The sequence below is a fragment of the Oncorhynchus masou genome, chromosome 24 (assembly GCF_036934945.1).
Source record: "Oncorhynchus masou masou isolate Uvic2021 chromosome 24, UVic_Omas_1.1, whole genome shotgun sequence".
NCBI classification, from domain to species: Eukaryota; Metazoa; Chordata; class Actinopteri; order Salmoniformes; family Salmonidae; genus Oncorhynchus; species Oncorhynchus masou.
Window position 1 is genome coordinate 64,649,464 of NC_088235.1, and position 72,089 is coordinate 64,721,552.

The 72,089-nt window shown below is 39.9% G+C and overlaps 2 protein-coding genes across 3 annotated transcripts; one reads left to right on the forward strand and one right to left on the reverse strand.

The window, feature by feature from the left end:
* The first annotated feature begins 6,456 nt into the window (after positions 1-6,456).
* On the forward strand, positions 6,457-25,348 carry LOC135512478 (sphingosine-1-phosphate lyase 1-like). Of its 2 annotated transcripts, none has more exons than XM_064934547.1 (14): positions 6,457-6,610; positions 11,612-11,777; positions 13,045-13,112; positions 15,261-15,408; positions 16,236-16,315; positions 16,504-16,632; positions 16,770-16,858; positions 17,049-17,157; positions 17,556-17,654; positions 18,275-18,421; positions 18,572-18,810; positions 19,288-19,434; positions 19,612-19,732; positions 19,854-25,348. In XM_064934547.1, exons 1-14 carry the CDS (start codon positions 6,599-6,601, stop codon positions 20,004-20,006), a joined length of 1,707 nt encoding a protein of 568 aa, XP_064790619.1. In that variant the 5' UTR covers positions 6,457-6,598; the 3' UTR covers positions 20,007-25,348. The 2 variants fall into 2 exon arrangements, with proteins under 2 accessions (XP_064790619.1, XP_064790618.1); XM_064934546.1 differs by lacking the exon at positions 6,457-6,610 and adding an exon at positions 10,643-10,786.
* Positions 25,349-25,628: 280 nt separating this feature from the next.
* pcbd1 (pterin-4 alpha-carbinolamine dehydratase/dimerization cofactor of hepatocyte nuclear factor 1 alpha) lies at positions 25,629-28,336 on the reverse strand. Its single transcript, XM_064934548.1, has 4 exons — positions 28,189-28,336; positions 26,601-26,732; positions 26,206-26,286; positions 25,629-25,973 (listed from the first exon to the last, which is right to left on the reverse strand). The coding sequence occupies exons 1-4, from the start codon at positions 28,189-28,191 to the stop codon at positions 25,881-25,883; spliced, it is 309 nt and encodes a 102-aa protein (XP_064790620.1). The 5' UTR covers positions 28,192-28,336; the 3' UTR covers positions 25,629-25,880.
* Positions 28,337-72,089: the final 43,753 nt, after the last annotated feature.

Here is a 72,089-nt window from a genome sequence, read left to right on the forward strand (position 1 = left end):
TACAAACCTGACTCAGTTACACCAGCTCTGTCAGGAAGAATGGGCCAAAAATCCCACAATGTATTTTGGGAAGCTTGTGGAAGGCTACCCGAAATGTTTGACCCAAGTTAAACAATTTAAAGGCAATGCTAGCAAATACTAATTGAGTGTATGTAAACTTCTGACCCACTGGGAATGTGATGAAAGAAATCAAATCTGAAATAAATCATTCTCTCTTCTATTATTCTGACATTTCACATTCTTAAAATAAAGTGGTGATCCTAACTGAACTAAGACAGGGCATTTTTACTAGGATTTAATGTCATGAATTGGGAAAAACTTAGTTTAAATGTTTTTGGCTAAGGTAAACTTCCGACTTCAACTGTATAAAGGGGAGGAAATGATGAAGGTAACGAACACCAGGTGTGAAACATAATGATTGCCAGTTATGCGTAATGATGAATCCCAGGACCGGTGGATAGTATTCCTGCGACATCTCCCCCAACACATTAGTTGTGTGCCCTCAGGCCCCTATTCTACTACCACATATCTACAACACAAAACCATGTGTACGTGTGTGTATATTGTGTATGTTATCGTGTGTTTGTATGCATGTGTCTGTGCCTATGTTTGTGTTGCTTCACAGTCCCCGCTGTTACATTAAGGTGTATTTTTCTCAGTTTTTGTTACCTAATTTTATTGCTTGCATGAGTTACTTGATGTGGAATATATTCCATGTAGTCATGGCTTTATGTAGTACAGTGTTTTGAACATTTACATCAAGTTCTGTCTGATTTACATGCATTTGTGTGCCAGACTACACCCATGTAAATGTTTATTGGTCAATAGCTGCCATATTGTTGGAGAAGCCAGCCTGGAAAATGTTGCCTTGGTCCATAGATGCTATATATCAAGTTTCCTGCAGATCGGTCATTCAGTGCCAGAGGAGTAGCGTTTTAAGTGTTTTTCACAAAATTAAAAATGGTTGAAACTCCATCATGGCAGACTTTATAGTCCTTTAGGCAAATATTTTTCATGTGAGGCCTAGACCTATGTACCGAATTTCATGACTCGAGGTCACGCAGGGTGAGTTTGCATTTACAATTGCTTGTTATAGCACCACCATGTGGCTAATTGGCAAGGCATTGCCTGAGAGCGTGTGGACTATGGGTATTTAACATCATGCCTAGTTACATCCTCCTAAACGTTACCATCTCAGAGGAATTTGCATGTTAATTTTCCGTGATTGAAGAACAGGAACAATAGTAAATATAGCTGCCAGCAGCAATGTTGGGGTTCATGCTGTGGGCCCACTGCGTTACCATCAGGACAAATTGGACACATCACCCTAGGAGGAGCTACCTCTGTACTCCTTACCAAATTTGCCAAATATCACAACTCAAAATTAAACAGATCATGCAATATGCGTATTTTGGAAAACATGTTATAACGTTGACTGCTTGAAATATCTTCTTCTCCAGGACCTATCGGCACTAAATTTTCCAAGACTCTTGCTCAAGCAATATGTCCGCAACATGCAAATGGAATGATTTTTCCTATCCAACAACGCCCCATGCAGCCAAACGTAACCATATTTTACAGATTAGCTAGAGTCATATCCCTTAGCATGTGAGCCAAATGTAATCACTCTGAGTCATACAGATCAAGAGATATAAACATGTTCTCGAAATATGCTTAAATATGTTGAGCCTTGACAGTGTTGGAACATGTGTACCAAGTTTGGTTACAATACAAATATCTGTGTCTGATTTATATGCATTAATGTACCAGACCATGCCCACATTAATGTTTATTGGTCAGTAGCAGCCATGTTGTTTGACATACTAGTCTGGAAGATATTGTATTGAGAGACCTTGGACCATAGATGTCATATGTCAATGCTCATCCGGATTTGCCCAGTGGTTCTGGAGATGTCATTTAAAACCTCTACAGGATCAGTGGGTCCCCTGCGGGACGTTTGAGCTAACATAGGCTAATGCAATTAGCATGGTTTTAAGTAACAAGAACATTTTCCAGGACATAGACATATCTGATATTGGCAAAAAGCTTAAATTCTTGTTAATCTAACTGCACTGTCCAATTTACAGTAGCTATTGTAGTGAAATAATACGATGTTATTGTTTGAGGAGAGTGCACATTTATGAAATTGAAAATGTATTAATTAACCAATTTGGCACATTTGGGCAGTTTGATACTAAATTTTGAACAGAAATGCAATGGTTCATTGGATCAGTCTAAATCTTTGCTCATACACTGCTTCCCTCTAGTGGCCAACATCTAAAGTTCAGGTGCATTTATACGGAGACTTGATTACACACAGGTGGATTGTATTTATCATCATTAGTCATTTAGGTCAACATTGGATCATTCAGAGATCCTCACTGAACTTCTGGAGAGAGTTTGCTGCACTGTAAGTAAAGGGGCTGAATAATTTTGCACGCCCAATTTTTCAGTTTTTGGTTTGTTAAAAAAGTTTGAAATATCCAATAAATGTCGTTCCACTTCATGATTGTGTCCCACTTGTTGTTGATTCTTCACAAAAAAATACAGTTTTATATCTTTATGTTTGAAGCCTGAAATGTGGCAAAAGGTCGCAAAGTTCAAGGGAGCCGAATACTTTCGCAAGGCACTGTACTAGTATGGATTATAGTGTGTTTAGAAAACTTGATCATAGATGCTATATATCAAGTTCTATGAAGATCGGTCATTTGGTGCCAGAGGAGTAGCGTTTTTAAGTGTTTTTCACAAAGCTCTAATTGCCGGAAAATCCATCATGGCAGACCTTGTGAGTTCTTGAGGCAAATGTGTTCCTTGTGAGGACAGGGACCTATGTACCAAACTTCATGACTCTTTATCACACAGGATGAGGGGCATGAGCTTTCAAAGTTGGCAGCACTTGGATACTTGCAAGAAAATGTGATGGAGTCCTGACTGTTATTGAACTCAACCTGCAGATGGCTAGTTGTAATTGAGAGGGTGTGTCTGTGGTGGCAAGGACACACCCAAGAAAATGCCCACAACAAACCACACCCCCAAGCCAACTCACATTTGGCTTCTGTCATGGCCACCAGTATTTCTTGAGGAGCAAGCCAAAAAACGATGCCAAATCAAGGGGTGCAGTTCCCAAATACAAAAGACAAAAGAACGGTTTTTTATTTTCTTTGTATTATCTATTATCTTTTACCAGATCTAAGGTGTTATATTCTCCTACATTCCTTTCACATTTCCACAAACTTCAAAGTGTTTCCTTTCAAATGGTACCAAGAATATGCATATCCTTGCTTCAGGGCCTGAGCTACAGGAGGTTAGATTTGGGTATGTCATTTTAGGCGACAATTTAAAAAAAGGGTCCAGTCCAGGTTTTAAGGTGCATTACCACCACCAACTCGACTGGAGTGTGGACCTCAGTTCATCTTTCAATCACCCATGTGGGTATATGCTCCTAAAAACTGTTGAGGAGATAGGATAGGCAGGACAAGCATGTAAGATCCTTCTACTATAAGGATTATTAACGTTAGGCTCCTTTAGTCCATTATTGGGTTAGGTAGAGGTTAGCCCAAGATGTACTCTTATGGAGCCTACTGTTACTCCTTAATGTCCAAGGAACTTCTGTGGTATTTTCAGATGCAGACTGGTCTGAATTGATTCTCAATTGTGATACGGTTTTAGAAACGTAAAGCCCTTTACTTTCATGTCACATCAAAATAATTTCACAAATGCAAAATATGCACTTACTCAGTAGCGGTGTGTGGGTAAAATCCCTGGGGAAGCCATTCCAGGGGGAGAAAAGTAATAGTACAACCTATGTGTTGTGGTATTTGCATTGTTTGCTCTATAACCTGTTAGTCCAATGATATGCCTTGACACCATGATATATAGGCTTAAGGCTGAGACAATAAGAAGACACAGTGGCAGAATAAATTCAACCACACCTTTGTTTCATCACAAAACCAGAGAGCAACATCTGTCTGGTGAAGTCCACAAAACATTTTGCATGTAATAAACCGTTACATGACCGACAGCATGATCAAGCAAGTTAATGTTTCCAACATTTTAGACTACTAAACAACTATTGATTTATAACAATGGAGAGTTATCACAAGTCGCAAAGAAAACAAGAGCTGCCTCCACTAATCCAACTTCAAAATGTTAACATAATCTAATCACCTATGCTTAGTCTGATACAATGACAACAAAAACATGTCAAAAACGATTTAGTCCAATACATGTCAGCTAAATATGATGTGGGTGTCCATGGTACTGATTTCTGTATGTGTGTGTATGCACTTGTGTGAAAAAACATGTTGACTCACCCTATTTGTAGAGAATTGCCAATGCCATCCTCTTTCACGTTGCTTAAACGGTTTATGACTCTGTCATACAGTACACGTTTTAAGTTTTTATTGTCCTAGGCTACCTGCCTAAAATGATTGCTCACTGGCAAATCAAATCAAATCAGCTGATATCTCAAAGTGCTGTACAGAAACCCAGCCTAAAACCCCAAACAGCAAGCAATGCAGGTTTAGAAGCACGGTGGCTAGGAAAAACTCCCTAGAAACGCCAAAACCTAGGAAGAAACCTAGAGAGGAAACAGGCTATGAGGTGTGGCCAGTCCTCTTCTGGCTGTGCCGGGTGGAGATTATAACAGAACATGGCCAAGATGTTCAAATGTTCATAAATGACCATTTTGGTCAAATAATAATAATTTCAGTAATTGTCGAGGCTGCAGCAAGTCAGCACCTCAGGAGTAAATGTCAGTTGGCTTTTCATAGCCGATCATTAAGAGTACCTCTACCGCTCCTGCTGTCTCTAGAGAGTTGAAAACAGCAGGTCTGGGACAGGTAGCATCTGGTGAACAGGTCAGGGTTCCATAGCCGCAGGCAGAACAGTTGAAACTGGAGCAGCAGCACAGCCAGGTGGACTGGGGACAGCAAGGAGTCATCATGCCAGGTAGTACTGAGGCATGGTCCTAGGGCTCAGGTCCTCCGAGAGAGAGAGAGAAAGAAAGAAAGAGAGAAAGAGAGAATTAGAGAGAGCATACTTAAATTCACACAGGACACTGGATAAGACAGGAGAAGTACTCCAGATATAACAGACTGACCCTAGCCCCCCAACACATAAATTACTGCAGCATAAATACTGGAGGCTGAGACAGGATGGGTCAGGAGACACTGTGGCCCCATCCGATGATACCCCCGGACAGGGCCAAACAGGCAGGATATAACCCCACCCACATTGCTAAAGTACAGCCCCCACACCACTAGAGGGATATCTTCAACCACCAACTTCTTCTTCCTTTCATGGGCAATGATGCACCAGGCCAGCTAGTTAATATTAGCCTACTATATCTAGCTACATGTTAAACTTCCTCCCTCTCAGGCCAGGGGCACAATGTATGAATTTATGGAAGGATCAGAATCGCCATTATAACCATTGGTGAGTAAGGTAAATTAAGTAAAACCCAACGTCCAAATCTCTATCTTCATCCTTGGCTAATTTAGGAAAGGGCCGATCTCAATGCTGATTGGCTATTATTATTATTTATTTTTTTATCAAGGGAGGCCAAATGATCGCTGGCTTCCCTTACATTCAATGCTATACTCTTTTTGACCAGATGATTTTGTATGTTTTTATTTCTCTTCTCCCTCAGGCTTCTTCTTCTTTGGACTTTATATGGCGGTTGGCAACCAACGTTAAGGTGCATTACCACCACCAACTCGACTGAAGTGTGGACCTCAGTTTATCTTTCAATCACACACGTGGGTATAGGCTCCTAAAAACTGTTGAGGAGCTGGGAGAGGTGGGACAAGCGTCACAAATAGAATCAAGTTCTATTTTAGCGCCTGGCTACGCATACGCTCGTTGACGCGCAGGAGCAGTGTGGGTGCAATGATTGAATAACATGTACGTGTACATTTATTTTGCAACGCTCGCACACGGTGTGGTCAGCATGTTATGTGTAATGGGTTCCTGGTCTAAGGCACTGCATCTCAGTGCAAGAAGCGTCACTGCAGTCCCTGGTTCATAGGGTGGCACACCCAAAGGGTGGCGCACAATTGGCCCAGCGTCGTCCGGGTTTGGCCTGGGTAGGCCATCATTGTAAATAAGAATTTGTTCGTAACTGACTTGCCTAGTTAAATAACAGTTAAATAAAAATGGTTAAATGTTTTAAAAAATGTTTAAATGGAACTGGGTTATGATCAAGGGCTATGTAGAGGTAGACACATTGGTAGACATATTTTCATAATGCATTGTAGTCAACGGCAAGTGATAACTTAGCACAATGTGTCTGCCAATTTTCTCTGTAATGAAACAAAATATTTAAAAAAACGGTTTTAGTGATTAACTACAATCACAGAAGGAGTGAAAATAAGTCTACATATTCCAATTGGTGAACTTCCCCTTTAAGACGGGACACGGTTGTTTCCTTGCTTGCTTGTCGCTTCCTGAATTTAGGTTACGATTGTCTGTGATATAGTGCCATGTAAATCAGAACCTCGATCACAAAGCACGCTATACAAAAAGATATTGGAGTGACTTTCGCTACCACTAAAAAGTGAAGACAACCATTTGCTGAAGGCTTGCCTTGACACTAACTATGGACTATTGGGTAAGTAAATAATATACCCAGATGCATGTTCTTTCTCTAAGTAGCCTACATGGTATTGAATACATGTACAATTAACGTTAGCTTGAGCCATGTTGCTACCTCCGTGTGTCAAAAAGAATACGAGCAGTAGGTCTTGCTGACAAATGATTTACATTATAATCATGATGTTTACAGTATTGCTGCAACCTATAGCCTAGTAAAGTGTCTAGAACAGTGGAGTGAGAGAAGTGTGTCTACACAATCATATTACTTGCCCTGGAGCGCTACAATGTATTGCTCGCGCATTGTTACAGTGACTACAGCACGTTTTTATTGACTTACTAGTTGAATAACACCCCCGGCATTTATAATTATTTCGAGGTTGAACCTTTTTCAAGTGTGAGGATCATTTTCTTTAGGGTAGTTTTTATTTTGTATATATTCAGAGAGCATAATGTGGCATAACAACAAATATAAATGAATCTGATATGGAAACCTCAAGCATCTTCCAGAGGTGTTGATTCTTGTGAACAACATTTGGTTTTAACTGCCTCAACAACCATTCATGCTTGTAGGCATAGCCTTCTAATTATAAGTTTGATTTTTATTTTATAACCCCTGCGTTTGCAGTATAATGCAGGGTGTTATTACATTTGTTCAAGTGAATAATTGGCCAAATACATTATAGAAATGGGGCAAAATTGTCATAAAATTCAGTGTTCTTAATATGGAGTATAGCCATCACTAATGCTGTAGCTTGACAGGTTTTGCCCCACGAAACTTGCAGGCAATCTCATTTGCAGTGATTGAAGACAAATGAAGGGAGGTTTACACTGAGATTTCCACACTGAACCTCATTGTATTGTATTGTATTGTAACACTTTCTTTTTTTTTTTGCTATGGGACTTTGCTTTTTTTAAATCACTTGTACAGCACTGTATTATCTAGGTCATAGTGAATGCAGCCTCCAAACCCAGGCACTAAAGGCAAAGAAATTCCCCCCCCATTCTGAATTTCATGGATTTGCTCAGTTTTGTAAATTCCCAGAAACCACTCTTCATGTGGTGTGTTGTACTCTACTCTTGGTCAAACCCCGACTGTATTACGGTCATACAATGAATCCAGTCGACATTAAATGAAAAGAAAAGGAAATGCGCCAAAACTACTAAAGTGATTCTGCATAATCAAATTCATAGTACAATGTGGAATGTTATGCATGTTACTGATTATAAAGGATATTTTCTTAAGTATTGCACACGCTCAGATGTTGGTATTTGACATGATTATTTGTATAAGGTCTAATTTCCATAAGATACAGACCTAAGAATTCATAGAATGTGTTTTCCAAACCAGTGTTGATACTAATGTCATTGAAATCATTGGGTGGACCGCATAACTACAAACCTGTTTAAAAATAAATTTAAATTAAACTTATTTTTTGGGGGGGGTGGAAAAACACTTTGAGTGTAAATTTAAATGACTAAAATCAGATTAAAAAGTATGTAGAAAAGATAATGGGCATCTGTATGTTAGTTCTCAAAAATGATATTATAAAAACAATCACCAAAATAAAAGCTAGACAGTCATGGAGATGAAAACAATTCCAAAAACAATTAATTTAAAAGTATTGATTTTATTATGTTTGAGCAAAAAAACAGCATTTATCCTTGACAAAATGCATTGATCTGCAAGAAATTGGCTTAAAAATGTCTCTACACGCCAAGATGGGGGGCCTCTAAAAAATATATCCTATGTTCAGCCGTGCTTATAGGCCAGCCGCAGACATTTCCGCGCCCACCCCCTAAGCCTCTTTTTGATCCAGGAAAAACTCTGAGTGTGTGTATGTTATCACACCATTTTCTCCTTGATGTCTTCCATAGCAGTAGCCTCCTCCTCACACCCAGCACATTCCCAGGAGAAATATGACCTCCCTTTGGACACAACAAAGGTCTCCTTACAGAATACGGCTGGCCTGGGAAACCAGGGGCATGGGTGTTTACGCAACAATAGGGAGAACAAAATAGGCGTGAAGACCGGGCTACAGCACTGCATTGCTCTCCTAATACAAAGATGGCCGGGAACAAATGTTTTGTAACAGGCAAAGTAGGTTATTTGAAAAATGTCAGAAAGAAATGCGTTGGATAACTTGGAGCATGTACACTGAGTGTACAAAACATTAGGAACGCCTTCCTAATATTGAGTTGCACCCCCCTTTGCCCTCGGAAAAGCCTAAATTAATCGGGGCATGGAATCTAAATGGTGTCAAGCGTTCCACTGGGATGCTGGCCCATGTTGACTCCAATGCTTCCCACAGTTGTGTCAAGTTGGCTGGATGTCCTGTGAGTGGTGGACCATTCTTGATTCAGATCAGAAACTGTTGAGCATGAAAAACCCTGGCACCTATTACCATACCCCTTTCAAAGGCACTTAAATCTTTTGTCTTGCCCATTCACCCTCTGAATGGCACACATACTCCAGTCCATATCTCAATTGTCTCAAGGCTTAAAGTTCTTCTTTAACCTGTCTCCCCTTCATCTACACTGATAGAAGTGGATTTAACAAGGTACATCAATCAGGGATCATAGCTTTCACCTGGATTCACAAGTCTATGTCAAGGAAAGAGCAGGTTTTCCTAATGTTTCGTACACTCAGTATATGTGGCGAATGGTTAATGTACCTGTTGCATCAGGACTTGCCTTTTGCCCTGAAGCATGATGACAAAATGTAATCTCTCCAGTTTATGGAAGATGAAAACTGAGATTTGGCACTGGATGCTCAGCTCTGTCGTCTGTGCTACAGAAGCACTGAACTCAAAGGGTACTACAGCTTTTGCATACATATTTCCTGAGTCCTGACAAAATGTTGTTGTTTTTTTACACTATTTAAGATGGACAGTGAAGCCTAATCTTATGATAAGGCATTCAGATAAGCTGCCCATCTGAAACTTGGCTGGTCACATGTTATGGTTCTTTTGTTGCTCCCGACTCTGCTCTACTTGTCTAACCTTGGCAAACCTGTCGTAGAGTATGTTACACAGACAAGTAGACTGAGTAACTGTTGTCAGGGGGTGTATTGTCATTGAAAGGCAAAGTTTCTATTCAGGTTCATTCATTGTCGAATTTGGGTTTGTCATTATGCAAAGACACAAAGGCTCCGTCTGTAAAATGTCAGTACTCTTTATTACGTAAACCTTTTGTTTATGTCATACTGTTGCTATTTTGTTAGCTGTGACTTTACTAGACCTGGAATGATGTGCTTCCACTTAAGCAATTAGTCATTCAGTCAATTAAAGCCTACATTTCAAACAAAGTACCTCAGTGTTTGCATTGCAAACAAATACTTTTGAGTTTAGCATGGTTAGTTTGCATGATGTCATGGGAATGCATCACCAGTACGTTATATATCCCCACCAAAGCATTATGTGATGTTAGTTCCAGTGGTTATGAATAGTGGTTGTGTAAGTTTACGGTCCTATGGACCTTAAGCTTTTCTCTATTTGATTATGTGAACCTTTTATGGATACAATCTTTTTTTGTTATCAAGCAGACAAGCATAGTGTTGTAAAAACCAGTGATCGAGAGAGAAGTGAAGAGAGAATAGATGTGCTCATCTTTACTGCTTCATAAAATTAATGACATTATGCCTATTTCCTGTTTATTTGTCAAATGCAAATATGATACGAGCAGTTAGTCAATAGTCCACACCTAAAACAGTGTGTTTGTCTTTCATGCTGTGCTTTGTATTTGGAATACATTAGTGACACTTCTTTCAATGTTCACAGATAGCAATGAGCTTTTAAGTCGATTGATAACAAACTTTTGCAGTCACATGTTATTGCACTTTCTCTGTACTATAATTTGTTTGGAGAGGAAAGGTTTCTCCTATCCATTGGCTACATATGTTATGTCGAATGGTTGATAGGGGCAGAGTTTAGTCAGCTGACTCATTCCTCCTCCTCACCTGGTCCTGGTTCAGGAATATTAGCTATATGTCAGTCCTAGTCACGTTCTCTCTCTCTGACCAAATTTCACAACTGCAATTGTGTCACGTTTCCACAGCAATTGAAATCTAATCAGAAGTAGACTTGTTATTGCTTGTTGGGCATTGTATTCCCACTTTCACAAATGTTTAGTTGACAGATGGTGTGTGGAACTGTATATGATGGAAAGTGTGGTGAACTTGTCAATTGATTACAAGGTAGGCAAATTGCATTGTAATATGTGTGTTGTGACTTTTCCATTAACATTTTGTGCATGGGATGTGAAGCTGCTATGAGTACTCATGTGAATAATTGACTATGATGTGCGGGGACAGTCAGTGTCTCCGATGTCCATATTGGGACATATTTCTGTCTCGCACTATTTTGATCATATAAGGGGAAAATATTCAACCCAAAGCAAGACACTGTAGGATGAAAGCTTTACTTTTGTATGATCTTTAAAACAAAGTCAATTCTTTTTTTAGCTATGACCATATTTTCCTTTTCTCAGCAGTTTTCACTATATGCATGTGTAGTCCTTGGAATCCTCCATAAAATCCTTACACGTTGCATAGCAGTGCAGATGGATATGTCTCCATGGTTTATATTTTCAAAATCATTCATTCTTTCTAATTTACACAAAAGCATAATTATATATATATATACCAGTCTTTTTCTGCTGACAGTGCCATCTTGATGTGCATGGTCTGTGACTGATCTGTTGTGAGGCACTCGGACTCCTGTAAATGACACAACTGAGGAATTTCAATGGAGAATGCTGACCCAAGATCAGCACATTGCTTCTAGATGAACATATTCATGTTAGCATTATGGTAGAGTAAGCTGACCTAGGACCAGGGCATAAGAACAGACACTGTCTAAAACTGTACACGAGTGACAGCAAATTGGAGTTGAAAGCCACCTTGGAGAAGTTGTAAGTCGCTCTGGATAAGAGCGTCTGCTAAATGACTTAAATGTAAATGTAAATCTGCAATTGTTAGACCATTGTTAGTTTGCAATGTAATCTCTCTCTCTGTTTCTAGAGTGCCTTGGAGGTGTACAAGGAGATGCTGTTGCTCTACCTGGAGGAAGGCAGGCGGCTTGTGAACACCAACTGTGAGGCGTTGGAACCATGGCAGATCATTGGAGCCACTCTCATATCTACCTTAGGAGCAGTCTGGGTCAAAGGCTTCCTGTTTCAGCAAGAAAGTACGTTTTCAGATTCAGTAATGAGGCATGTGTTTATTATATGCATGGATAAAAAGTGGCGTGGGTGTTTTTGTGTTTTACATTATGGAGAGTTTTTTTTTTTTGTTGGTTTATTCAGACAATGCTGCTTCATGATTCTTTACCAGTCTGAGTAAGTGTGCACTTGTTCACTTCCTCTCATAGATTTAAAAGGACTGGCGCAATAATATGGTATAAACTCTCTCTAGCTCATGCTTACGTCAATCCAATGCTTGAAAATGTGTTGGGTGAAGTGCTCAAGTGTAGGCTGGTAGAGAATTTAGACGCAGGGAAAGGTGTCAGCATTAAAACACCCAGAGTTGAATTTGAAGTATGGCAGGGATTGACATTAAGGTCTGAAAGGCACAGGAGTATTTTGGGGTTGCCTGAAGATTATGGTTACTTGTTTGAAGTAGCTATTTTTGGCTACTCACAGAGGAGGAATCAGAAAAAAACAGATTTTGAGAATTCATTCCTTTTTGGTTGTTATCAGTAAAAATCCCCTGCTCAATGGGAGCAGGCTCAACTTGTACAACTGCTCAGATCACTTATCCAGGGCAATAGGGCAACCCTTATTGTCAATCCCCAACCTCAGAGCAGGCTCAACTTGCACAACTGCACTTATCACTTGCCCTGAGCAATAGGGCAACCCTTAATGTCAATCCCTGTATGGCCTTGAATACTTATTCCTGATACAATTGTGAGCAAAGATCAGCTGACAAAACAATCTCTGTGATCAGTTAAAGCACTTTAAGGAGAGTGGTTTTTGGTTTAATCAGACGTGTGCTGGCCAGCAATTTTAAATACGTTTGAACTTTAGTTGCTATTTTTCTTCTTGCTCCAAACTTCAGTTTGGCTCTCTTTGTACATTACATGTGTTTTACAGCTATTACAGGTGACATAGCCATTTCAGACATGTTGTGTTCCCACTGATGTTTTGTGCGTTTTCTAGAATTCCACAGATTAGTGATATTCATATTCCAATTCAGGGGAAATTACAATTCGTTTTTTTTGTTGTTGATGGCATTAACTGGCTGTACACATAATCTCATTTGGCAGGATTGTTGGCAAGAAACGGTGTTCCAGTATTAGCTTGTGGGCCAGCTGTTGGCCTTTTTGATTTGTCTGCCATCTCCAATCAGCTGTTTTTATTAATCAAAAAGTCTCCATTGAATTCAGCTTGTGGTTTTCTCCCGTGCACATCTAGCATTCTTTCAACACAATCTTCTCTTTCTTTGTTGCTTAATAGCCCTGACATCCCGAATCAAGAAGCAGTGCTTTCGACTCATCAGAAAAATACCCTTTGTTGGCGCGGCAGTAAGTTTCAAGCGGTTATTTTGTTCCTCTATTCTACAGATGTGCTCGTACTCTTCCTTGTCTAGTGTGGGATGAGTCACTCACTAATGACTGAGTGTCGGCATTGGGGTGAGACCTTTGACACAGTTTACATCATGGACTTGTGATAATTCTGGGTTACTATTGGTCATTGCTGTCTAACCTAACGGAATGACTAAACTGTATTTGGATTCAACTGGAGAGTGTGAATAGGCTACACTTTAATCAGATGGGTATATTCACATAACTGATTTTGCATATCTTATTTTAAATGCTCCCTTGCCACAAATACTAGCCCAGATCTTCCTGGTATGCTATCACCCAGTGTTGTAGTACTCGAGACCACATTTTGAGTGTCTCGTCTTGTGTCGGATACATTTGTACTCGGCCTTGACTCTGTCTCGGGCAGTGAGGAATATTTCTTCCCAAGACCAGCGGAGTTTAAAAAAAACAACTCATAATTATCAGATTCCATTCAGTAAACGCATAAATGCGTGTAGTCCGACATTGTAAATAATAATTTATTCTTAACTGACTTGCCTAGTCAGGTCAAATAAAGGTTAACTAAAGACGATAATAAAGAAACTTCTTTGCCAGGTCAAATGTATTCACTCCTTTCTTTAAACATGAATACCCGCAGTCACCATATACCCACTTTTTTACGGGCATTGCGTATACTCCTTAATCCCCACTGATACGTATCAAAGTGGTGTAGTGGAAGTATACGATTTATCAATTATGTAGTACAATCGAGAAATCATGTGCAAAGTAGCCTACACAATCGAACAGCAAATTAAATATATTCACATGGGTGCCGCACTCAGCCTCGTTTCAGCAGAATATAATCTGCAGGCAGAGAGCGCACTGGTTTTAGCATGGAGCAGCTCACAGAAGAATGATATTGGTAGCCGGTAGGTAGGAAAAACATTTCAATTCATGATATCTACCACTAAATGTTAACTAAGGCAACAATGGGTATGCAAACCAGGTATTGAGAAAGTTTGATCAGTAGTCTTGGTTAGTGGGCTATTTGTGTTGCGCAATTCAGTCATCATGACCTGTTTGCATCAGGGGTGTAGGCTTGAGCAAAAAAAAGACTACATTATTATTTTTCCAGTCCTCGAAAAATAGTCTCTTGATGTGGTTTAAGAATTGTTGTGGATGTCACATAAAAAAGGTGGGGTTTTGAGTGCGACTCTGAAAAAAAAAAAATATGAAAATTAATTTGTAAAAAAAACTGGAAAACACACAGGGTGCCTTTCATTCGCTGGGCAGTCCGTTTGGGATTTTTTTTATGTACAATTTGAATATACCTGCTTCTCCAGGCACCACTACCCTGCATAGGGCTGATGGAAAGACAGCAGTCACACACAGCATGATGTTAAATGATTAACTGTCCATTCACTCGGACATAATAAGCCAGTGGGTCCCAATTAGAAGAATACAAAACACACAACCATTAGGCTAAACGTTTCCTAGTCTAAATGTGCAACTATTACTTCCCATTGCAAAAAAATATTTCATGTTTAGCACACAGTGACTTAAAGTTTAAATGCAACAGTGTTTCACACAAGTTATTTTCAAAGATATGACTAACGGCAAGCAAGCTCCAATACAACAACAGAGGAATGTCCTTGTCCTTCAACATATTTTTTTTTCACCATTCTGAATGTCTTAAGAATCCTTATGTTCTTCTGAATTTTGAACACAGGAATACTGGACATTTTAGACTCTTATGGTGTTGCTTTGACAATTACAATCATGGTCTTGAATTTGACTTTTTCTGGTCTCCCAACCTTTGCCCCCCTCCCGATCTTGACTCTGTCTCGCCTACCCCTCCGGTCTTCGTCTTGACTCAGACTTGATTTACACCGATCTTGGTCTGGAACTGGTCTTGCTTTAGTTGGTCTCGAACACAACACTGCTATCACCTCTACTTTCACAAAAACAAACAAGCCAGTTTTGATTGCTTTCATTGATTTTTCCATATTTTAGATAAGTTGTCAATGCCAGAGTGTTGTAGCCTAGACATTCTCAATGCCATAATGGGTCACTGCTTCTAGGAAATGGTTTGTGTTGTCTGAGCAGTGATGTGTGTAATGTGACTGACTCAGTGTGTCTTTGTGACAGATCCAGACCCAGCTGAACAAGGCCCTGGATGACATGTCTGTCAGTCTTTGCGCACTGAAGGAGGGCATGAACTACACCAAACAGCTGCCTGAACAAGGGCTAACGCAAGTTGAAGTTCTAGACAGGATCAGCGAGTACGAAACACTGAGTAAGTGGCTGAGAGTTATCCCAGGGCATGCTCTGGGGTGCTTTGTTTCTTTGTTTCTTTGTAGTTAAATGGGGCCGATGACCTACAGTGCCCTACTGCCCTAATATGTTTTGTATTGACTAGATCCTAGAAAATGAAACAATCTAAGTTTCCATCCAATTGGTGACAGAATTCCATGCAATAATTCAACAATCTTTTCCCACCAGAGATGTGTTTCCATCAAATTTCCATCAAATTATAGCAAGTGTGCCCATTCTGGTATTGGCACGTGTGCTCACGCTGTTGGCTAGAGCGCACATATAGCCTAAATGATCACATTATTATGTCTGTAGCCTAATAAACTGCATGCTTTCCCAATGAGTGGTAGTGGGAGGACCACACAACACATTATGAATCCAAGTTTACTTCGATATGATTGTTATTATATCAATATATGCGCATAAAAGCATTTTACAGACAAATAGATCCCACCTTGTCTATAGTGTGTTTTGTCAACATTTTTCAGGCCTGTCACAAAAATGTTTTTATTATACAACATGTACTTTACTCACATAAAGAGTTTGGATGGAAACCTGGTTAATTAAGAATTTGCTTTGGCAAGTTCTAGACTGCTTTTTGTTCTTCTGTGGAGCCATAATGCAATTTTAATGACAATATTATGGAGCCAATGACCTACAGTGCCTTTTTGTATTGACTACTTTTATCCTAGAATATGTGACATGTGTGCCAGGGTGTTTTTAGCATATTTTATTTTTAAATTCGTAGTTGATGTGGAGTTACAGTATATAGTTGTTTCCTGAGGCATTGCTGTTGTCTGCTCTTCATAGATGAAGTGGATTGGGAGAATGGACGAGTGTCCGGTGCAGTGTACTGGGGAGATCAGACACTTACCAAACTTTTAGTGAAGGTATGTCTAGTCCACAAACCAACCGTTTTTGTCTTGTTAAACTTCTGTGTGTAGTATTCTGAGTAATACGTTTTCCCTGAAATATGTGAAATTTAGAGCTCATACTACAGTCAGAATATGCCTTGTTGTTTGTATGACAAATCCCATATCTTACTGATTCCCTTTGATATTCCTCCTCTTGTCGCTAGGTGTATGGAGACTTTGCATGGAGCAACCCACTTCACCCAGACATCTTTCCTGGTGTGAGGAAGATGGAGGCAGAGGTTGTAAGAATGACGTGTACCCTCTTCAACGGTGGGCCCAACACTTGTGGCACAGTGAGTTTACCTTTAGTACTCCCACAAGACTCACTGACCCATGGCTTGGGAAATATTCTACTTGAGAGAATAATCAAAACCTATGCACGGGCACATTCTGAACACTGATGGTTCCTTGTTGTTTCTGCTTTGTTCAGGTCACCTCTGGAGGAACTGAAAGCATATTGATGGCATGCAAGGCGTACAGAGACATGGCCTATGAGCGCGGTGTGAAACATCCTGAAATGTAAGTTCACTGTCAAAATGTAGCCTCCAGATTCTTTTTCTTTGAACTGGCACACTAGATGACCTCAGAACAAGCTTGATTTGCATTGTTGAGATGTTGTCTGTCTCATAAATGGTAATATAAAATGCATTTCACAGGTGATATAGTACTGGGAATCATTTGTGTTGTATTTCCTCCCCTAATTTTGCAGCATTGCACCAATTAGTGTCCATGCCGCCTTTGACAAAGCAGCAAACTACTTTGGAATGAAGCTTGTTCACATCCCCCTGGACAAAAATTCAATGAAAGTGGATGTTAAGGTGTGTATATTTATTAGTTCCTGTACAAATGGTTGTTCTAATGAATAAAATCAATCAGTGCTCAACATGCGCTGAAAAGGTCAGAGTAAATGTACGTTTGTTGGTGTACAAATTCCCAATTGAACTGTAGCCTCGACCCCAGCCTACTCTAGGTAACGAGAGTATGGTGTGATGTATATGGCACTTCCGTTACTGACTGGGGATCACATCCTCAGTTTGGACTGTTGAAGATGAACATTTCAGACATGACCGCAGTAGTTACAAAAAACATGGTGGCAACAACTACAATTACTCGTTCTTAGTGAGTGTAGATGAGACTTATCATCACCATAATAATTTGTCTTAAAGCAATATTGTGACACATTCAACTCCTTATAACTCCAACTTGTTTTGTATAGGCGATGAGGAGAGCTATCAGTAAGAACACAGCCATGCTTGTATGTTCCGCACCCCAGTTCCCGCATGGAATCATTGATCCTATTGAGGAAGTAGGAAAGGTAAATTGTCTCATTGTTATGTACTTGTAAAAGGAAAGTCATGGTTATTTTTATTTTTTTTATTTTTTTGGTAATGCTTAAAGGTCCAGTGCAGTAATGTTCCTGTGTTTTTATATATATTTTCACACTAGGAGGTCGGAATAATACTGTGAAATTGTGAAAATAATGACAAGGGCCTTTTAGTGTCGAGGCTGTTTTGAAAAGGCCGCCTGAAATTTCAGCCTATTTTGGTGGGAGGGAGTTTTGGCCTTTCATGGCGACATCCCCATATGGTAAATTAGTTAAGTTCCCAACCTCTCTGCCGATAACAGCAAATTTTCAGTTTTCCACTTCCCACTCAGACTACTCCCACATAGTTGTAGCAAAATTATCGCTTGAGAAATTACTCTTTGCTAAAAAAAAGAAGACATTTTGTAACAATTTTTCTTGAAAAGAATCACAGTAAGGTACTTAATGTTACCCAGAAATGATTTGATATTGAACCAAAAATGTCTGCATTGAATCTTTAACATTAAGTTGCTTGTATACCTGAGTACTGTAGTAACACTGTAATAACAACATTGTTGTGGCATAGTACTTTACATGAAATGACCTAATCCATCCCACATGGTGTTTTTCAGCTGGCTTTAAAGTACAACATCCCTCTGCATGTGGATGCTTGTTTGGGAGGGTTTCTCATCGTGTTCATGGCCAAAGCCAATTATCCACTGGCTCCCTTTGACTTCAGGGTAAAGGGTGTGACCAGTATATCTGCAGACACACACAAGGTAAGAGGGTGTGGATCCCAGGCTGTCTTACCAAACATTTTCTCCCTCTTGATTTTCGATCATAAGATGCTCATTGTTCCATAGACTTGTCGTTTAACCAGTTATGGTGTTGACTAAGAATAGTTTTTTTGATCTACCTCTACTCTCCAGTATGGCTACGCCCCTAAAGGTTCATCAGTGATCCTGTATAGTGACAAGAAGTACAGGCACTACCAGTACTTTGTGGCTCCAGACTGGCAAGGGGGCATCTATGCGTCCCCATCAGTGGCAGGATCTCGGCCAGGCGGTATCATCGCAGCGTGCTGGGCTACCATGATGCACATGGGAGAGGATGGCTACATAAAGGCCACCAAGAAGATAATTGACACTGCACGTACCATCAAGACAGAGTAAGAGACCCATCTTTTACTGCAGTCTTTATCGGCAGAACCTTGATTTCTGGCTTTCTCACTGAACAAGACTTGGATGTATGGTAAAGCGAGACTATTATAGGTACAATCTGAAACATTATGGTAGTTTTTCTCATCAAGATATTAACATTTTAGTAATTTAGCAGACGCTCTAATCCAGAGCGATTTTACAGGAGCAATTAGGGTTAATTGCCTTGCACAAGGGCACATTGACAGATTTTTTTTTCTTCGCCTAGTTGGGCAGGGATTCGAAATGGGGACCTTTCAGTTGCTGGCCCAACACTCTTAACTGCTAGGCTACCTGTGTTGATATTCTTACTGTTGATTCCTAAACCGTCTGTCAACCTATATATAAAATGTTGTTAAATTTGACTGTTTATAAGAGCTCTTGGCAAGCACATTGTGATCTCACTATTTTTAGATGAGATAAACATGTTTTTGTTTATTTCCGGACAGAATCCGTAAGATAAATGGGGTGTTTGTGTTTGGAGACCCTGAAGTGTCCGTGGTGGCAATAGGCTCTGACGTCTTCGACATTTTTCGTTTATCCAACGCACTGACTTCAAAGGGTTGGAATCTCAACATGCTACAGTATCCATCCAGGTATGTTTTCCTCGCCTTTTTCTCATCTTTGAAATTCAGTCATACTTATCAGTTATAATGTATACATTTCATAGAATATTGACTATGCACTTTATTTTGAAGTAGTACCAGCAAGCAAAGACATCACCATGTTGAATCCTTTTGTGTTTTTAAACACAATTCTCTTTCCCATCACAGCATCCATATCTGTTGTACTGTACTGCACACACATGAAGGTGTGGCCAAACAGTTAATCAGTGACATCAAAGAGCAGGTGGCTCTCATTTTGAAAAACCCCAATGAGAAGACCACTGGAATGGTGATTGTTAATGCTGACTCCGTTACCTGGAATACACTACACAGCAGTGCACCATATTAATCCATTCATTTTATGTGATAAATTGGATAAATGGCTCTACATTCATGTGTTCATGTTCTAGGGAGCAATCTATGGCATGGCCCAGTCCATCCCTGACAGATCCATGGTGACCGAGATCTCCCGAGGCTTCTTGGACTGCCTCTACAGCACAGAGGAGCCCAAGTCGTCTCAGCCTCAGAAGACCCATATGAATGGCAATGGCAAGGCCCACTGAGTCAGGAGTAGGGTGGCTGTGGACTGGACACACACCTGGGTCATGTTCATTAGGGAACATAATGGTAAGCGTTGTAAAACTTTTTGCAACGGAAAATGAAAAGGAGCGTTTACTGGATAAGCTCAAGTAGTCCCTCCATGTTTCAGTCCATTTTCTCAGGTCGGTGACTAATGAACACAGCCCAGCTTACCAGCCTGCCTCACCTCTGGTCCACCCACTACATCACTCAACATTTGCCTTATCCTGCCCACCTTTTATCTACCTACTCACCTTTTTTCAGATATGTTCTGAAGCACAAGCCATTGTTTTTAGCTATCGTGAGGAGAATTCTTCAAATATGTAGAAAGTGAAAGCAACTATTGTACAAAAATATATAGAATAGTTGCTCAAACCATTGAGGGGTTTTGGTCTGGTTGTATTAATTGTCCCCCACGATGAAATCAGGGATGGGACTATTGATCTGTCTCCGTACGTTCATACGTTAGTCACACGCGATATCTCAGACAGCACTGGCCCGATTTTGATGAAACTTGTGTGAATGAAGCGTCTACCATGATAAAAAACACTTAATGCTACTCTTTTGACACCAAATGAGCGATCTGCATGAAACTTAATATGTAGCATCTATGAACAAAGGTCTCTCGGCGCAATATTTTCCAGACTAGTACCTAAAACAACATGGCCACTATTGAGTCTAGCTAACCCTCGCAATATTTTGATGGAACTTGGGGGAATTATCTGTCTTTTAGAAAAGTTTGGTCATACGCACATCCTTAACAACATAGGGGCTGGGCTAATAAAGAATATGGGTAAAGAACAGGAAAGCCTGCACCCTGTTAAAGCTCCCAATTCGCAGCTTTATTCACAATGTTTCGATCCAAAACAGATCTTCATCCAGTCAAACAGACTGAGTGCTCACATCCCAAAATATACTAATTTCACCTCACATGACGCATGGTGGGTGTGGAAACAATTCAATTCACTTTTGCGCATAGTCAATCATATAATTAATCCCAGAGGTACTCATGGTCATAAAGGATTAAATACATACAAATTAAAACATGGGCAACAGTAAAAGGATTTGGAAATTGTTGGAATACCCAAACATATGACCATTACGGGTCGTGCAGTGGCCGTAGATATAATTACAATTACCTATTTTTTTTAAACAACTTGCCTACCTCTAATAATTTGATATCAATGAGATGGGCACATGTAGTAGTTACAGAAAATCAAATGTACAAAATGACCAAGTGGAGACCTGGGTGGCAAGACGAATTGAACGTAGCATATTCATGTAAGAAATGGTCTGTTATCAAACTCTTGGTTCAAACCTTTAGGAGACATGGTGGACAAACGGTGAATCCAATACAATTCTCTTCTCAGTAATAGATTATCAGTATTTCCCCTGCTCCTAGTAGCCTTAACATGTTCAATACCAATGTATCTCGGAGATCTGATGTTGTGACGAACCTCCATGAAATGCACAGCCACAGGGTTTCTCAAGAGATCTAATATTATTCCTGTGTTCTGCTATCCTGGTTTTCAGAGATCGTTTTGTTTTTCCTACATAGCATAGACCACAAATACACTTCCTCAGGTATACCACATTAGAACAGGTAATGATACCGTTAATCTTAATGGGGTGATTGAAAATTGTGCATTTGTTAGTGAAATTACACGGGATACATCGGCCACATCTTTAATTACCATCCAGTACATTGTCTAGGAAAGTACTATGTGACACACGGTGGAAGATCAGAACTCACCACCATTTGGCTGATTTTTGGAGACGTGTCTGAAGACTACCCGGGAGGGTTCTTTAAATGTCTTTTCCAGTCGTGGGTCAGTGCTCAAGATGTGGATTTTTTTTTTCATTTTAAATGTAAGATATTGTTGAACTGTTTGTCAAGTGGGGAGTATTGAAGGAACAATTGGACTCGTTAGTCGGGGACGGGATGGTTTGGGAGTGATTGTCATCCTGGGTCATATTTTTGTAACGGTCCCATGCAGCATGCAGCCATTCCTATGGGTTACCTTGCTGTCTGAAGTGCTCATCCAGACCATGTGCTTGTTTGTCATAATCACTCTGTGTACTACAGATCCTGTGTATGCGACTGTACAGGCTTGCGAAAGTATTCACCCCCTTGGCATTTTTCCTGTTGTGTTGCCTTACAACCTGGAATTAAAATAGATTTTTTTTGGGGGGGGGGGGTTGTTTGATTTACACAACATGCCTACCATTTTGAAGATGCAAAATATTTTTATTGTGAAACGGTAAGTCAATACTTTGTAGAGCTACCTTTTGCAGCAATTACAGCTCTATTAGCTTGACACATCTAGCTACTGGGATTTTTGCCCATTCTTCAAGGCATAACCTTTTTCATTTCACTTCAACAATTTTGACCATTTTGTATATGTCCATTTATATGTCATCCAAATAAAAAAATCCACTTAAATTACAGGTTGTAATGCAACAAAATGGGAAAAATGCCAAGGGGGATGACCACTTTTTACAATGCACTGTATTGGCTGATAGGGGGGCTCATAAGGGTGTAAGCTATCTCTGCGTAACAGGGAATTCCTGTTCCGCCGGCTCCCTATAGGTCTGTGCTAAAGCCAACTCCCTCTTTATCCAAATGTCTTGCCCGAGAGATCTAGCATTTACAGAATTACTCATTGGCCCAAGGGAGGCACTATAGTAAGCAACTGTATGTACATTAGTCACATGTGATATCTGACAACTGCACTGCATCATTTGTGGAGGATGACATGTTCATTGTTGCCTTGTTTAACACCGGATTTAAAAAAGCACATCTCAATAGGTGGTTCAGGTAAATCATGATATCGCTAAAGGGGGACTTTCCTATTTTTCTCTATTGCGCCTCTACTTTTCCTCAAGCAAGGGAGAGGCTGACTTTTTATTTTTTTACCCTTTAGTGTGTGTACTTTGGGATATCGCTTTAACAGTAAAAAAAAATAATAATAATCGCCAGAGGACATCTTTCATACTCAATGTTCCAGGTACAAACAACAGTGTTTGTCAGTCTCTGATTCATCTACAACAAATAATGGTTTTAACTGAAAAGCACCAATGTCCTAGTGAAATAAATACCCAGTGAACAGGAGGGAGCAATGTTCTCTGCATGTATTTGTAAGGACAACATACTTGAATCATTTAAGACTTGAGCCCATTTTGAATTTAACATTACCTACCTAGGTTCTTGTACTATATTGCATATATACATGTATGACTAATTGCGGTCAGTTTGTGGCTAATTGCATCTTTCAGTAATAATTTAGACTGCAAGAAACCCTGGCTGCTGTAACACATCACCTAGTATACTGTACACCGCCACTATGTTATTAAGAATCTGAGACTGCAATCCACTGATTTGACAACATATTCATTACCCCCTCTATTCATTGAGACAATGGTTTAGCCCTTAATTGAATGGTTTAGACCTGAAATGATCTCAAAGAACAGAATACACACTGAAATATCTTTAGAAGTTGTAAAGTCTCCATCTCAATGATGTGTTCTTGTAGCTAATTAATTGATTTGGCTTCTAATTTTATCTACCTCCGTTTCTGTTCAATGCAATTGTGTTGCTTGTTCAGTCATTATAGGTCTAAAGAATACCAGAAAAGCCTGCCTCAGTTTTTCATATGTAACATTTAAAACGTATGGCATTTGATAAACTGCAGTGTTCTTAAAAAAGCAATACTGGTATAAAACTGTTTGCAAAAAAAAAAAAAAAAAAAACTACTGGATGTACACTTGGTATGCCCCCAAAACACTTTAAATGATCTTTCCATCAAAATGTTCCATGTGCTTTCACATTTGTGTTTGCAGTCAAACTTAAGTGAATATCCACTTTTCTTTCCATGTCTGTAGCTAGGTTTCTATCCAATTGACAGATTCATACGAATATTTAAAAAATTAACAAAGAAAATACTGCATGCTCACTTTCCCACCATATTTATAAAATTGTACCGAAACTTCCATTTAAAAAAAATAATACTTTTACTTTACTCACAACTGTGGAGGGAAATGTGGTTTGTGTCGTAGATGTTTTACCTTCTGGAGTCATTAAAAAGGGAAATAATCTGACAATGTTATGATGATGTGATGGCTTTTAAATCATACCATTTTACTTTTAGCCCAGTCCTGTTGTATAATTCTTAAGCATTGTCTGTGTGACCACTGTTTTTATTCTTATTAATCACTGTGATTTTTCTTATCTGCAACGATTGTGTTTTGGGGTAAATACTCATTTGTGGGTCATTCCTGGTCCTTGAAGGCTGCGGTGTCTCGTTTGTTCTTTTGATTGGTTTTCTAGCTCAAAATCAATGCTTGATTATATAGCAACTATGAAAACCAATAGACAGGGTGGCCCTCAGACGAGTTGAAGAGACTAGCTGGATTACCTGAAAATATACAGTAAATATAGTAGTTAATGGAACCATACAGTACCACTGAACAAAAGAGTCAAAGATCTGACAATGGGTAGTTTCTATTTTTTTAGGTGGAGCCATCAATGGAGAAATAACCACTAATATGTTGACATTTTTAATAGCCAGGAGTATATTAAATTGCGAAAGAAACATAAAGGTAATTTAATGTAAATTGTGATAGTACCTGAATTGCTGCTTAGTGCTTACCCCACCATAGTCTAAATTGTACAGTGTAAATCTTAACAAAGCGCCTTGCCCTCAAGGAGGTAGGGTTAAGATCATGCCTTCTGTTATTGTCTAAGGGCATAATCTTCACAGCAATAAATCACATTCACCTGTATGCCTTCAGAGGCCAGATTAATGAGGGCTGTTGGATAATACCAATGTATAGAATCTCAAAATGTAGATTCTATTTATATGTATCGATTAGCCTTAGGGATTTGGCTTTGCAACATCAAGTTCAGTAAGGTCCAGTTAATTTATACTGTACATGTAAATTGTAATATCATTAAATGTTTTTGAAAATCTAAAAATATAGTAGCATGAATTTGTAGCTATTTGTATTATTGAGTAGTTTCTTGCTACCCTTCATAATTCCAGAGAAAACCCCTTTGGAAAGCATTTGTTGGCCATGGTTACACTCCTTTCAGCACAACAATTGATTCCAAAATACTTTCAGCACACAGGAAGCTGAGCACCATAACAATTTCAATAAACCTACAACAGCTGTTCCATTTGTTGTTTTTAGAGATTCATTCAATGTGATAACCTTGTTTTATAATATGATTTCTAGGAGGGGTGAAATATTGAGGCTGACCCCATTTTGTCTGTAGGCTACACTTTGGACAAATGAATAAACAGACACTTACTGGTTATTCAAACAACTATTTGTCACTTACAAAACATTACACAGGAAAACCATTTCAGACACACAGACTAGACAGACTGACAAAGTCAGTGTTTTATATAGCAAATATGTTGGAATGATCAAATCGATTTTCCCCAGATTTCAAAGAGTCTGAGCTAGAGTTATGTACATTAGACACTTGATTTTACATTACCTGATTCTGCTCAGTTGGGGACAGAGGAATGTTTGATATACAGTATCTATGGTATTTTTACTGGCTAATCACTGGTTGCTAATAAATCCACTTTCCACCAAAGCAATTTTTAAAAAGGTATATTTGGCTTCATCAGTCAAGCAACAAACACCACACCAGCAAAATGTTTGAATTAAAAGTGACCTGTAAACATTAAATATTAATTGGGATTCTGTGATGTAATTTCCTGTTTGATAATTTCCTGTTAAAGGTTAGTCATCTGAATGAATGTATGGAGAGCGATTTAATAGGCAGGCTCTGCTCTGGGTTCCACCACTGAAATGATCAACTGAAATGGCAGCAGTCCACGTGTTGTTTAGAGGACCGATGCTTGGTCAACGAAGGTAGCCAAAGTGATGTCTCTCTGAGAGAGGCCCCCACAGTCGTGTGTGCTGAGTGTGATTTGGACCTGGGGGAAAGGGGAAGATGGAGTGAGGATAAGGATGAGAGACTGCAGGCAAGACATGGTAAATGGAAACCAGAATGACAGGAATGGGTGAGAATGAGACATACAGAGGGACATTTTAAATTTAAAAAATGTCAAGTCACAACGTACCTTTTACAACGAGTGATGCTAACTGGTTTGTCTATATCTATTTTACCCCAGGCAGTGGGCCTTGGGCAGGGGCTTATTGAAATACCTTGTTGTACACGTTAAACCACTCAGGGTGATGGTCCATCTTCTCAGCTTGTAGTGCCACCCTGGACATGAAACCAAAGGCCTGTGATAAAGTAGCAGATTATACTTCCAAGGTCTTATTGTCACAGTCAAGTAATATGCATTGTATAGCCTACAGCCATTTATTAGCAAGTTTCTTATTTTGTTTGATGTCACATTGTCAGAAAATAATCTGTGTCTGTATTCAAAAAGTATCTCAGAGTAGGAGTGCTGATCTAGCTAGGATCAGTGTTGACTTTTAGAACATAATGAATAATATAGCATGGACAGAGAGCACCTGATCTTAGATAAAACAGACACTTTATAAATAATGGGCCCTGAGCTCTAATTTGAGTATATTGTCCAAGCCTTTCTGACCTGGTTAAAGTCTTTGAAGATGAACTCTTTGTAGATGGCATCCCTGCCCACAACCTCCACCCATTGGGCGTTCCGTAGCAGGGGGAGTAAGTGGTCCCTCTCCTCCTCACTCAAACCCTGGATTTTACTGGCCTGGAAGAGCAAAGCAAACATTCACCGGATTCCAATGTAAAGGGGGCAGTTGCATAAATGCAAACTGTGATTGGTTACAAAGAAGCCCATCTGGATTCAATAGAGTGTTGCATAGCATTCCCAAGGCCTGTTCATAAGGGTGCAATGTTACAGAACGTTCAGATAGAAATTTTGTAGAACAAGACATGTACAATTACCTGTTATGTAGAATTGGGAATTGTGTCAGCTTTATTAATAAAAAACAATTCACCCTAACTGCAAACACCCTGGTTTTCAAAAAGAGGGAGGCTTCATTGCTTTCTCCATATCGCTTCAATATAATTCCCATAGAGATAGATAGAGGACTCAAGTGCCCAAAAGCCCGTTTTAGGATGGGTCGAGGACTTTCACCATTTGGAAGTAGTCAACTGGGTGGGACTTCCTATGGGATAAGGAAGGATCACACAATTCCATCCTGGTCACCAGGAGGGCTCAGCCAATTAATTATACTTGTGATGAAACATTCCATAACTGCAGATGGCAGTAAATCGCCAACCTTGTCTTTATACCTGTTCAAACAACACACTAGCTGGCAGTGTGCACACTTTCAGTTTGTTTACCAACTCATAGAAGTAGTGGAAGAAGAAAATGGGCCATTTCAAAATGGAGATGGCATCATAAGCGCTGCCCATGCTCTCAGACACCATAATGGGACAGATATAATGATGCAATGTCTAAGTCTATGGGATTCCCACAGCGCTTCACACATGATGTGGTATCACGTGAGCTTAAAACTCAGTTAATTCTGAAAGGTGAATCAAAAAGGAGGCTTATGTCAGCTGCAGTTGTGGACGGAAAAGGCACAGACTATGGAGTGCAATAATAAGCAAATTACTCATCTTCAACTAATTTGTGTTATAGATTAAAAGGCATGCAACTCAATAAATGAAGGGGGATATTTTTAGAGGATTTGTCAATGCCCCCAAATGAACGTAATGTTGTTGAGCCAACATAGACACAAAGCAAACATGTCACAATGAAGTAGTCGATACTGCTGATAAAGTGGAACGAAGTCAACAGGTATCTTAGCAACAGGCTAATCTGTTCTATCTGAGAAACGCTGACAGATTTTGGGGACAGCACATTGAGCACAGGCATACAATAACCTGAGGCTTCAACCTCATCTCATCCAATGATTGGCTGCATAGAGACTGTTCCTGTCAGGACAATAATATGTTTTATTGCAAAACAACGTATACACTTTAGGTGCCATCTCATGTTATAATATTGAGTTAGTATTCTGTTCGTCAAATATTCTATTTGAAATGATCAATCAACAGTAAAAACTCATATTGCTTCATCTTCAGTATCTATTGAAGACAACGCAGCAACATAACAATACAGTGTGTCAGTCAGAATACAGTTGGCACTTGGCTATAAGCAGCGCCCTCTGATAAGATTGAAGCAATTCACTCACCATGGTTTTTGTCTGTTCTCAGAGGGCTCGGCTTCTGCTCGTTTCACTTGCAGTGAGTCAATCTGCTATTGCAGTTAGCAGCTGGAATGCAAGCGGGGGTCCTGTTTCAGCTGTCCATGCAGAAGCCTGAAGAGAAATGCCCTCTTCTGGTTATACTGCCCAGCTTTTCTTCAGCATGGCAATCATCATAAATCCTCTGCCGTTGCCCGTAACAACGCCATTTCTCTAGCCAGTCTTTATGAGGGAAAATTGAAAAGGGCATCCATGTAGGATTATGTTTTCTTCGTGAAAGGATGATCACATATTATGTTCTCATATACAACAGCACTCACTGTAAACAAAAATCACTGATTGATGTCATTCACATGAGTGCAGGATACTAATGTTCAATGGTTTACTGCGATGGAGACGTAGACTTAGCTAAATGATGTCTGAGCGAGTATATGTCTCTGAGCGAGTCGACGGTTACCTCTGTCCCACTGTCATGGTCCAATGCAGGTCAAAGTTTAATGAGTTGCCCTACTGTGAGATGACCCCTGTGAATTCAGCCCTCACGGGGAGCGTACATGGAAATTAACTAGTTAATGAAATGAACCGAGGGAGAGGATGTGACAAGTGATAATGTTAAATGGCTGAATGAGTGTGGGAAATGAATATGCTGCTTCAGTGGTTTGGTTTGATTTGCACTGCAAAGGATTTGTTAATGTGCATATATTAAGTGGCTAGAACTCGAGGTAGATGGATAATGGGGGTTGTTGTACTGATAGAGGGTTGTTTGAGCTCTCTTCTTTCCCCCAAATGATATCACCTTAGAATATGGCTCCCTCTCATCCATATATCCTTTGGTGTAAGACAGACCCTGGGATGGTACACCAATAGAGTCTTAGTACCAACATATCAATGCACACATTCATGTTCATATTGCAATGGGTTTCAAATGTGTGGGTTAAACCTTTAGATACCATGTACTATGAATACCCCCTTCATAATACATTATAAGCACACGGATAACTCCTTATGTGACTGTTTATGTTGTCTTATCTTCTCAATCCAAACCCAAAGACACTCCAAGCCAAACGAGGGGAACTACTCTGCACGCATGCATACTGCCCTTTAAACACTATTAGTAACTGGCTGTCATAAAGATGAGTGGCAGTGATATTGTTTTGTAGTAGGAAATGGAGCTCAGAAGAATTCAAACACAGACACTATTTTTTTGCTCCTTCTTTACAACCAAGCTAAATTAAGGAAAGCATAATGCAAAGTTGTATTCAGGTGAGTGTTCTCATTCAGGGGTAAAGGCGAAAGAGGTGGTCTTATTTTGATGTCCAACAGAGAATGTGTAAGACTGTGTATGCATAGTAGAACAGCAAAGTTCTATCCACGTGGCTGTATATATAGTACCGTGGCTTCACTTTATCAACTGTAACCAAAATGAGCAACGTTTTTACATATTAGATCATTTTCTTCAGGGCAGCGTAAAATTATGTGTCAGTTTACTTTTCTGTATTTACTGTTACCACTTTTTAACCAACTTTTAAGAACAATTTGTCACAGCTTTTCCATATCTTAAAGTACAATGAAATGTGTAGATTTTACATTGAATATAATTTAAAAGAGGAAAGAGAATTTGCAAACTGTCATTTGTTGTCATTTGTGACTAATTTCACTTAATTTACTGCGCGGTCATCTTCATTATATAGGCATGCTATTTACAGTGTTTTACGCCTGCTTTATCGTTATGATTCAGATAAAGCTTTTTCATGGAATTGTAAATGACTGTATTCATATTTTTATGAATCCATTGTTTTTAGGACTGCCTGCATTGAAAATGGACCAGACATGGCTTACGCTCCATAACCTTCTACCAACCAAAGTTGATGTCCTCGACATCTCTGACTACTGTTACAAGGTACAGTGTCTGTCTATAAATTCTACAAGGTTGAAAAGGGGTAAAAAAAAAAAGTCAACTAGAGATTTACAGAGAGGTAACAATATTGTTAGATAAAAATGCAAAAAGACAGTTTCATATTTTAGCTTCATTCACAGGTGTCACAATGCTCAGTAAATCTGGTTCAGAGTGCACATTCTTGCATATTTGTATAAAACAAAGAAAGTGCATGCAGTGTTTGACGGTGACATTATGCCCAAACATCACAAACCAGTGGATTTTTACAATCTACTTAACCTGTTTTCTCTTCCATGCAGGGTCTGTACCAGCCCTTTGTCAGTGTTTGTCACAGCTTTGCTGTTACAACCAATGGGGGGGTGGCACGACTCTGTGCAGATAATGTATTCACAGATATTGTGCACATAATTAAACATAAGACATAACATCTACACAAGCAAAACATATCAACTGCCGTAGGCATTGTTGCCATCAATGAGCAACATACATGACTTAAAACATGATATACATAGACTTGAATTAGTGTACTGAACATTCCACATAACATCATGATTTGTAAGTAAATCACTACACATTCTAGTTCCTTGTGTTTTTGATAATAAGAGTCCTCTCTCAGTGGACTGGCTGCAGGTCTGTAACTTTCCCAGATCCTGACACAGAGCAGAATATACTGCTTTGGCATTCTGATGATTGCATTTGCAATCCATGAGATTATTTCCTGGGGTGGGAGTGTAATCCTGACCTGGTTTCTGAGCCTGACAAATGCATCTGCTGAAACTACCTCGCCACGTATTGATCAGAGGCCCTTTGTGGGGTTAATAGGAGCTGACACGCCAATAATGATGGAAAGAGCCATTAAGCCTGCAAAGATACTGGTGGAAACCTCAGAAGGCATGTTACGGCAGTGGCCGTATTTATAAACAATCAGAGCGTTACAAGACATCAGGGTAGAGCATTGACATTTGGGGGTCACCTTAAACGTGCTCCAAGGGATCTGGTTTCACAGGACAAGGCAGGTTTATCTTCTCCTCTTCAGTATGGGTCTAGTCTTGGACTTCCTATAGATCAATGCCGAGGTCCCTAACCAGAGTGAGCCACTATCGAATTCCTTTCCCCCTTAAAAAAAACACTCCAAGTGATAGCTAGTATGTCATCCCCCAGTCAATCAATAGGAGCTTGTAATGCACATTTTGGGGGGAGGGGGGGGGGTGAAACTGGAGACATATAGGATACAGCTGAAGGCTGCACTACTGGCTTATGGACACTAAGTGTCCCCCACGAGCTACATTGGTTCCTGTGAGGACCCTTCAGAGGGGAGGGTGTGGAAAGGACCATTTACTACTATGGGAAATTCATACAAATGTGTACTGCAGAAATGTCGAGTGAATGTGTGACAGATACAAAGGACAATCAAATGCATGCTTTTTGATGATCACTGGAAAAAAACGTAATGATGAGCTGGTCGTTCGTTGCCTTTGTGTCTTCCCCCTATGGAGTGCATTGTTGTTGATACAGGCATAGGTCTTCCATCAATGACACCTGCTACCATACTGTGCATGTCAGTCCAAGTAACACTAATTTGCTTGTGTAAACAAAAACAATTTCCTGTCATTTTGAAAACAAAATATTTAGAACAGCATACTTTTATTTATTTTTTTACTTTGGATACTTTTTTAACTATAGATAAATAATTTTACTGACAATGTCCAATCAACTGGACAAGATGATTTAAGATATGGACTTTTATGTACGTTTTATGTGCTTTTTGTGACATCACGATTACTTAGTACAGTGGATGATAACTGTTAATAATGGCAAATGCCAACAAAAGTGAAAGTAGACAGTACTAAAGTACTTGTGACTCCTAGGAGTAAGGCTAAGCCTGAGACTTTGATCCTCACAGTTCCTAATTGAGTCAGCAAAGAGGAGCCGTGTTGTACACTCCTATTGAGAAGTAATTCTCTCTCCTCTCATGGGACAAGATGTGTATCGATTAGATAAGACAGTCTTTCTTGAAGCGGATAAAAGAAAAGCTTTTCTGTTTGTTTTGGATGGTGCTCTGCACAGGAAAGGGATTGTGGGTTATACATTAGGGAGCATGGAGGGATTAAGCCGTAATGGGATTTTGAAAGCGTCTCTCCATAATGTACACTCTACTTAACAATATTTCAGATTATGTTGTAGATCAGACTTTTAAGGCCAAGTAGCCATTATCTGACAGATATATGGCTAGTGTGACAGCACCCCCCGCAGTATTATGAGCTTCCATTAGCTTCACTGTCTGGTGATTATAGTCAGGCCCCATAGGGCTCTCACAGCATTAAGTAATGTGCTGGTCATCAGCAGAAGCTAAAGTCAGAGGAGCAGGTTAGAGTTAGCCTTTGCAATTTAAAAAGTTAACTTTAACCCTATCAGTCTCGAGACCCCAGCAAAAAGAGTATTTTCATTTATCTGACTTTCATTTATCTGCACGTCCAGCCCTTATATTTAGCCTCACAATTAAGTGTTTTACTATTTTATTTCAGGACAACCAGGGCTACAAGAAGAATCAAAAACAATTTGACATGAACAGTTGCATTCATGATTTTTATTGACAAATGTCAATAAATCAAAAAAGGTCAGGAGGAAGCAAAAACATAATATAAATTCATTTCTATGAATGCTGTGTACAGAAATGGTTTGCTCAGTGGGAAATTAGTTTGGAGTTAATGAGCATATTACAGTATTATAGACACTGTGTCCTGGGCTATAAAATCTATAAAATCCCTGAATATTTCAGTGGACATGCAAGACCACTCTCTAATGGGCGGCAGGGTAGCCTAGTGGTTAGAGCATTGGACCAGTAACCGAAAGGTTGCAAGTTCGAATCCCTGAGCTGACAAGGTACAATTCTGTCGTTCTGCCCCTGAACAGGCCGTTAACCCACTGTTCCTAGGCCGTCATTGAAAATAAGAATTTGTTCTTAACTGACTATTAAAATAAAGGTAAAAAAAAAACTTCTTTTTTTAAAAAATCAGGACGTCAAACTGAGACCAACGCCTCTTTACATGAGCCATGAATTACATAAATGACAGAAAATACACATCAAAATATGAATACAGTGCCAGCAGAAATGCCAGGTGTACATTGGGCCATAGCACACAGTCCAGGGAGAGGCTGGCATTTACCCTCTGGATGGTGGCAGGGTGGAAATCTCTCCTCTGGAGAAGGGTAGATATTACAATCTTAGCAAGAGGAATGATGGTGGAGGCCCTCTCTATCAGTCCCCTTAGTGATGTGGCCACCCTCTCTTGTAGGGCATGCAGGTCATTGGTCCCCGTGTGAATGATGATATGGCTGAGGGTGACAAGCTGGGCAACAGTCAAGAGCTCCACAGCACTCTCTGTTGTGGGGCCCCATAACTTTGCCATTAGAGAAACGTTTATTCTCTAATATAAACTTTCCATTGCAGTCCGTCATTCATATAATGCCTGGTTTCTCGTCAGGTCTGTGGAGTGATGGGAGGAATTATGGGCTGTGAGATGGGGATGGAGGGGGTCAGCTGGGTTGGTGCATTGGTTGGTTGGGTTGGTTGGTGTGTTCTGATTTAGCTGTTGGCTTGGTCCTGGGTTTCTTTTGGGACTCTTTGTAGAGTGGAGGGTGGTGGCGGGGAAATTCCTGCCTTAGCTCATGTAGCTCCATCTGCAGGTCCTCCATCTGGCTGGTGGCTATAAGATGCTGTGGTACTGCAGGTGTCACATGTGAGAGACACATGCCCAGGACTGTGTCTGCTGCAGGCAAGGGAGGGAGTGGGACACTGGGGACTACATACTGGGGCACAGAGGGAGTGGAGGATGCTGTAGGTAGTGGACAGTGGAGAAGTTATGTTCAGCAACAAGAGGTTTTATTTGCCAATAGTAGTGGAAATATTTATCCAGACTGGCCCCCGAACCTTGAACCATCACAGTGCCGTTATTATAAGTATTAATGTTACATTTTGGAGGTGGTATCAATGTACAGTTGCCCCATTGATCTGTTTTTCTGACATTTTAAGTTGTTGGTCTTGTGGAGAGCTGTTTTAGGATGAAGTCTGCCCTCAGAGTCTCTGGGGATTCTATTAGCAAATTCTTTTAGATTTTTTTTCCCTGACTCACTTGTAACATTTTCAGGATATGTGATGGCAAGGTCTCTGAAAGAAATGCTTAGAGAATACATCCATCTTCATCTCCATGGTGACCTATTTTAAAAATGCACTCTGCTATAGAATGATGTGCATGTGCCTATTGATGAAAGCACCTATTTAAATAATGTGCCTATAGATAAATGCACTTCTTTAGTAATAATACAAATAAACATATTGATATATATATATATATATATATATATATATATATATATATATATATATATATATATATATATATATATATATATATATATATAACACATTACACATAAGATACTCTCTCAATGTTCAGAATGTTCCCACCTCCTTTCCAAGTGCTCTTTTGCCTTCTTGTTTGTTTGTTTACTGAACGATCTTCCAGAAATACCTCAAAAATCCTTCCTCTTTCTCCCACTGTTGGTTATCTATGTCCTAATTCTTCTTGTTGTCCTTGTTGGGTTTACAGTCCCCCAATCCCAATCCTTCCTTGTGTTGCCTGATGATTCAGTAGATGAGCCATGCAAGAACCAAGCCGATCAATCTCTCAACGTCTCTCCAAACCGTTTCCACAAAATAAAAGTATCTTCCAATTCCTCTAGATGTGCAAAACACAACAATACACTAAAAATAAACTGTTCACATATACTAAAATAATTTAACAAAACATTGACATTTAAGGAGGAGCTCATGGAATTGGTTGCTAGGAGACTTGTGTTGCACTTACAGTAGCTCAAACCACAAGTCACCTGCCAGGTTAATGTAAGAAACAATGCTTCCAGAGTGGTTTGTGATATAGTGACGATTATTAAGTATTAATTAAACTAATACACATGACTTAGTCATTTTTGGATCTAATTTCCATGTCTAATGCTGTTTTTGAGTTTAAATGTATCCCTACTCCGTAAGCTATTTAGCTGATAATAAAGATGACTCTACTGTACAGTACATATATAATGGGTTTTAATTACTTTTGCAAAGACACGATTTCCTTTCATATCACATTTCTATCAGGAGGATAAGAAACTAGGGCCAACGCACCATACCCACATTTACCTCCCATGTATTGAGAGTAATATGGGTTTTTAATGAGTGACTGACAGAGAGATTGGACTTTTTCAGAATTGATCTAGTGTGTATTCTTTGTTCAGAGTGGATGTCATAGTGCCCATTCAAACAAGTATTAAATGGCCTCTCATTGTCTGTTTTTCAACTCTATGACGGACAGGGAGCACTGTGTTTCCTGTCCCCTCTGCTTTGAGGCCTCTATTTTCATAGCTGTTTTCAAATTCTATAAACAACACATTACACACAAATTAAGATACTCTCCCAATGTTCAGAATGTTCCTTCCTCCTTTCCAAGTGCTCATTTACTTTTGTGTTTGTTTGTCTGAAAGCTTGTTTCACTATCACGGCCTGAACTATCGTTCAGAGATCCCTCAGAAATCCTTCCTCTTTCTCCCTCTGTTGGTTTTGTGTTTGTTAGTCTATGTCCTAATTGTTATTGTTGTCCTTGTTGGGTTTACAGTCCCCCAATCCCAATCCTTCCTTGTGTTGCCTGATGAGTCAGTAGATGAGCCTTGCAAGAACCAAGTCGATCAATCTCTCAAAATCTCTCCAAGTTTCTTCCAATTCCTCTAGATGTGCAGAACATATTAATGCACTAACATGACTCAACTGTTTAAATATAATGTGTTTTTTACAACAACAAAAATGCAATTTAAGGAGGAGCTCATGGAATTTGTTGCTAGGAGACTTGTGCTGCACATACAGTACCTCAGACCACAAGTCTCCTGCCAGGTTAATGTAAGCCACAATGCTTCCAGAGTGGTTTGTAATATAGTGACGATTATTCAGTTTTAATTAAACTAATATACATGACAAAGTCATTTTAGGATCTAATTTCCATGTCCAATACAATTTCTGAGTTTAAATGTATCCAGACTCTGTAAGCTATTTAGCTGACAATACAGATGACTCTACTGTACATATGTCAAGGGTTTAAATTACTTTAGCAAAGACATAATTTCCTTTCATATCAGGATAAGGAACTAGGGCCAATGCACCATACCCACATTTTCCTCCCATGTTTTGAGAGTAATATGGGTTTTTAATGAGTGACTGACAGAGAGGTTGGACTTTTTCAGAAGTGATCTAGTGTGTATTGTTTGTTCAGAGTGGATGTCATAGTGCCCATTCAACAAAAGATTAAAATGGCCACTCATTGTTTTTCCACTCTACGACAGACAGGGAGCACCTTGATTCCTTTCCCCTCTGCATTGAGGCCTCTAATAACATAGCTGTTTTCAAATTCTATAGGTCAATGACACTTGTTTGGCCAATTTATTGTAGTTTACCTTTTATATTATATGGCTATCATCTTTCAATATAGCTGTAACGAGTGCTCTAAGAGTCGGGAAGCAAGTTCAGGGAGTGAGTGTTTTAATAAATAAAATAAACACGAAACACAAACAACGCACCGACATGAAAACAGAGACAATAACACCTGAGGAAAGAACCAACGGGAGTGACAGATATAGGGAAGATGATCAATGAGGTGATTGAGTCCAGGCGAGTGTCATGAGGCGCAGGTACGCGACACGATGGTGACAGGTGTGTGGGATAATCAGAAGCCTGACCTCGAGGCCGGAGAGGGAGTATATGTGACAACAGCACATTAAGGTGTTAATGCAGTGGTTTAAACTTCACTGTTTCTTACTAAACAAGACAGTAGTCATAATAAACCAGTGTAGTAATTGCAGATTTTTGTTGCTGATACAAAGGTATCTGTAGGTGATTCATAGGATTTCACAGATTACATTATTATGATTTGAAACCTATCCAAAAAAAGCAGTATCGCTATTCTGTCTGTGCCCTGCCGCTGACACATATTAGTCTACTGCACATACGTATAGTAATCCCCAAAAGCATTCTGTATCATTGATGACAGTCCACTACACTCAATCCATCTTTGTTTCCTTGTTCTGTTACAAAGTAGCCTAAGAGAATGTTCATTTTTGGATACCTTAAGGCTCAGATTACCTAGATTGACTGCTCTGTGATGGATTGGTCTAGTGTTCCATATTAGGGCTGTTTCTCTCCCTCGAGGGACCCCCTGTGACACTGGTTGTGTGACAGAATGCCACTGGGGAGCCTAGAAACAGACGATAGGGAGAAAATCATTTGAGCTGGCCTGGAAGTGGTAGTCAGCTCTAGTCAGATCCTGGTTTGATAGAGAGGTATATAACACTGACATGGACATGATATGGACATCCAGACAGGGCTGTGATGTAACCTAGGAAGTTGTTGTCTGGTTTCTCTGTTCAGTTCAGTCGGAAAGGCTTTGGGTCTTTTAAACTTTATGTATTCATTGTTCATAGTTTTTTTTAGAATGATTTAAAAAAATACGTTTTTTTTATTTTTTTTTTTTTAATCTTCCAAATTTACAAGGGAAGTCCATTCTCCGCTTCCCATCTGCACAGGCAGACGCTTACCTTTTTGATTGTGCTGCTGACACATTGCTCGCCTATGTGTCATTGCTCCCTACCTGTACAGGTACTGTATTTGTTTAATTCTACAGAAGACTTTGTAAATGCTCCTTGTTTTCTGTTTACAGGAGGTGCTGTATGACAAAGCGTATCGAGACTGTTTGCTGCAAAGGCCCACAGTATGCAATGGATGCTGGTAATAATATTCATATTCACTTATTGCAATGCAAATCTCAAGTTAGGATTTAAAGGGAAAGTGCAGCCAAAAACGTGACTTTCCTGTGTTTAGACATTGAGTTAAAAAAGTTGGATCTTTCACCCTACTATGTTCTCTATACAATATATTATGTTTATACATCCAAAACATCACTCATCTTAAAGAATGCATTGTCCTTTGGAATCAAAACTCAACGAGCTTAGATTTACCAAATGCATTGAGACGCTTTCGTCAACTTATTCTATGACATTTGAGAGGCATTTGAAATTACTGAAAGCCTCCAGACTCCAGTCAAAGTCATTTGTGAGATGCTAATATGATAATTGATAAAAAATGTTAGCGGAGTCAGCAGACCTACATTAGAGTGATAGATCAAGCATTGTGTCTATCCTCTTGTTTTAGTCCATAACATGACAGCCTGACAGGTTCATGTGTATTTTTGGAGAGCATGAATAGCTCCTCTCATCTTCTGGAGGAAGAGGCCTTCATCTCCCATATGCTCTCATGATGGCAGTCAGATCCATCATACAGAATTAGTGCTAGTGTCTTCCTGCTCTGGCCCTACAAACTGCAGCATGGAGGCCAACAGGCCAGGGTAATCAAACTGGGAGAGCAGAGGGCCAGAGTAATCCAAGCCTGCTAATCAAAAAACAAGGAAGTAGTGGCCAACTACTACTCACCACAGCTAGAAGGAAGGATAGAGACATACAAGTCCAACCCGATCCATCTGACTCATTTTGGTACTCATTAACTGCAAATTCAAGTTTTGTTTGCATTTGTTACACATTAGCAGAGGCAATACTAAGTAAGCATGATTTGACGATTGTAAAATAAACAGAATCATGTTTTTGGCAACACTGAACATTACATGCTGTTTACATTATTACAGGGTATTTATTTACTAGGGCCTAACTTATGTAATGTGTTTAAGTCATGGCATGTACTTACAAGCTTGTTACATGGTTATAACTGGTTGTTACTTTGATATAAGGCCTAAGTATCATAAAGAAGTACCCAAAAATGAAACTTTGTTGACTGAAATGTTTTTGTTCAGGATGAAACCCAAGGGTGGGTGGATGAGGCTAACACTGCCAAACCAAAATCAACATGACTGCACTCCCTTGATACTTTCCGAGGGTATGTACATGGATAACTGTTTCTCTCTAGCGCCACATACGACTTGTTTACAAGCTAATTGATTTCAGGCTAATCATAAAAGCATGCTGAAGTTATACAATACACACTATGTTTTGTGTTCTGTACAAGTGTGTATTGTATAATGAAAGATCATTGGGGTCACTGTCTGGTTACATGGTCACTTAAGCCTATGTTTTCAGGCAATCGCTTTGGGCATGATTTGTAATATCTCTTGTTGTCTATCTACCGTTGAGAAGAGTGTATTTCTGTTGGACAGGAGTGATGTGATTTAATCTCGGATCCCTGCTCTTCTCTCTGGAAACAGGAAGCTGGTGTGGGTTTTACCTCCCCCTTGCCAAATAATTGATGTAATAATACCGTCAACATATCAGCACACATTCACTGAACCATAGATCTACAGCTGAGATAGAAAGGAAAGAGCTTCCCAGAGCAAGGTTTTTAGTATCGCGCAGATTGCTCCATGTCTGCTCCCTTCACTTTAATGTAGGGAAATGATTTGTCAGCTGTAAGAATAAATTGGACAGATTATTTTGGAAATGTTGAAATCTCATTCACTGTGTCCGCTCAATCTGATTTAATATTGTTTTGGTCATAGAAAAAGAATAAGAAAGGGAGCGCTGCTAGGATAAAAAATAAAAAATAAATCCATATTAGGCTTTACAATCATTGACAAAAATGAACATGACAGTAAGGATCTTTAAAAAGAACTTGCAGTGTTTTGTGTTGGCGGTTGTCCTATCTGTTTTGGTAAAGGGTTTAATTGGTCATCAACAAAAACGAGGACCAAGGCACTCATGTACTTAAAATGCCTTTATTGTTACGGCATGTTCAATGGAACAAAGATTTAAAAACTTTCAGTATAGGCTTTCATCAGAAAGTACAAAAGGTAACATTGTATATCTTCAAATCAACATACCAAGCCTTCCTCAACTGGGACATTAAATTGCTCAACATCACGTTGTTTCAAAATGCTTTTAGGTACCAGGAAATGACCATGATGTAGATACTGTATAATACATCTTAATGAATCACATTTTCAAATGCTCTAGAGAAGACAAGTACAAGTTAAAAGCCAAATTAGAAGCTTGTGAAAACAAGTGTTCTAACTGCTGTTCCCTGACACGAACCAGTAGCCTAACTTTTCTCTGGGCTTTACACATATAGTCAACAACAGACCTCTCATTAGAAATATGTCAGAATGTTGAAATGTGTTGGATGTGCTCTAACAATGCAATTGTTATTTGTCCAAAACTGTTTACTTTCCCTGAATATGTAATTTAAAAAACATTTGATCAAAACAATTAAAGAATGTTCAAATGTTGAAAGACTAAAACGTAACCACCCTTTGCCTTGAGGACAGCTTTGAGCCAATCAGTTGTATTGTGACAAGGGAGGACTGGTATACAGAAAATAGCCCTACTTGGTAAAAGACTAAGTCCATATTTAGGCAAGAACTGCTCAAATAAACAAAGAGAAACGAAAGTACATCACTACTGACATGAAGGTCAGTCAATACAGAACATTTCATGGACATTTAAAGTTTCTTCAACTGCAGTCGCAAAAAACATCAAGTGCTGTGATGAAATTGGCTCTCATGAGGACCGCCACAGGAAAGGAAGACCCGAGTTACCTCTGCTGCAGAGGATAAGTTCATTAGTTACCAGCCTCAGAAATGTCAGTCCAAATATGGTGCTTGCCTACGGAGCTGTGAGGGGAACGGCACCGCAGTACCTCCAGGCTCTGATCAGGCCCTACACCCAAACAAGGGCACTGCGTTCATCCACCTCTGGCCTGCTCGCCTCCCTACCACTGAGGAAGTACAGTTCCCGCTCAGCCCAGTCAAAACTGTTCGCTGCTCTGGCCCCCCAATGGTGAAACAAACTCCCTCACGACGCCAGGACAGCGGAGTCAATCACCACCTTCCGGAGACACCTGAAACCCCACCTCTTTAAGGAATACCTAGGATAGGATAAAGTTATCCTTCTCACCCCCCCCTTAAATGATTTAGATGCACTATTGTAAAGTGGCTGTTCCACTGGATGTCATTAGGTGAATTCACCAATTTGTAAGTCGCTCTGGATAAGAGCATCTGCCAAATGACTTAAATGTAAATGTAAATAAATGCTTCACAGATTTAAAGTAACAGACACATCTCAACATCAACTGTTCAGAGGAGACTGTGAATCAGGCCTTCATGGTCAAATTGCTGCAAAGAAACCACTTCTAAAGGACATCAATAAGAAGAAGAGACTTGCTTGGGCCAAGAAACACAAACAATGAACATTAGACCAGTAGAAATCTGTCCTTTGGTCTGATGAGTCCAAATTTGACATTTTTAGTTCCAACCTCCATGGCTTTGTGAGACGCAGAGTAGGTGAACGGATGCTCTCTGCATGTGTGGTTCCCACCGTGAAGCATGAAGGAGGAGGTATGATGGCGTGGGGGTGCTTTTCTGGTGACACTGTCTGATTTCTTTAGAATTCGAGGCACACTTAACCAGCATGGCTACCACAGCATTCTGCAGCAATACTCCATCCCATCTGGTTTGGGCTTAGTGGGACTATCATTTGTTTTTCAACAGGACAATTACCCAACAAACCACAAAGCTGTGTAAAGGCTATTTGACCAAGAAGTAAAAAGTTGGAGTGATGCATCAGATGACCTGGCCTCCACAATCACCCGCCCTCAACCCAATTGAGATGGTTTGGGATGAGTTGGACCGCAGAGTGAAGGAAAAGCAGTTAACAAGGCGTAGGGGTTAGTAATCTTCTCTAGTTGCGCCATGATTGGCTCAGTGTTCTGTCACTCATGGGGACACTACTTCACCGCAAAATCTACAGGGAGAGCTAGAAAGTTCAAGCCAACTTGGGTGCTGCCATAGATTTACATTAGAAGTGCCCATCCAATAAGGCACAGCTATAACGCGATTTGAATTAATTTTTATCTACCGTAGCTTTGCTTGAACTGATCATCATGTCAACATCATACTTTCAAAATCTTAGCGAGCAAGCTAGAAAATCAACATGGATCACGTCGACAATCTATTGGCAAATCCTTTTCAATCCTAGTCATATGAAGAAAAAAATATAGACAACATTTATTGGTGATCATTGGCCATTTGACAAACATTACACAACAAGTTGGAAATCATTAATTCAACAATGACTGGTTTGGAAGGAATCAGTGGCTAATGGCAAGCGTTGCAAAGCAATGACTATTTTTCTTCCCCTGCTATTCATTGGAGAGGGTGTGTAGTCCAAGTCTGGGTTTAAGAGTCTCTTTTCAAAGCTAAAAAGGATAAACAGTTACCAGAAACAACATGGGCCAGAATAGGATGGGAAAAAAACTAGCTCCGACTGGAAAAATACGTTTTGAATGGTCATCCAACTCGAAATTCCAAGTCGGGAACTCTGGTCTCTTTCTAAAGCTCCGACCTGAAGATCACTGACGTCTTGATTCAACCTTGTTTTTTTCCAGAGTTCCCAGTTGTCTTGAAAGCACCATAAATCCAGAGAATGCCAGACTTTGATGACAATTTGCCCACAAGAAGGACCGCCGCGCCACCTTCCTGTTCAAGTGAGCACAACGGTAAGTCCAAAAATGTATTGTATGCTGCTTCATAAATTATGTTATATGCCAGGGAAATATGTATACTGTATCTAAGAAAGTAATATTAAGTATACAGTATGTTGTGTGGTAATCTGTTAGTAGTCCATGTGCGGCACCCAATAATTTGGTCCCTATCCCCCTCATCACTTAGCCTACTGTTCTGACTTGGTGGTGCACACGTAGCCTATAGCCTGTTTTAAAGAAATTTCATCTAATATTTTAAGAGCTTTCATTGTATGCTCATATGCCCCCTTTATTTATCATACGGTCCTGACTTGGTGTGCTGGGTGAATACTGAATACTGTAAGAACGGCCCATGTTCTGAATTCTGTTGCTGTACATTTTGAAAGCGCTCAAGAAACATTTATATTGGCTACGTCCATCGTAGCTCGCTCATTCATTTCTTAATCAAAATTACGGATTGCCTCTTATCCGCTCGTCATCCCCTTATGCCATAGTTTGTACATCTCAATTGTCAGTAGAAACCACATGTGTTTAAGCAAGTCAGCCATATCAGTTATATTTTTTTTATAAAGGGAGTAAAATTAGTCTGAATAACTGTTTTGCTGCCAGACAAGGCTCTGCTGATAGCCAGGTAAATCAGTGGTAAGGATTCACTCCACGGTGCTGAAAAGAAAGCTCTGTTGTTGGGACAGCTTTATGTAGGGCTTAACAGTTTGTGGGCACCATTTGTCACCACTATAGTGCAACTAATGTATTGTTTAGTGTTGTGTTGTGGCTTTGCTGGCATGCATCTAAAAAAAAAACATGTTGAGTTTGCCCCACCAAGATTCAAATGCTCTAATCGGCAAAGTGAATGAATGATACTACAACACTTTTTATGACAGGTTTCATAAAGGTGTTGTGAATGCTTTATGTATACCTCCTTCAAGTAAAGTGTTACTGTATTTTCTCATATCCTATGTAATACAAATGTAAAGATGTCAGAGGATATATTGAGACAACCTGTAAAATATTGATGTTCTCATGCTTAATCAAAACCTGACTCAGGGCTCAAAATTCATATTCCAATGCACCTCAACAGGCTGAGTTATGATCCAGATGCCAGTAACAACTTTCCATTGAGGAGAGGAGGCATCAGTCATCTGTCATGAAGCTACATTTTTTTAAGCCAAAAGGGTTTAGTCTCCTCTGAAAGACTTTTCAGCTCATTCCTCAGACTCCACTGACATGAGTTATAGAGAACAGCTAGACTGCGTAAAAACAATTCTAAAAGGATCTTGATTTTTATCTTGTGTCCACTGCTAAAAGCCTGCAGCAATTTCACGTATTTTGAAGAATACATACCTAAATATTATTGTAATATATTAGGAGACGCAGCAATACAGCAAAACAGGATGGTGTCAATTACAAAAGGTACCAAGGGACTGAAATAATGACATGGTCTCATTAGAATGTCAAAGTAGTGACATTTAACCTTTGCAGTTATACAGTATGTCACCTAAGATGACATGTCACAGTGTGGTTGGGGACAGGTTAATGGATAGGGTTAGGGACATGTTAATGGATAGGGTTAGGGAATACAACCACTATGTTTAAATGTTACGCTTGTCGTTGGAAGGAGTAGACCAAAGTGCAGCGTGGTAGGCGTACATCTTTCACATATCGATGACACCGGAAAAACAAATACAAAACGAAACGCACAGTTCTGTAGGGCTGGAAAGCAACAGTACAAAAACAAGATCTCACAAATTAAGGTGGAAAAAAGGCTGCCTAAGTATGATCCCCAATCAGACACAACGATAGGCAGCTGCCTCTGATAGGGAACCATACTCGGCCAACAAATAAATAGACAACATAGATTGCCCACCCTGACCTAACCAAATAGAGAATAAAAGATCAGGTCGTGACAGTACCCCCCCCCCAAAGGTGCGGATTCCGGCCGCAAACCTGAACCTATAGGGGAGAGTCCGGGTGGGCATCTACCCTCGGTGGTGGCTCTGGTGCGGGACGCAGACCCCGCTCAGCTAGTGGCTCCGTCAACTTCGGTGGCGCCTCTGGTGCGGGGATCGTCGCCGGGAGCTCCGGACCATGAATCATCGCCAGAAGAATCGAACCGTGGATCATTGCCGGGGATTCCAGACCGTAGATTGTCGCAGAAGGCTCCAGGCTGGGATCAGTCGCTGGAGGCTCCGGGCCATGGATCATCACTGGACTCCTCGGGCCATGGATCATCACTGCAGGCTCCGGGCCATGGATCATCACTGGAGGTCTGGAGCGTTGAGCTGGCACCACGCATCCTGGACAAAGGACAACCCTTGCAACGGCAAGTGTGGGGAGCTGGCACAGGACGCACTGGGCTGTGAAGGCGCACTGGAGACACAGTGCATAAGGCCGGCGCAGGATATACTGGGCCATGGAGGCGCACTGGAGGTCTGGATCGTAGAGCTGGCACAACGTGTCCTGGACAAAGGACTACCTTTATACGGCAAGTGCGGGGAGCTGGCACAGGGCGCACTGGGCTGTGAAGGCGCACCGGAGACACAGTGCGTAGAGCCGGCGCAGGATATCCTGGACCGTGGAGGCGCACTGGAGACCAGGCTTGCTGAGCCGGCACCACCCGTCCTGGACAGATGCCCATTTTTGCACGGAAAATGCGGGGAGCTGGCACAGAACGCACCAGGCTGTGGATGCGCACTGGAGACACAGTGCGTATCATCGCAAAAACATGGTGCCTGACCGGTCACATGCTCCCCACGATGAGTACAGGGAGTTGGCTCTGGTTCAACCCCTGGCTCCGCCAACCACCCCGTGTGCCTCCCCTCCCAATTGTTTTTTGGGGGGGGCTGCCTCTCGGGCTCCCGTCGTGGTTGCAAACCCCGAAGTCATCGTTGATCCTCCTTCGCTGCCTCCGCCTGCTTCCATGGCAGGCTCTTGTCTCCTGCAATGATCTCCTACTACTTCCAGGAATTCCTCCAATCCCTGCTCCTCCTGGCCACGCTGCTTGGTCCGTTTGTGGTTGGATCTTCTGTTATGATCGTTGGAAGGAGTAGATCAAGGTGCAGCGTGATAGGCGTACATCTTTCATTTATCGATGACACCAACAAAAAAAAAAAATACAAAACGAAACGGACAGTTCTGTTGGTCTGGAAAACAACAGTACAAAAACAATATGCCACAAACTAAGGTGGATAAAAGGCTGCCTAAGTATGATCCCCAATTAGAGACAACGATAGACAGCTGCCTCTGATTGGGACCCATACCCGGCCAACAAAGAAATAGACAACATAGATTGCCCACCCTAGTCACACCCTGACCTAACCAAATAGAGAACAAATATCTCTAAGGTCAGGGCGTGAAATTCAATGTTAACATTCTGACGTATTTCGAATGAGGTACAGTATGTGTGGAGTCAACCCTGTCAATAAAGTACTTAATTGTTACAAAATATGAACAACTTAGCACATTGTGTGCGCCAATGTTATTGACAGAATCGGAAAGGGTGTTGTTAATTGAGAGGACAATCTATACTTTTCATTCTGATATGCATCCATGTTTGGCCACTGAAATAGGTGGCATGACATTTCGTTTCAAGTCCATGACATTTGTAACAACTAGGTTGTACTTGATGTGGCTAGCAATAATGTAAGTTACTCAATAGTGATTGAGTGTAGCCATCCATTTGCTTTAAGGATAGAGAGGCAGTGTATTGAACTAAAAACCTAATTGCTGATGCATGTAAAGAGATCAAAATCCAAGAAATGTGATGGCGTTATCATCCAAAAGCATCTATTATCCATGACGGTGTGTCTGTGGTTGTATAGAAATTATGTGGTGTTTTGTGGTCATTCACCTGTATCTGTCTGGTGTTCATAAAACTGTTATTAATCAAAAAAACGTTATTTGTATGCTGACAGGCTTGATCTATTCAATTTGCTGTTAAAGTGGTAAAAATTAGTCATATGATATTTTGGACAACAATCAAGTCTATACAAATAAGGAGCTTTACACTGACAATCTTTTGAATTTGAACTAAGTGTATATTTAGTTTTGTATTGTAACGTATCTTAATAATTACAATCTGTGTCCCTCTATCGGGCCAATTTCATAAGGCAATGGAAGGTTAAAGAATTGATAGTTTAGTCTGACTAAGATGGTTCTCTTACAGAAGTAGGCCAGAGAGTTGACACCAAAAGCATTACATTAAAAAGATTGGCAATAAGGTACTATATTGCAGCAATTTACACAGAGCTCATCTGGAAAATGGCTTAACCTTTGTTTCTGTTTCTATGATGACTAATGGACGTATTCGTTACAATCTGAATGAGAATGCACAGGAGGTGTGTGTGAAAAAGGGTTTGCGTGCATGTGTGTGCAGAAGTGCATGCATGTATTCATGTGTCAGTGTGTGTCTGTGTATATGCACGTGTGAATGCATGTGCATGCATGTGCGTGTATGCAGAGTTCGCTTGGCTTTATTAGCCCTTTTGAGATGATAGTGCCAGATTAAAATCTTGAATCAGCAGGTTAGGGCAATAGAGAGTCGTAATGGCTTCTGGTGTACTTCTTAATTGCATCTGGGTAGAAAAAAAACAAAGGGAGGCTCAAGCTTAGGTAGAAACAGTGCAACTTATCAGACCACCTCTACTGGGAGCTTGCTTTAATCTCTTTATGGTCCTTAAAGACAGCCTAATGTTTTATTTCTTCCATTAAAATGACTCGAATCAAAAGCAGAAACTGCCTTTTAAGCTGGTGGAAGGAGTCAAGCTGCGATAGAGAAAGCCACTGCACTATACCTGACACTGGGCGTTTTGTGTATTCCACAAAGCAAATCTGTGCAATGTAATGCAAATACACACTTTATGACACGTGAAACAAGCACCCATCTCCAGTAGCAGCTGATTCAGTGTAGTATTCCGTCAGGCATGCATGCTGTGTTTCAGCAGCTCTCGCGAGCAGTAAGTTGTAAGTGTGTCATAAATTAGAGCCAAAGTCTTAAGTCAGCAGTCCTGCACGAGGAGATCTGGAGGACAAGTGTTCATTTCCTGAGTGATTCATAATGCTTAGATTGCATTATCTTGTATTGCATTTCCCTGTGTGACGGAATATATGCCCCACCCTTGGCCTTTGGATCTTTGATTTAGAAGTTATGTCTTTATTAAAAGGTAAACGATGGAAACTGAGTGGTATTCTAAAACCATTATACAGTATACCGTAAAGACATTTTTTTATAATTTCATGTTAGGTGTCAAAGACCAATAGAAACAATGTTAGCCTACAAACTGAATCTATTTTTCCCCCCAATATTTTATAGACTTTCCCTGACAATCATGTCTTTTGTAAACTATGGAGGTGTTGGGTACTGGATATATGAACATGCACCGTGGACTGGTTAGTGTACAATTCTATGATACATCACCAAACTCTCTCCACTATCAATGCTACTGTAAATTCAGGCTGTGATGTAATTTCTTATCTGGACCATATCAAGGACCCTCCCAATGGATCAATAACACTAACAACCTAAGGGGAGATGAGGAGGGAGGCTTGGATGTTACATTTTAATGAAGACTATTACCAAATACATCTCCCACAGTATTTAATAAAGGTGAACTCAATTTAAGTTGTATAATAGCCCCTTCATCACATCCGCTGAATCGTATTGATTCCAGAGGATAGTTGATGGATTTTGATATTACGACGAGGCTCCTTACTGTCATGGAGGTTCGGACGTTTAGAAATCCCTCAGTCTGAAAATCCAACTATAATAAGAAAAGCTGTATTTTAAGGGTATTGAATAAATTATTATTAAATCACACGCTCAGGCTGTTTTGGAGTGTTGCCAAGTTTGTACATAGGAAGCCCTGATTATCTGGATATAAGATCAATAACTATACTGTATATCGGTAGTAGTATAGTAGGTATACTGTATGTTTTGTTTCTCACAATGAGTATATATAGTCCTGCACTTAAGACAGTATGCATCTGTCTGCCTGTCTGTTTGGTCTATCCATCTGTATTGATACGCATGTCTCGGTCTTCCAAGTCTTACTGTGGCCGATGTTGTGGGTTTGACTGCAATAACTATTCAATAAATCACTGTTGAATTATTTGCAGGCATGAGTAGAGGAAGCTCTTATACATAGCACAAATGAATGCTGCTCCTACAGTGCAGACACAGTAAATCAGTTCACTCAAGTTACTAAAACTACACTAATGGTGTTTCAGTACCTTTGTTTCAATTTCAGAATTTATTGACAGTGGGTTGTTTGAAGGTTCCTTGGCGAAGGCTTTCAGACACTCATTTTGACAAGGACAATTATTGAATATTACGCACTAAATAGTTTTGTCCTATGTTTATTTAACACAAAAGGCTCTAAGAGGTCTCATGATGTGATTAGATGTGGAGCTTCATAGTCAGGAACTTTAAATGGGTGGTGTATCACTGTAACAGAATAGCCAATTTAGCAGACCAATCATTATGTCAGCGCAGTCATTTGGTAAACATTACAAAGAATACAGTGAATTATAGATTGACATTTGATAACAGGAAATGCTATTAGACCCTTTAACCAGCAAGATTATCCTTTATCCTTCGGTATTGTGACTAATTAAAGGGATATTACACTCAAATCAAAGTTTGTCCGATTTTTTTGATTTTCCTCAAAATGAGTCTTTTGAGAAGTCCACAGCCTATGTCTTCGGTTTAGATGATTCCTGGGTAGTCTCTCAGTCCCTGCCACTGAAAAACATCCCCATCCTGCCACCACCATTTTTACTTTATTTATTTAACCTTTATTTAACCAGGAAGGGCTCATTGAGATTTAAAATCTATTTTTCAAGAGCGTCCTGGCCAAGATAGGCAGCACCAAGTCATTACAAAAATTACAGACAAACAACATGAAAAACTACAAGTAATATAGTAAAAACCATAGAATTCACAAGAGTATAACAAAATCAAAAACAGCAAATTAAAAACATTGACAGGTCAGGGAATCAAATCAAAATGAAATCAAATGTATTTATATAGACCTTCGTACATCAGCTGATATCTCAAAGTGCTGTACAGAAACCCAGCCTAAAACCCCAAACAGCAAGCAATGCAGGTGTAGAAGCACAGTGGCTAGGAAAAACTCCCTAGAAAGGCCAAAACCTAGGAAGAAACCTCGAGAGGAACCAGGCTATTTGGGGTGGCCAGTCCTCTTCTGGCTGTGTCGGGTGGAGATTATAACAGAACATGGCCAAGATGTTCAAATGTTCATAAATGACCAGCATGGTCAAATAATAATAATCACAGTAGTTGTCGAGGGTGCAGCAAGTCAGCACATCAGGAGTAAATGTCTCATGTAAATCAGTCTCAAGATCATTCATCAGTGATTTAAAAATACCAATCGGGACAAGTTCTTCCAGTTTAAAAGTATTTTGTAAGTTGTTCCAAGACGATGGCGCAGAGTACATAAAATCCCTTTTACCAAATTCAGTTTGGACATTTGGAACAGTTAGCAGGATAAAGTCCAGCGAACGAAGAGAGTACCCACCACATTTCTGAACAATAAAATGCCTAAATACAAAGGTAGTAAACCCAAAATGGCTTCGTAAATAAAAGTATACCAGTGCCTGAGCCTACGAGTGACTAGAGAAGGCCAGCCAACCCTGGTATACAAAGTGCAGTGGTGCGTAAAGGTTTTGCAGTTTAAAATAAATCTCAAAGAGCCATGGTAAAGGGTGTCAATTGATCTCAAACACTGAGCGGAAGCATTCATATATAAAATATCCCCATAGTCTAGTAAAGGCATACATGTAGCTGACACTAGCCTCCTTCTGGCATCAAAAGAAAAACAGGCCTTATTCCTAAAATAAAATCCCAATTTCAGTTTAAATTGTTTTGTAAGTTGTTGAATATGCAATTTAAAAGAGGCCGTCATCAATTAGAATTCCAAGATATTTATATGAGATTACAACCTCAAACTCCTTGCCCTGATAGGTAGGTGAAAGGTTCAGAGGTCTATTTCTTGCTTTAGAAAACTCCATTAGTTTAGTTTTGTCAGTATTGAGGATAAGCTTCAATTGACACGGTATGTTGAACAGTATAAAATGCAGTTTGCAACTTCTGGAAAACTTTTGTAAGAGACGAGGCACAACAGTAAATAACAGTATCAACAGCATAAAAATGAAGTTGCGCATTTTGGACATTTTTGTCTAAATAATTTATATAAATAGTGAATAAGAGAGGAACAAGTACAAAGCCTTGGGGCACACCATTAAAGACAGACAATTTAACAGACATAAGCCCATCAAATTGAGTGCACTGAGTTCTATCAGACAGATAGTTAGCAAACCATGCAACTGCATGCTCTGAAAGACCTACACTCGACAACCATGATTAACCGTGGGGATGGTATTGGCCAGGTAATGAGAAGTGTCTGGTTTCCTCCAGACGTGACACTTGGCATTCAGGCCAGAGAGTTCAATCTTGGTTTCGTCAGACCAGAGAATCTTGTTTCTCATGGTCTGAGAGTCTTTAAGTGCCTTTTGGCATACTCCAAGCGGGCTGTCATGTGCTTTTTACTGAAGAGTGGCTTCCATCTGGCCACTCTACCATAAAGGCCTGAATGGTGGAGTGCTGTAGAGATGGTTTTCCTTCTGGAAGATTCTCCAATTTCAACAGTGGATCTTTGGAACTCTGTCAGAGTGACCACCCTTCTCGCCCAATTGTTCAGCTCCAGGAAGAGTCTTGGTGGTTCCAAACTTCTTCCATTTAAGAATGTTGGAGGCCACTGTGTTCTTGTGGACCTTCAATGCTGCAGAAATGTTTTGGTACCCTTCCCCAGATCTGTGCCTCGACACAATCCTGTCTCGGACATCTATGGACAATTCCTTCGACCTCATGGCTTGGTTTTTGCTCTGACATGCACTGTGAACTGTGGGACCATATATAGATAGGTGTGTGCCTTTCCAAATCATGTCCAATCAATTCAATTTACCACAGGTGGACTCCAATCAAGTTGTAGAAACATCAAGGTTTTCCTCAATGGAAACAGGATGCACCTGAGCTCAATTTCAAGTCTCTAAGCAAAGGGTCTGAAAACTTATGTAAATAAGGTAGTTCTTTTCTACATTTGCAAAAATGTCTAAAAACCTGTTTTCGCTTTTTCATCATGGGGTATTGTGTGTAGATGGATACATTTTTTAAAACCGTTTTAGAATAAGGCTGTAACGTAACAATGTGGAAAAAGTCCAGGGTTGTGAATACTGTCCGAATGCAATGTATTTTACAGTACCAGTCAAAAGTTCGGACACACTTACTCATTCCAGGGTTTTTCTTTATTTTTACTTTTTTTCTACATTGTAGAATAATAGTGAAGACATCGAAACTATGAAATAACACATATGGAATCATGTTGGAACCAAAAAAGTGTTAAACAAATCCAATATATTTTAGATTCTTCAAAGTAGCCACCCTTTGCATTGATTACAGCATTGCACACTCTTGGCATTCTCTCAACCACCTTCACGAGGAATGCTTTTCCAACCGTCTTGAAGGAGTTCCCACATATGCTGAGCACTTGTTGGGTGCTTTTTTCCTTTACTCTGCGGTCCAACTCATCCCAAACCATCTCAATTGGGTTGATGTCGGTTGGTTTTGGAGACCAGGTCATTTGATGAAGCACTCCATCAATCTCCTTGGTGAAATAACCCTTACACAGCCTGGGCGTGTGTTGGATTATTGTCCTGTTGAGAAACAAATCATAGTCAAACTAAGCGCAAACCAGATGGAATGGCGTATTGCTGCAGAATGCTGTGGTAGCCATGCTGGTTTAGTGTGCCATAAATTATAAATAAATCACAGACCGTGTCATCAGCAAAGCACCCCCACACCATCACACCTCCTCCTCCATGCTTCATGGTGGGAACCACATATGCGGAGATCATCCGTTCTGTGTCTCAAAAGACGCAGCTGTTCGAACCAAAAATCAGACCAAAGTACAGATTTCCACTGGTCTAATGTCCATTGCTTGTGTTTCCTGGCCCAAGCAAGTCTCTTCTTATTATTGGTGTCCTATGGTAGTGGTTTCTTTGCAGAAATTTGACAATGAAGGCCTGATTCATGCAGTCTCCTCTGAACAGTTGATGTTGAAATGTGTCTGTTACTTGAACTCTATGAAGCATTTATTTGGGCTGTAATTTCTGAGGATGGTAACTCTAATTAATTTATTCTCTGCAGCAGAGGTAACTCTGGGCCTTCCTTTCCTGTGGCGGTCCTCATGAGAGGAAGTGCAACTGCACGTAAAGAAACTTTCAAAGTTCTTAATGTTCTGTATTGACTGACCTTCATGTCTTAAAGTAATGAGGGACTGTCATTTCGCTTTGCTTATTTGAGCTGATTTTGCCATAATATGGACTTGCTTTTACCAAATAGGGCTATACCACCCCCATCTTGTCACAGCACAACTGATTGGCTCAAACGCATTAAGGAGGAAGGAAATTAACTTTTAACATGGCACACCTGTTAATTGAAATGCATTCCAGGTGACTACCTCATGAAGCTGGTCAAGAGAATGCCAACAGTGTGCAAAGAGGTCAACAAGGCAAAGGATGGCTACCTCGAAGAATCTAATATCTAAAATATATTTTGATTTGTTTAACACTTTTTTGGTTACTACATGATTCCATAGGTTTTATTTTATGGTTTTGATGTCTTCACTATTATTCTACAATGTAGAAAAAAGTAGAAAATAAAGAAAAACCCTGGAATTAATAGGTGTGTCCAAACGTTTGACTGGTACTGTATAAATATATACATGCTCCCAACAATTTAAATGGGGAAACATTTTTTTGCAAAAATGTTGTTTGATTTACGAAGGAGAAACAGATTTTTTTGGTTGTAAAAACAGTAACAAAGTGATACACTGTTAAAATGAAGTGTTTTATAACTCTACAACTAGTGACAACTGAGCTGCCACCAATGTTAAGGAGACACATTGCTTTGATGGCATTTCGAAACAAGTGTGTGTAAGGGGCTATGAGACAGATTTAAGATGTACTGAAACATTCATCCTTTGGTGGTCTGAAGCATGACATGGTGTGTTGTAACACAACTTCATCAATGGTGTGGTGGTATTTCTTTTAGGTGAGGGAGCTTTTAAAATGACGTCAAAATTTCCTCAAAGTTTGTATCGACAAATGTAGCCAATTGAATAGCCTATCATTATAGAATATGCATTAATACCCTTAAACACCAAGTTAGTCATAGGCTGCCTAATTTCAAAATAAGCCATCATCACTATCAATCATGAATGATAATTCTTCACATTTTACAGGTGAAACATCCAAACTGCATCTCCATCTCAATCAGTTTCATAGGAATATGCATTTAGATCTTCTTGAATGACTGTTTCGTGAGCGAATTAGAGCAGATGGTGTTAACAAACTATTAGCCTTTCTTGTATTTTGTTTCAATCAAATCACACTGTATGTTCTGCCTAGTGACGCGCTCTGTTGAGTTTTGGCGCATTCATTTTTGTTGTTGTTGACTATTCAGGTTCAGCTAACCAGCCTAAAATCTTATGAGAAAAAAAGTGTTTTTTGGTGTAATAGTAATGTTATAGGCCTCCTATGCTATCATATTCGGTTCTGTTATGTAAAATGCTAATGAATCATTATGTGATTTTGCGAGACATTGATTCCGCTATGGTCTAACTTTACTAAACAAGCACCATTGTGAGAAGCAGTGGTGGTAAAAGTAACCCATTTTCATACTTGAGTAAAAGTAAAGATACCTTAATAGAACTTCTTATGGGCAGTATTGAATAGCTTGGATGAATAAGGTGCCCAGAGTAAACTGCCTGCTACTCAGTCCCAGTTGCTAATATATGCAGATTATTAGTATATTTGGATAGAAAACACTATGAAGCTTCTAAAACTGTTTGAATGATATCTGTGAGTATAACAGAACTCATATGGCAGGCAAAAACTTGAGAAAAAATCCAACCAGGAAGTAGGAAATTTGAAGTTGTTCGTTTTTCAACTCATTCCCTATTGAAGATACAGTGGGATATTGGTCATGTTGCACTTCCTAAGGCTTCCACTAGATGTCAACAGTCTTTAGAAACTTGTTTGAGGCTTCTACTGTAAAGGAGGGGCTCATAAGGGCTCTTTGAGTCAGTGGTCTGGCAGAGTGCCACAAGCTCGTGACGCTCGTTCATGTGAGAGTTAGCTCGCGTTCCATTGCTTTTTCTTTTTTACAGACAAAGGAATTCTCTGGTTGGAACATTATTGAAGATTTATGTTAAAAACATCCTAAAGATTTTTTCTATACATCGTTTGACATGTTTCTACGGACTGTAATGGAACTTTTTGACATTTCGTCTGCTCCTAGTGAACTCGCTTCGTGAGGTTGGATTTGTTTACAAAACGCGTTAACAAATGAATGATGGACAAAAAAGAAGAAAAACATTTTTTATTGTGGAACTGGGATTCCTGGGAGTGCATTCTGATGAATATCATCAAAGGTAAGTGATTATTTATAATGTTATTTTTGACTTCTGTTGACTGCACAATATGGCAGATATCTTTGTGGCTTGTTTTGTCTCTGAGCGCCGTACTCAGACTATTGCATGGTTTGCTTTTTCCGTAAAGCTTTTTTGAAATCTGACACAGCGGTTGCATTATGGAGAAGTTTATCTAAAGTTCCATGCAACATTTATTATGAGAATTTCTGTAAATTGATGTGGCTCTCTGCAAAATCACCAGATGTTTTTGGAACTACTGAACATAACGCGCCAATGTATAATTAGATTTTTTGATATAAATATGAACTTTATCGAACAAAACATACATGTATTGTGTAACATGAAGTCCTATGAGTGTCATCTGATGATCATCATCAAAAGGTTAGTGATGAATTCTATCTCTATTTCTGATTTTTGTGATTCCTCTCTTTGGCTGGAAAAATGGCTGGGTTTTTCAGTGACTTGGCTCTGACCTAACATAATCGTTTGTGGTGCTTTCGCCGTAAAGCCTATTTGAAATCGGACACTGTGGTGGGATTAACAAGAAGTGTGTCTTTAAAATGGTGTGAATTACTTCTATGTTTGAGGAATTTTAATTACGGGATTTCTGTTGTTTTGAATTTGATGCCCTGCACTTTCATATCGATCCCATTAGTGGGATCTCAGCTCTAAGAAGTTTTTAATAGAAAATGACTCAAGTAAAAGTGAAAGTCACCCACTAAAATACTACTTGAGTAAAAGTCTAAAAGTATTTGGTTTTAAATATACTTAGGTATCAAAAGTAAATGTCATTGCTAAAATATACTTAAAAATAAAAAAGTAAAAGTCAATTCCTTATATAAAGCAAACCAGACAGCAACATTTACTTTTTTTTTATTTTTAAATTTACGGTTAGCCAGGGGCACGCTCCAACACTCAGACATAATTTACAACCGAAGCATGTGTTTAGTGTGTCCGCCAGATCTGAGGCAGTAGGGATGACCAGGGATGTGCTCTTGGTAAGTGTGTGAATTAGACAATTTTCCTGTCCTGCTAAGCATTCAAAATGTAAATGGGTACTTTTGGGTGTCAGGGAAAATGTATGGAATAAAAAAAAGAAAGAAAAAGAAAATTAAGTAAAAGTACTTTACACCACTGGGGAGAATTGATAAACTCATAATAATAAGTGATAAGTATGACTATTAGGCATAGGCAACAGATCTTGATGAAATGTCATTTGAAATGTTTGGAGTGCCTTTCATGGTTCTAAAAGGACAGCGCCAGGATTGCACAATGATGTTAAAGAAGTTGAACCAACTTGTGGTGCTGAAGGATAGTTCTGTGCATTTGGCCAGTTCAGGAATAAACCTGGTATAGCTATTTGTAGGCTATAGCATAATGTAAATACATACAGTTGAAGTCGGAACTTCAACTATATGTATAACAAACTGTTTGTATAACAAACTGTTTTGGCAAGTATGTTAGGACATCTACTTTGTGCATGACACAAGTCATTTTTCCAACAATTGTTTACAGACAGATTATTTCACTTATAATTCACTGTATCACAATTCCAGTGGGTCAAAAGTTTACATACACTCAGTTGATTGTGCCTTTAAACAATTGGAAAATTCCAGAAAATTATGTCATTGGTTTAGAAGCTTCTGATTGACATAAGTTGGCGGTGAACCTGTGGATGTATTTCAAGTTCTACCAACAAATGCAGTGCCACTTTGCTTGATATCATGGGGAAAATCAAAAGAAATCAGCCAAGACCTCAGAAAAATTATTGTTGACCTCCACAAGTCTGGTTCATCCTTGGCAGCAATTTCCAAATGTCTGAAGGTACCATGTTCATCTGTACAAACAATAATGTGCAAGTATAAACACCATGGGACCACTCAGCAGTCATACCACTCAGGAAAGAGACACGTTCTGTCTTCTAGAGATGAACGTACTTTGGTGCGAAAAGTGCAAATCAACAGCAAAGGACCTTGTGAAGATGCTGGAGGAAACAGGTACAAAAGTATCTATATCCACAGTAAAACGAGTCCTATATCGACAAAACCTGAAAGGCCACTCAGCAAGGAAGACTCCACTGCTCCAAAACCACCATCAAAAGCCAGACTACGGTTTGCAACTGCACATGGGGACAAAGATCGTACTTTTTGGAGAAATGTCCTCTGGTCTGATGAAACAAAAATTGAACTGTTTGGCCATAATGACCATCGTTATGTTTGTAGGAAAAAGGAGGAGGCTTGCAAGCCGAAGAACTCCATCCCAACCGTGAGGCATGGGTGTGGCAGCATCATGTTGTGGGGGTGCTTTGCTGCAGGAGGGACTGGTGCAAAATAGATGGCTTCATGAGGAATGAAAATTATGTGGATATATTGAAGCAACATCTCAAGACATCAGTCAGGAAGTTAAAGCTTGGTCGCAAATGGGTCTTCCAAATGAAAAATGACCCCAAGCATCCTTCCAATGTTGTGGCAAAATGGCTTGAGGACAACAAAGTCAAGGTATTGGAGTGGCCATCACAAAGCCCTGACCTCAATCCTATAGAAAATTTGTTGGCAGAACTGAAAAAGCATGTGCGAGCAAGGAGGCCTACAAACCTGACTCAGTTACACCAGCTCTGTCAGGAGGAATGGGCCAAAATTCACCCAACTTCTTGTAGGAAGTTTGTGGAAGGCTACACAAAACATTTGACCCAAGTTAAACAATTTAAAGGCAATGCTACCAAATACTACTTAAGTGTATGTAAACTTCTGACCCACTGGGAATGTAATGGAAAAAAATAAAAGCTGAAATAAATAATTAACTCTACTATTATTCTGACATTAACATTCTTAAAATAAAGTGGTGATCCTAACTGACCTAAGACAGGGAATTTTACTTGGATTAAATGTCATGAATTGGGAAAACTGGAGTTTAAATATATTTGGCTAAGGTGTATGTAAACTTCTGACTTCAACTGTATAGCTTAATATCGTTGCACTGTTTGCGAGGAGAGCTTTATTGCGAGTAGGCATTTAGTTGTATTGTGTAGCTTGTGTATCATAAATAAAACTTTGATTTGATTAGCTTGAACACATGGTTACAATATGCCCTATTACAGAATAAAAGAAAACAGAGAGGTGAACTATCTTTTCATATAATACATTTTCATAGATTAAACATGCTATCAAATCAATTGACCAAGACGTGAACACAAATCATTACTATGTACAATTGCAGGAAATTCATTTAGAACAACCATATTTTTTGGTGTGGTGTATTCATGCATGTCAATAAACTATAACTTAAGTGCATTATTACCTCCAACTTGGCCCAATTAACATTTCCAATTGCCCACCCTGACATACCAAACTAGAATGGGTCCTGTGTCTCAACAAATAGCCAATGTATGCCAAATATCCCAAGCAGGGCTACAGTAAGTTCCAGAGAGGGCCACTTTGGTTTGGGTGTCCTCAGCAGTGGTGTCTCCGTTACCAAGTGGTCAGATATTGTTCTGGGTTCCACTGTTTAAGAATGTGTTTAAGAAGGTCCGTGGAGGTTTATGAACATCAAGGCAGACACAGTGAATTATGATTTTTTTTTTTCAACATTCTGATTGGCCAAAGTAGTCAAGACGCCGCAGTGCATACATGTAGCCTATATAGTTCATCATTCTCCCCACCGCCAGAGAAGACATGGAAGAAACCAGCATTTACCTACCTCTAGGCTGCTATACATATTTATTTGGTTTGTCATATCGTTTTTCCATTGAATGTTTTGAGCTAATTAAATATAATTTATTTAGAATGTATCAGAATTCATTTTCCAGGAATAGTTTTACCAGCTCTGTGTATTCTCAAATTGAAAAAAAAAGTGAGGGAGTGCCGCTCCTCCGCACTCTGGCAGCACTACACCCCTGCACTCAAGAGATGTGCAACACTGTCTAGTCTAGAATTAGATTCCTTCTACTGGAGTTTCAAAATTCTGTAAATGGTGTTCCTCCTCTTTGAGTATCATCCCTAATCTTATATGGTGTGCTAATAAACTCCTCGTTGGTAATTCCAAAAGGTCAACTGTACAATATTATGCTCAAACAAAGGATATGAGGAAATATAGTTTGATGAAAATAAAAATGTATACATTTGTCCAGGATAATAATTAATGAGTACAAAATTATTTTTTCAATACATGATTTTGAAGCTTCAAATGCTTTATTTTCACATTTTTATATTGATAAATTAAGACAGTTCAAAAATCTGTAAGGTATTGATGATATTAATATTCTTCAAAATTAAGGGAAATATTGCATTATATTTCACATTCATTGAAAAGAAATACAGGCTATGACTGCTACTGTTATCAGTAGCACTCATACAAAACTTGTACAAAACTTCAGTCATAGAATTATGCTAATGTATCTGACCTGAGTCTTTAAATTCAGATTCAGATGGTGCATGGAAGGTTGTTCAGATGGATTGAATCACGAAACAGTTGAATTAGATGATATGATTGACAGCTCAATTGGCATTAGTCTGTGATCCTTGTCTTGATTGGCTTTGGTTATGATTAGCTTGTTGTGGGTGACGTAGTATGTACAGTATGTAAACTCAGCAAAAAAAAAGAAATGTCCTCACTGTCAACCGCATTTATATTCAGCAAACATAACATGTGTAAATATTTGTATAAACATAAGACTCAATAACTGAGACATAAACTGAACAAGTTCCACAGACATGTGACTAACAGAAATTGAATAATGTGTCCCTGAACAAAGGAGGTGGGGGGGTCCAAATCAAAAGTAACAGTCAGTATCTGGTGTGGCCACCAGCTGCATTAAAACCTCTTAAAGCTCGGGGGCACTATTTTTATGTTTGGAAAAATAACGTTCCCGGCCTATTTCTCAGGACCAGATGCTAGAATATGCATAATATTGAAAGATTAGGATAGTAAACACTCTAAAGTTTCCAAAACTGTCACATTTTGTCTGTGAGTTAAACAGAACTGATATTGCAGGCTAAAACCTGATGAAAACCAATCAGGAAGTGCCCCTTTTTTTGAAACCTCTCTGTTGTTATGCATTCCTATCGCCCATTTAAAGGGATATCAACCAGATTCCTTTTTCTATGGCTTCCCTAAGGTGTCAATTTGGAATTTTTGTCTGTGTTGTCGTGACCACTCTTTCCGGTGGAAACGCACCAAACTAACGCACCAAACTAACGGAGGTATTTGGATATAAAAAATATCTTTATGGAACAAAAGGAACATTTGTTGTCTAACTGGGAGTCTCATGAGTGAAAACATCAGAAGATCAAAGGTAAACGATTAATTTGATTGCTTTTCTGATTTTCGTGACCAAGTTACCTGATGCTAAGTGTACTTATTGATTTGTCGAGCGATCAATAAACTTACACAAACGCTTGTATTGCTTTCGCTGTAAAGCATAATTTCAAAATCTGAGACGACAGGTGGATTAACAAAAGGCTAAGCTGTGTTTTGCAATATTGCACTTGTGATTTCATGAATATGAATATTTTCTAGTAATATTATTTGACTGTGGCGCTATGCTATTCAGCATTGCTTATGACAATTATACCGGATCCGGGATGGGTGGTTCAGAGAGGTTAAGTACTGCAGAGCATCTCCTTCTCATGGACTGCACCAGATTTGCCAATTCTTGCTGTAAGATGTTACCCCACTCTTCCACCAAGGCATCTGCAAGTTCCCAGACATTTCTGGGGGGAATGGCCCTCACCCTCCTATTCAACAGGTCCTAGACATGCTCAATGGGATTGTGATCTGGGCTCTTCGCTGGCCATGGCAGAACACTGACATTCCTGTCTTGCAGGAAATCACACACAGAATGAGCAGTATGGCTGGTGGCATTGTCATGCTGAAGGGTCATGTCAGGACGAGCCTGCAGGAAGGGTACCACATGAGGGAGGAGGATCTATTCCCTGTAATGCACAGCCTTGAGATTGCCTGCAATGACAACAAGCTCAGTCTGATGATACTGTGACACACCGCCCCAGACCATGACGGACCCTCCACCTCCAAAATCAATCCCACTCCAGAGTACAGGCCTCAGTGCAGCCCTCATTCCTTCGACGATAAACGCGAATCCGACTATCACCCCTGGTGAGAGAAAAACGCGACCCGTCAGTGAAGAGCACTTTTTTCCAGTCCCGTCTGGTCCAGCGATAGTGGGTTTGTGCCCATAGGTGGCATTGTTGCCGGTGAGGTCTGGTGAGGACCTGCCAACAGGCCTACAAGCCCTCAGTCCAGCCTCTCTTAGCCTATTTCGGACAGTCTGAGCACTGATGGAGGGATTGTGTGTTCCTGGTGTAACTCGGGCAGTTGTTGTTGCCATCCTGTACCTGTTCCGCAGGTGTGATGTTTGGATGTACCGAACCTGTGCAGGTGTAGTTACACGTGGTCTGCCACTGCAAGGACAATCAGCTGTCCGTCCTGTCTCCCTGTAGCTCTGTCTTAGGCATCTCACAGTACGGACATTGCAATTTATTGCCTTGGCCACATCTGCAGTCTTCATTCCTCCTTGCAGCATGTCTAAGGCACGTTCACGCAGATGAGCAGGGACCCTGGGCATCTTTCTTTGATGTTTTTGAGAGTCAGTAGAAAGGCCTCTTTAGTGTCCTAAGTGTTCATAACTGTGACCTTAATTGCCTACAGTCTGTAAGCTGTTAATGTCTTAACGACCGTTCCACAGGTGCATGTTCATTAGTTGTTTATGGTTCATTGAGCAAGCATGGGAAACAGTGTTTAAACCCTTTACAATGAAGATCTGTGATGTTATTTGGATTTTTACAAATTATCTTTGAAAGACAGGGTCCTGAAAAAGTTTATGTATGCATGTTTTTCTGCAGGGAGACAGAAAATGCAAATAATAACAAGCAATAATTACAGTACATGACTGCATAATTAAGTTATTAACAGCTTTAATATTAGTAAATTACAATAGAAATACGCAATTATTAAGCATATCAACATCAATATACAAATCAAGCTATGCAAATATGGCAACAAGATAACAATATTAATAATGTCAAAAGTGTGATGCAATAACATGTGGTGGGATAGGCCAGAACTTGAGCAGGCTAAATTGTTAGTGGCTATTTAGCGTAGCATATAGCATGTGGGGCAAGCATCGAATAAAATATAAAGCTCATAAAGCTGGTTGGAAAACAAACCTGCAGTATTATCTCCAAAACAGGCCTTAATTTGCATTTTTTTTTTCAAACTAGTGCACAAACTGTGCAAACCATGACGTGTTAATTAACAACTACATGTAGAAATCAAGAAAACTGATCAATTAATTGAAATGGCTGTTTGACTTGGACTATAAGTATAGAGTGACCATTAGCAGCCAAAATGCTCCACAAAACAAATGTTCTTGTCGAATGAATTCCCTTTCCATTTCCTTCTTTGTTAAATTCCCCAGTTTCTGTGTTGTTTTGGGTTTGTATTTGTATGTTTGTGTATATGTTTCAGGATGGCCTCCTGGATTCCAAGCAGCTGATTGGTCGGCCTCATTGCAGTTTGGAGCTCTGACCCCCCCTCTCGTCAGGGGATACAGCTGTCTGCAATTACCAACTCCTTCTGCAACTTGAAAAGCCGGTGTTCCTTTGTTATGAGAAAGAGCTTCTTTTTATGTACTGTGTTGGTTGTTGGTCTGGTAAATTTGATGTAAAGTGTTTTGTAGCTGATCCTGAAGAGGTATGTGTTTGCTTGGTAAGACTTGGGTGGACCACCCCCTGTATTTTGGTTAGCACACCGGGTGGCGTTAAGAATAGTTTTTTTTTTTTATTTAACCAGGCATGTCAGTTAAGAACAAATTCTTATTTTCAATGACGGCCTGGGAACAGTGGGTTAACTGCCTGTTCACGGGCAGAATGACAGATTTGTACCTTGTCAGCTCAGGGGTTTGAACTCGCAACCTTCCGGTTACTAGTCCAACGCTCTAACCACTAGGCTACCCTGCCGCCCCGTTAAGAAGTGGGTAGGTAGGAGAGGGGACTAACTTTTACTTTCTTTGCTTTGGTTCCGTCCAGAACCCCCCCCCCCCCCTCCCCACATTTACCATGGTAATTAAATAAATTCCCTGTGAACGGTAATATTCTCTGCCTCTGTCTTCCTTACCCCCACCTACAATCCCATACCTCTTTCACTCCACAGGGAGTTGAGTTGTAGCGGGGTGTTGCGTTCCTCCACCAAGAGGCGTACGTAACATTCTTCATAGCAGTAACATTTTTGTACTCACGTTGTAATTGACGCATACTTTTTGGATTTGTTTTGGAGTGTTTCACCTGAGCTTTATTCATGCTCTTTCCTGTCTACGTTTGTGAAGGCCCTAAATACAGGGGAGGCACCTGCAAACTTGCCTATTTATATACTTGACCATAGAGTTTGCTAGAGGGCACACCTGATACAAATGACCTCTCTCCACCTCCATGCCCCAGGCTTGGGGAATTCTGAACAGTACAGCAGCACAATCCTTGAAGTTCACATTTTGCCTTTAATCAAAACAATTGTCTCCTGATATGGGGGCCCAAATTCTTCACAGAATGTTTGGTTGAGTGGGTATTATTCCAAATAGATTTGCCATCTTACTGCCCAAAAGTCATGGGTTAAATTCCTGCTTCAACTGTCCAACTTTCACTCCTTCTGTGTCCTGTTTCTATTATGTCTAAGCAAAGAAAAAATGAATGTGGAATTCTTATTGAGATTTTTGTTGATTTAACATTTAATATTTTTGCTTTAGTCTGTTTTATTGAGTCCATGTTGTCTACTAACCTCAAGTCTGAATCGGGCCCCATGTGCTGAACATAAGAAGGGTGGTTCAGCATAAGAGTTTAGTCCCGAAGACTGGCTGAGTGGACTAATGCAATGTTTTGACAAGCATGAGACCCGGATTCACAACCACCTTCTCACGTTATGACCCAATTTTGTACGTTACCCCTGTTATAACTTACATAACCATAAACATTAACTGTCACGCCCTGACCTTAGAGACTTTTTATTTCTCTATTTGGTTAGGTCAGGGTGTGATTTGGGTGGGCATTCTAGTTTGTCTATTTCTTTGTTGGCCGGGTATGGTTCCCAATCAGAGGCAGCTGTCTATCGTTGTCTCTGATTGGGGATCATACTTAGGCAGCCCTTTTTCCCACCTTCAGTTGTGGGATCTTGTTTGTGTGTAGTTGCTTTTTGCACTGCATATAGCTTTACGTTCGTTTTCTTATTTAGTTCGTTTTTCGGTGTCATTTTGAATAAAGAAAAAATGTAGGCCTACCACGCTGCACCTTGGTCTCATTCTAACGATGGACGTAACATTAACCCTATAATTAGTGTCATTGTCTACCCTATGAAAATAATTAAATTCCCAGTGTCTTCTTTAAAATGTTAATTAAAATATTGTCTGACATTCAGCAATAATCATTATTTACACTATAAACCATTGGCATTTCAAAACCATTTGATTGTATGAGAGACAGTCTGCCAAAACATGCTGTTTGTGTGCAAAACATGCACTGAAACCCCAACAATGGTTTTCACAAGACTCTTAACGTCAATATTCAGATTTAGGACTACAGTGTTTCAGAGTACTTCCATTCTGTTTTAAATTAAATTCAGTGTATTAAAACATTTACTTTGGCTTAGATTCAAACACCCTCCAAACACCAGATCTCAGCTTAGGTGCACTACTTTTCACGGTTTCATTACACAATGATGGTGTTTTGAGTCTTTCTATTTTAATAGTGTACAAGAAAGTATCAATGTGTTTCTCTGTGACATAGAATTGGTGAGCCGAGATGTCTCCATTTGGAATCATAATAGTTTTATTTTAATGCTAAAGGAACGTTGTGAACCATAAATCATAATGCCTGCATGCACCAGGAATATACAGGAGTAATGTAACATGCAAAAAGTAATTAAAGTTATAATGTCTATCCAAACTTTGGATAGACATTATAGGTCAGGAGCTAAATCTGTGGCAAGTCATTGCAAACTTTCAACCCTAGCATCTTCCTGTTTCCATATGACCTTAAAGTGATGAGTTTGGAAGACTATTATTTAGATACCGTTAGATAACTTCATAATCATAATCCTGCAGGGACTTTACATAAGTAAACCATTCCAATTATTCCTGCATTTAGCCTGGCAACCAAGAACAAGAGCTAGGATGTATTGAACTCTACAGTTTGTAATGAAGTCTGGCAGCGTGGGGTGGCGGGCAGCGGCTGGCTGCCAGAGACGTGACAGTGTTAAATGAGGAAAGCTGTCAGGATGGCGTGGAGTTATTGCTGTCCACCAAGGGCCAGAACGGGCGCCCTTCACACATTAGCCAACCCCGGCGCTAATGGACTTTCCTAGGTGGATGTCTCTGTAACCGGGTTAACAAAAATATTGTTATTCCTCGCAGTGGCGAAACACAGCATCAGGGGACATTGTGCAAAAACATCCAGTGTTGTTGTAATGGACAATTACATCAGATGATGTTACATGGTACCAGCTGTAGACAGTAGATGCTGTATAGTGTAAAACCTCTCTGAGTTTTACCATCAACCACTGGAGACAGTGTTGTTTTGCCCCTTTCGCTCTCCCTCTCTTTCCATCATGCCCTTGTTCTGTTCAATATGTTGAACTGCTCATGTGTCTCATGAAGATGTTATGATCTTTGACGTGTGTTTTACCCATTAGAAATGGCCAGTCCCTTGTTGAAATGACAAGTTCAGCTTTACTGCCCATCTACAGATTGGTTTAAGTTTTGGAGCACAAGTTAGCTAATAGCTGTTATGAGGTGATTGCGTGTACAGCAATAGTTTATTGCAGGGTTTGGATTCATTTCTGTATTCAACTTTGATTCAAGTCCCGCTCCACAAAATGTCCTTCTGTTTGATTCTTCATCAGGATGCTCTATTGCAGGACGCCCATTTACTTCCACTTTGCAATAAAATGTTTTTCTGTTTTCCAACTGGAAAAACTTTCTTGACTTCTTATATAATATTGAGCTTTAAACAGTCCAAACTTTAGGCTACTACACAGAAGACTCATTATAGCTATTTATATCGATCAAAGCCATATGCCACCAAAAAATGAACACAAAAAAAAGTGTGCAATTTTAATATTGATGCATGACTCGTTTACGTAAAGAACAAGAAGTAGCCATAATGATTCATTTCAAAGTAACTTTCGTAGATGCTTTCACATTGAACTTGATAATGATGAATGTCGTGAGAGATAGCAGAGACGAGGGACCAATCTCGGAGAGGTGTAATTTACGGACTTAACAAACGTGTCATTAGTCATCCAAAGCGCTTTCTCCTTTCCTGTGAAAAAATAAATTTCCGCTTCTTATTTGATTTGCCCAGATCAATGGATGGGATTATATTGTTTTTTACAGCACTTTGTGCCGCCAAGAGGTTTTCAATTAACTAATGTGGAGATTACCATCAATCTCTGAACCGAAGGCCATTCCCATCCTCCCCAATTTGCCTGGGCCTGGAGATAACTGGGAATCTTTGATGAGCTTTCCACCTCCCTGACAGACACCTCGACATCCGAAGACTGACACCCATTTCCTCCCATATCCTCCCATAATGCATCCTGTCATCCTCCCTCAGGGAAGGTATTATTGTGGTCTCCCAGCTGTCGATGGGTGATGCTATTAATTTCCTGAGCAAAGATTAGCTTAAGTCTACAGAAATAGTTTTGCATCATTTAAAGAACTTCTGTATTTCATTTTCTCATTACATCTATGCTCACTGTCGAGCCTGTAACTCCAGTATAGAAGTATAACTCTAGACAACCATACAGTTGGAGCTCTTGTATTGGACATGTATTTGTTGCAGATGGTTCATTTTTGTTCTCAAAATAACATCCTATATAGTGCACTACTTTTGAACAGAGTAGTGTCTTGTGAGAATTTGACCAAAAGTAGTGCCCTATTCGCGAAATAGGGTGCCATTTCAGACACAGACCAGAATGCAGCTATTCTGTCTGTGTTGGCTATGCTGACAGTATTACAGTGTTCTGGTCTATTCCCACAGGTACAGTATGTGTGAAGAGTCATTCTATTTGTGTTACAGTATCATGGTCTTAGCTGAAGATCCCTGGAGTCCTCCATTGTCTTGGATTCACCTACTTCATACTGTCTCTGATGCAGACTTTCTGGGGCCAGAGAGAGATCTCACTGAGCTGGAAGAGACACTGACTTAGTCAGGTTCATTTTCATCTGTAATTACACACTGGAAAGCAACCTTATATGACCATAGTGTAGCTGGGTGCCAAGCACAGGTTTATGCAATGTATAACCCCAGGCAAACTAGGGTGCTACTCATAAATAACATCCTGCCGACTACGCCAAGTTTAACATGACAATTATATGAATTTTGCTTGATCTCAACTATAGGATTGCTCGTGGAACCCTGTCCAGGATGTGGTCTTGTATTGGCCAGAGTGGATGTTCATTATTCTCTTGAAGACACAATGGCTGCGTCTCCCCTTTTTACTGCCCATGCCTAACTGCCCCACGTAAGTCAAATCTACCTGAACACACTCAACAGGCTTTTTAGTTTATCATGTGATTATCACCATAAAAGTCATGATAGATGATGACTATGTCATGTGTCAAATCCAATAAACAATTATCTTCTCTATACAATGCTGTCACGAACCGGCTCAAAGCCCGTAACAAAGGGAGACAACGTGGAGATAAGGAGTAACAAAATACATATTTATTAACCAAAGCAACTAAGGAAAATATACAATGGTGTGTGTAATCAGTAATCAGTAGTGTAAGTGAGTGTTTTGCATGCATGAATGTGATAATGCAAGGTGTTGAAAGGTGCCAATGCAAACAAACAATAGGCCACCAAGAACCACAACACAATCTACAAAGGTGTCTGCATGGAGAGAGTCACCTCCATGAATGTGGAAGAGGTCTATTTATCCTGGGACACACCTGGCCCAGGTGTTTCCCATGTAGCTGACGACCCTCCCCAACTCCGCCCACCGGCATCCTAATAAGGAAACAAGAACAAAGACAGAATACGGCAGACAGAGTGGGAGGGTCGTCACAATGCCATGGAATTTGGATGTGTGACTCTGTCCTAATATGGACACCGTATGAATTATTTTTTAAACCAAGGAGAGATAATAAATACAATAATTTTGAACATTTCTACATGCTGCGGTGATGTGATAATAGGGCCATTAAACTGGGGTGATGCTGCGACTGTGGCTGTAGCTCAGCTTGTGTTAGTGTGCAGCATGTGTTGCGCTTGCTAGCTGGTGTTATGAGCCACTGTGATTTATGGTTCTGTGGTGGACGCTTCAGAGGGCATAATTAGCCAATCTCAGTCTGTCATGTGCAATAAGAGGAGGCAAGGCAGAGGATCCATCTTCCTCTCTCTCCCCCACCCCTGTCTCTCCCTCATCCCTGTCTCTCCCTTCGCTGTCTTCACACCTATTCCTCCTTTTCAGTTTTTCTGTGATCTTCTCTCCTCTGTGCTTGACCCTGCCTGGCACTGTTGTGATACTAATGCAGCTTAGTATGTTTGAGTAAATGTAGATTATCAGAGTGAATAAAGACCATTTCAATTGTCCTTGTCTTTATCATAAACATGCACACGTGTGTTGGGATTCGATTTGGATGTGACAAAAACCTCATACCTCTGCACATTGATCTGGTTCTGGCACTTGCTGTATGCATTCTGAAAGAATTCAGACCCTTCCCTTTTTCCACATTTTGTTATGTTACAGCCTTATTCTAAAATGTATTAAATACATTTTTTCCCTCATTAATCTACACACAATACCCCATAATAACAAAGCGAAAACAAGTTCCTAGACAGGATTGTGTCGAGGCATAGATCTGGGGAAGGGGACCAAAACTGCAGCATTAAAGGTCCCCAAGTACACAGTGGCCTCCATCAATGGAAGAAGTTAAGAACCACCTAGACTTTTCCTAGAGCTGGCAATAATGAGCCATCGGGGGACAGGGCCTTGGTCAGGAAGTTGAGCAAGAACCCAATGGTCACTCTGACAGAGCTCCAGCACGGTGGTGGCAGCGTCATACTGTGGGGATGTTTTTCAGCAACAGGGACTTGGAGACTAGTCAGGATTGAGGGAAGATGAATGGAGCAAAGTACAGAGAGATCCTTGATGAAAATCTTCTCCAGAGTGCTCAGCACTTCAGATTGAGGCGAAGGTTTGCCTTCCAACAGGAAAACGACCCTAAGCACACAGCCAAGACAATGCAGGAGTGGCTTCATGTCACGTTCTGACCATAGAGAGTCCTTATTTTCTATGGTAGAGTAGGTCAGGGAATGACTGGGGGGTTAGTCTAGTTTATTATTTCTATGTGGGGTTCTAGGTTTGTTTTTCTATGTTGGTGATTGTGTATGATTCCCAATTAGAGGCAGCTGGTAATCGTTGTCTCTAATTGGGGATCATATTTAAGTAGCTGTTTTTCCCACTTGTGTTTTATGGGATATTGTTTAGTGCACATAGCATCTCTGTAGTCACGGTTCGTTGTTAGTTTATTGTTTATTTGTTTTTGTCTTTGCTAAGTTTCACATTCTAATAAATAATGTGGAACTCAACATCCGCTGCGCCTTGGTCTGACATTTATTCCAACGAACGTGACACTTCAGGGGAAATCTCTGAATGTCCTTGAGTGGCCCAGCCAGAGCCCAGACTTGAACCCGATCTAACATCTCTGGAGAGACCGGAAAATAGCTGTGTAGCGACGCTACACATCCAAACTGACAGAGCTTGAGAGGATCTGCAGAGAAGAATGTGAGAAACTCCCCAAATGCAGATGTGCCAAGTTTGTAGCGTTATACCCAAGAAGACTCGAGGCTGTAATCTCTGCCAAAGGTGCTTCAACAAAGTACTCTGAATACATATGTAAATGTGATATTTCCATTTTATTTTCTATAAAATGTGCAAACATTTCTAAAAACCTGTTTTTGCTTTGTCATTATCGGGTATTGTGTGTAGATGAGGGGGGGAAACAATTTAATCAATTTTAGAATAAGGCTGAAACGTAACAAAATGTGGCAAAGGTGAAGGTGTCTAAATACTTTCCGAATGCAGTGTAGCTCCATTCTTCTGTATTTCATTTGATTCCTCTTGCATTACTATTCTTTTTGACTTCTTTTTGAAGTCTGCCTCGTTAGGAAGGGCTCATAAGCAAGCATTTCAAATTGGATTTGATTTGTTTGGCACTAGTAGAATTTTTGTATCCAATACAGGTTATTTGGGTGCTGGGGGGGGGGTGTACCTAACTGTACTGGAGGGGCAGTCAGGTACATTGACAAGTGGTTATTAGCTAAATCTGGTGCAATTGCATGTTGTACATGGTCCCTGACAAATAAATAAATAACATCTACCATTGACAAACATGCGGGGTAAGGAATATTACAGTTTCTCTTTACCATATGTGATATAGTATTTAACATTTCAACACTTATTTTTAAGTCTGTAAACGATAAAGAGAGAAACTAATAGGGAATCTAATAGAAAGCACTTTATTACACAACAAATTCAACATCAGATAGATTATTTCACATTCGTGAAATTCTCTTAACATTAACCTGCTCCATATGAAATGGCTTGTTTGTTATTTCTTCTCATGTTGTACACGAATTGCAAAAATCGCTGAAGTTGGAGACTTTTATCTCCCTCACCAACTTCAAACATCTGCTATCTGAGCAGCTAACCGATCGCTGCAGCTGTACATAGTCTATAGGTAAATAGCCCACCCAATTTTACCTACCTCTTCCCTATACTGTTTATATTTATTTACTTTTCTGCTCTTTTGCACACCAATATCTCTACCTGTACATGACCATCTGATCATTTATCACTCCAGTGTTAATCTGCAAAATTGTAATTATTCGCCTACCTCCTCATGCCTTTTGCACACAATGTATATAGACTTTTTTTTCTACTGTGTTATTGACTTGTTAATTGTTTACTCCATGTGTAACTCTGTGTTGTTGTCTGTTCACACTGCTATGCTTTATCTTGGCCAGAACGCAGTTGCAAATGAGAACTTGTTCTCAACTAGCCTACCTGGTTAAATAAAGGTGAAATAAAAATAAATAAATAAAACATGCAGGCAATGTATCATCCTACCCAGCCCTTTGACCCAGAGAGGGTTCTGGATCACAGGCTGCTGCTGAGTGGAGGACGGCTCATAACAATGGCTGGAAAGGCAGAGAATGGAATGGCATCAAACACATGGAAACCCCGTGTTTGATGTATTTGATATCATTCCACTAATTCCGTTCCAGCCATTACAACAAACCCGTCATCTTCAATTAAGGTGCCACATTGGGATGCAAGCTAGCAAAATTTTACCAGATGAGTATATTTGTACCTCAATCTTCACTTAAGAAAATGCCAAAGGTTTTACATCCATCTTATGCATGTGTTTAAGATATTTCAAGACTTAATGTAAGATACAGTGTGGAAATCATGTAAACTCGAACTTAGAAACAAACTTGATTTCAGCCTTTTATTTCGTTTCAGTTTTTCATTTTGGTCTCTCAATTAATTTCAGTTTTTAATGATTTGTCCCTGCATCATGACACGAAGGTTGAGTCATTAGTCTACTAAAATGGAGGTTGGCTCAGGGAGATTTTCCCGCCTCATGTCTGCACAACTGCTCTACTTTATTGACACAGAATGTCGTCTGAAGGTGAGGACGGAGCTTTGGGGTCTTTAGGGTGAGAGCCTTTAAAACAGCTCACGCACTTGGATGGTGACAGCGTCCTGTTAAACCATTTTCACAGTGGTAAGTTGCCATGCGAAAGTAGCTCAATTCCCTGTATGCGGTTAGCGCTGAGCCCTTCAGTCAGCGAGTCTTAAATGACATGCCAGGTGTCCTCTCCCCTCGTCTGTGTTT

Bases quoted from the DNA above. Each gene is read 5' to 3' on its own strand.
- LOC135512478 (XM_064934546.1), top strand. From the start codon at position 10,748: ATGATGGAAAGTGTGGTGAACTTGTCAATTGATTACAAG. The intron at 18,422-18,571 runs GTAAGAGGGTGT...TCTACTCTCCAG, and splicing joins TATCTGCAGACACACACAAG to TATGGCTACGCCCCTAAAGG. The intron at 19,435-19,611 runs GTATGTTTTCCT...TTCCCATCACAG, and splicing joins ATGCTACAGTATCCATCCAG to CATCCATATCTGTTGTACTG.
- pcbd1 (XM_064934548.1), bottom strand. The intron at 26,287-26,600 runs GTCAGAAAGGCT...ACTTTATCACAG, and splicing joins TCTTCAAAGACTTTAACCAG to GCCTTTGGTTTCATGTCCAG. The intron at 25,974-26,205 runs GTATTTCAATAA...CCTTTCCCCCAG, and splicing joins GGTTTAACGTGTACAACAAG to GTCCAAATCACACTCAGCAC.